This window comes from Leopardus geoffroyi, chromosome A1 (genome assembly GCF_018350155.1).
Source record: "Leopardus geoffroyi isolate Oge1 chromosome A1, O.geoffroyi_Oge1_pat1.0, whole genome shotgun sequence".
Classification (NCBI taxonomy): domain Eukaryota; kingdom Metazoa; phylum Chordata; class Mammalia; order Carnivora; family Felidae; genus Leopardus; species Leopardus geoffroyi.
The window spans coordinates 224,768,146-224,840,234 of record NC_059326.1 but is presented as its reverse complement, the minus strand read 5'-3'; the positions used below and the strand labels follow the sequence as shown (position 1 = coordinate 224,840,234).

The window sequence follows — 72,089 nt, the reverse complement described above, 5'->3', positions numbered from 1 at the left end:
TGTGTTGCACGTTAATTTCAAATTTAGAAGTCTGTATGTTTTGAGCCATTTCATCCCAATTTTCATACTTCTATATTGGCATACTTAGAGTTTCTCCTTAATTTTTTAATTTGTCATATTTTCTTTTTCATTTAAGATGTTAATTTTTAACTTCTCTTGATTTTTCTTGACTTTTTGAAATGTCAATTTGATATATTAACTCTCTGGAACCAACTTTTCATTTTATTGATGAATTGGTTTTGTTTTCCATATCCTTAACATATTTTTACATACGAATTGGCTGCACTATATACCACTCCTTTTTGGTTTTCCTTTTTATTTTCTTAAATCCATCAACCTAAATCAAGAGGTAAACCAAGGCAAGTCCAAACTACCAGAAATTGAGGGCTTTTATTTTTTTTGGGGGGGGGATAGTAGAAGAATACAATTTGGGGAATGCATGCTGTAGCAAGCTACAGGCTGTCCATCGAGGTCTGGGGATGGCCTGTATTTATGGGCAAGGAAGGCAAAGAGGGGGAATGTCCCTCCATAGTTCAAGCAGGAAGTTCATAGGCTTGAGGATGAGGAGAGATTCTTGGTGGATGTTCATCGGTCAGAAGACAAGGATCTGTCTTCTCTAAATGAGGCATTTATCCGGCTCTCAGCTCTTAAGTTCAGTTCTCTTGAGGACACCTGTGTGAGATTCATTTCACATCCTCTGGTTCCATTTTATTATTTATTTATTTATTTTAAAATTTTTTAACATTTATTTACTATTGAGAGACAGAGCATGAGCATGGGAGGGGCAGAGAGAGGGGGAGACACAGAATCTGAAGCACGTTCTGGGCTCCGAGCTGTCAGCACAGAGCCCGTAGCGGGGCTCGAACCCACAAACTGTTGAGATCATGACCTGAGCCGAAGTCCGACGCCCAACGGACTGAGCCACCCAGGCGCCCTTCCTCTGGTTCCATTATAAATTGAAATCTTTTCGAAAGTTAAAACTATAAATATTCCTGAAAATCATTTTTTTTTCTAGTCCAGAATTTTTGATGAATGTAGCGTTATCATATTGTTGATCTCTTGTCATTTCTTTTTAATTTTCGAGTCAGGCAGAATTTGGGGGTATGTTGTTGAAATTTCCAAGCATCTGACCTTTTTGATTATTTTCTAAGTTTCACATTTGATTTCTAATTAATGGCACTGTGATTAGTAAACATGGCTTACACGTATTATTTTGAGGAATACCTTAAGATTTTCTTTTTTCATCAATTACGTGAACATTTTTGCAAATATTTTCTTTGTGTCTGCTAACACACATATAATGCTTTTCAACTGTGTCAGTTCAATTGTCTATAGTTTTGTACTTGACTTTTCTTTTCCTAGAGTTGCACTTAAAGATATTTACAATGATTATGAATTTCTCAGGTTCTAAATCTAGTGTGGTTAGTTTCTGCATTTTGTAGTTGGAGATTATGTTATGCGTTAGAAGTACAGTTTCATGATTCTTCCAGTTTCCTGGATGCTTTTTTTTCTAGACTGGAGTTGGTAAAAACTGGCCAGGTATAGGATTGTGGATAATACTTTAAAAATATATTTTGTCTTCAAGTCTTTGAATATATTATGTTGTAGTCTTCTTTAAACAGTGTTACAGTCAAAAGTTGGATGTCAGTTTGGTTCTTGTTTCTCTCTGGGGATTTTTTTTTCACCCTAGGACCTCTTAGATTTTTTTTCCTTCCCTTATCCTTTATCCTTGAGGATCTGATATCTGCCAACATGCTGGTTGTTTTTAATCTTTATATTTTGCTTGCCTCTTGATGGACTCTTGTGATCCGAATACTCAGGTATTCATTCTTTGGAATTCTCTCCTATGATTATTATTTTTTTTTTTACTTTTTAATATCTACCACTTTCCATTTCTCTTCTTTAATTCTGTAAGGAGGCAGATGCCGGGACTTGTGAGCTTTATCTGACCCTTACTCTTTCCTTTTTACCCTTCCTTCTCTATCATATTTGTATTGCATTCTGGGAAAATTATGGTTTGATCTTCCAGATGATAATTCTTTTTATTCGTATCCACTTAGACCATCTATTAATCTTTAAAAAGATATCAGCAACACATTTGTATACGTAAATATTGATACACAATACTTACATTATATTTAGTCGGCAGCCTTATCTTGTTTCTTGAACAAGAAGATACCTGAAATACCTCAGTAGCCATTCTTCTGCATGTGAATGCTTTTGTTATTTTCAGGGTTCACCACACATTGGGAGTAATGTCCTATCCTTTTAACTGCTGCTTCTTCCTGGATCGAATGCGGAAGCCACCAATCACCTTGTTGCATGACCGTGGAGCTTCTCTGGTTTCCGTATCTATCTCTTCTGTGCATTGAGTAGAGGAGATGCTTTCTAGGCTCGCCCTTAGTGACTGGACTCAGCTGTCAATTCTAATCTGTTATTTCCCTTTCCTGCCAAATTCCACTTCTTGTTTGTTACTTTGGCTCTCCATGAACATACGCACGAGGGGGTACATATAAGTGTTTTATAAGTGCTTACTGTCATAGGTTTTCCAGGAATGGAGAGCTTACAGAATGTGTTTAGCTTATCATCTTGAAGTAAATATTGTTTTTCTAGAGATGAATCATAAGAAATTGCCATTTTTTATGGCTCAAAAGCAACTGAGTATTAGTAATTTCATATGGTTCTAAGGGATAATTTATTAATCGTTCCCTTCCTTGTAGCATAAATTTTCTGTATGGTTTGCATTTCTATCTCAGTTATCAGGTGGTAAAAAATGCATGCTGCCAATACATACCTGCCACTGTTTTATTTTCCGAAATGCTTATTTGATTCTTTAGCAGAGCAAGTTCTTGAAAAAGCACAGCAATAAACACAAGACCAATTTTTTTCCACGTATCTGTGTGGATATGGCCCAGTTAGATTTCCACATTTGGGAGATGGTGTCTCCAAAATGAAAACAAGCCTAATAAATGTGGGCAAGGTAGCTAGTCTGTGCTATGGTATATGGGGTTCAACTCATGCTATCTTCAGCAGTGCATCTGCCTCAATTTACCAAATGTCTCAGGGCTATAAATATTTGGGGATCCTATATTTCATGGGCTGTTCTATGACTGCACTGATTATGCAGTAAGTCAGGAAAGTCGCCATTCTCTCAACCTGCAGACATTCTAGAGTGTCCCAGCCAAAGAGAATTCCTCTGTTACTTCCTTCAAGTTTTGTAACGTGGTGTGTATAAGGATCTTATAAGCTCTTGGTCTCTTTCTCTTACAGCCTGGAGCCCATCTGGCCCATCTCGCTTCTTATCTGAGGAACTGAGTTTTGGGGAAATTTTCCCAGCTAATGTTGCCCATTTTCACCCTGGAGAAGTCCTGTTTCCCCCAACACTCCCTTCCCACATATGGGGAACTTAAGTCAACTGTGTACGTATTTTTCACCGGGGCTCGGCTCACTCTCTTCTCCTTTCTGATAACGTCTTTCAGTCTCTCTGGGTCTAACTACAGATGCAGAACACTGGAGCCTGGAGAGGTCACACTTAGTAGTACTTATTTGTCCCTCAGCTCAGAGGTGCAGAGGTCTTGGTTGCAAGACTAGACTTGAAAGTAACCGAAAATCACCGAATTACAGGATCTTCTACAACTTACAGCCCTGCAAAACAAACTTCGGGTAACATTTGCTTGGGGTTTTTGCCACCTTCCCCTTTTATCTCCCTTGGCACCAGCCGAGAAGTCTAAATGAACTCATTCCAGAAACAGAGAAATTATTTCACTTCGCATTTTCACTTGGAATTTTTCATTTCCTCCTAAAATTCACCTACTGTTTAAGTAGAAAATGGCCTCAAGGGCCAGAGTCCCACATGTACAGTTCTCCTTGTCAAAAGTGGATTTTCTGATTCTAAAATGACAATAAGACTACTGCTTCTCATACAACCGGGTAGATTCAGGGTTTGGGGAAGCCGGAAGCATAGGCAATATTACGTGTTCTTCTCAAGGAAAATAATGCAAAAGGACAATCACGAAGTTAGATTAAAAAGGAGAACCTTTACAATCCGAAAAGGAAGAAGAATTACGATTTTTAAAAAGCTGACAGATTAAAAACATCACTAAGTCACAAAAATATTTTCATTTTTCACTGCCTGACCTCTCCAGTCTCTTCTCCCCTAATTCTGGGGCTCGATGCTTTCATCACTGTTCCATATGATAATTCGCATGTATTTATCATACCTGATCACAATTTAATTTTTATTATTGCTAGCTCAGAAAATTTTCAGTCGTATCTTTTCTTTTCTTTTTTTTTTCTTTTGTTTTTTGGCTTTGCTTTTTTGAAAACACCGCGTACACTTTTAGGATGGCTATTTGAGAGGCCCTCGGTCAGGGTTTTTCCACCTGTGAGCGATTTTCTTGTGTGCTGGACGTTTTGCAATTCCTGACAGGAATTCCAATTAATTCTGTTTTGCAACATTCCCGTCCAAAAGGATTTTTTTTTTTTTTAAGATGTCCAGCACATTCTTGCAGGCACCTTGTTTTAAGATGCCTTTCTCCGAGGCGAGAACTTCCATGTTGACTCGGTGTTGAAAGCCGAATCCACCACGACCTGTTTACACTGCTGATGATGGAGGATTTTTTACCAGCTGCCTCCCGACTTCACCCATTCCAAGTCTGGTTGCTCCCTCACCGCCCTCGTACGTCTGGTGCCAGGGGCTGGAGGGCGTGTTCATTTCACGGTGCATCCTCTGGGCCAGAGCCAGCCTGCCCCCCTGCAAAGTGAACTGGCAGGGACTCTAGACATGTTCACGGAAGCCCTTACACCCTGGGAAGGCAAGCGATAAATTATGTCTGCTGAAAGTAACTATGAACTATGCACAGGGAATCCACTAAACCCTAGCTCAGGGTAACCTCACATCAGCCTCTGTTTGTTCGTTTCAGTCGTGCTTATTTCAGTCATTCCAAAAGCATTGGGCAATGGGTACGTATGAGAGCAAGGGGGGTTAATCAAACGGAGGAAGAGGACAGACTTAGTCAAGTGTGGCTAAAATACCATACCCTTCCACATTTCACATGCTCCCGGGGTATCTCCCTGGGTACCTTCGTGACGATGCACTTGAGTTACAGCAGCGTTACCTAGATTTAAAAGCAAGAGCAAAACTTTTTAGTGTTTTCTCGCTCCTGTCTGTTGCACCTCCCCGTTCTCTAGAAAGAGCTGTTCCAGTAAGAGTGGATCACATGGGCTATAAAAATTCAGCCAAAGGGAATGTAATGTGAGTTGTTTTTGTAGGCAGCAATTTACACACTTCAAACAACTCTCTTCATTTTCTGGAATTCTTATGTTAATGCTGGCAGCCCTTAACACGGTATGCAGGCATTTGTTACTATTGGCTAGAGCTCTGGTAGGTTTGGAAAACTCCACTTTAAGGTCCTGTCATCAATAGATTACAGGAGGCTTCAGAGAATACCTGAAGAAGTTGGGAAAATGCACAAACACCATTGCACTGTCTCTTTGAACTAATTCTCTCGTGCGGCATTTGTGATTATTATTGTGAATGTAAGCAAAGGATATTCACTCTAATGCTAACTATGTTGCTATTATTAATGGCCAGTATTATTCCAACTATGGGCCAATTTTCAGCTTGTGTAATTACACTCTATCTGATTATAATTATCATACAGATGTAATTTAACAATGCATAGTTTCAGTGCCCTTCTCTAATCTTTTGAATAGCATTGTGGTTTATGAAGCATTGGTGTGAGGTGATTCCTGATAGCCTGTGGCAACTTGAAATGCTTGAAAAGAATGTGAAAAACATATATATCTAATTTCAAAACTCAAGTTTAAGATCTTGCTGGCATTATAATAGTGTTTTATTCTTCCGGATTGCATAGTGATCCCCGCGGATCCCTTAAGCCTCTGGAATCTGCAAATCTCTTCTAACAGGATCTTCATTTTTTACAAAAGCTGCTTATTCAAGTCTACTTCCAAAGGAGAATTTTTCTATGACATAATAAGAATTAAGTAATACCCTCAAATAATGAATATCTATTTTGCTCAAGGCTCTTTTCTGTTCTGTAGACAATTAGATTATCATTCTTGATCCCTAGGATCTTCTAACCAACGGAAGAAGATAATGACACAAAGGAAGATACAGATGTGCTTCCTTAACATGTGTTTATGTTGTTAAAAGACCAATAAAGAAAAGGAAAACATAAACTGTATTTGATAACATTCAACATAGGTGTTCTTTCTCACTTTTGCTTCTCTCCCTCTACCTTTCCCTCTCCCTCTCTCACTCTCTCTTTCACACTCACACACACACACACACACACAATTACATATAAAATCAGGATCAATAAAAAGGTGTTCACTAGCACCACTCTTATTTAATATTTACTGGACTTTAAAGTCAATGCAAGGTGGCAAAATTAACAGCAGAAGTTAATATTAGAAAAAAAGCCACAATGGGGCGCCTGGGTGGCGCAGTCGGTTAAGCATCCGACTTCAGCCAGGTCACGATCTCGCGGTCCGTGAGTTCGAGCCCCGCGTCGGGCTCTGGGCTGATGGCTCAGAGCCTGGAGCCTGTTTCCAATTCTGTGTCTCCCTCTCTCTCTGCCCCTCCCCCGTTCATGCTCTGTCTCTCTCTGTCCCAAAAATAAATAAACGTTGAAAAAAAATTAAAAAAAAAAAAAAAGAAAAAAAGCCACATTATTGACTGCATATGATTTTACTGTTTACCTCTAAACTCCTTAAACAGCACTGCAGAGGAACAGGAAACTATCAGAACAATAAAATATAATTAGAACCAAGAAGAAAAGCCAACAACTTAAATGGATGCAAATCAATATAAATATCAAGTTCACTACTATTTCTAGAAATAACAAACTAAAAATATGATGGAGGCAATATTACTATATCTAATAAGGACAGAAATATAACAAATTAAAAAGCCTAACAAGATATGGACAAAACTTACATTAAATCTTGTATACATTTGAATAGTTAAGGAAATAAATACAAAATAGCTTGCGTTTAGATAAGGAAATTAATAATTGTGTTGTCAATTTTCCTCAACAAATCATTCTTTCATGTGAATCTAAATTTAGTTCTAAAATTTGAGGACTGAAATAATCACACAATCATGAAAAAGAGTTGTAAAATGTGAGATTCATGGAAAATATGAAATGTAAAATCCTCATGATTAAAACTCTTTGCTACTGAAAAAGAAATCAGCCTTCTCTCAATGGGTTACACGGAAGCTAGCAATAAATTGACAGATTTATTCTGTGAAATATTGTCATCTCGCATCAGTGGGAAAGTATGGGTTACATTTTTACTTGCTTCTTAATTCAAAATAAGTATTTAAAAATGAATGCATAAAGATAGTTGGAGAATAAAAGGGATAACAAGGAGTGTGGAAAGCTTCTTTAGCAGAACCATGAATCTAGAAACAACACACACACACACACACACACACATCTTTGATTTTGACTACCTAAGTCCTGTGTATAACAAAAAATACTTAGGCCAACTTCAAGTTTATTGGAGCAAAGGTGTTACCTCAATAGTTTGTCAATAAATTAGAGCAATTATTCTCATCCTGTGTGCACTTCACAAACAGAACAACTTCAAACTAAAAGGTTGGTGTAAAAATTGTTTGCTAAGCGTCTGATAAACACATACCAAAAACTCTTATTTCTGAGATTTAGGTTGACTAGATCTAGATCTAGATTCTCATCAGGGAAAATAGAAATCTGATGTTCAATTCAAATCCTATTCACTGCACCTTGGGAAATTCCCTCCATCAGTGGTGAAAAGAATTATTTTCTTAAAAAAAAAAAAAAAGCCACACACATTACAACTACTTGTACAATTCTCCCTTTGCACCCACGACAGCTTCATTAAAGTTCTACATTTCCAATATTCCTTTTATGTGTCCTCTTCAGGTGTTTCAAACATTGCAAAAAAAGAACAAAAAAAATGGTAGCTGTGAATTCTTGGAGAATGAAAGATGCTATCTATCCCCATACAAGGTATATGGACAAGGTTAAATGCTATTAGGGAGTATAGATTCCTGTAATCTCTTAATAGTCACCAAAACAATATGGGTATGTTGTCAAGGTTGGTTTTTTTGTTTGTTTGTTTTTTCTGTTTGTTTGTTCTTTTTACCACCAAACCCTTAGTATCATAACAACGACTTCATGTTCATCAGCATACTCTCTTATCATTTCAAAACATGTTCATAGGAGTTGAGGACATCTGACGTTTTTCCAAAGAACTTTTCAATTTTCCTGAATTCTTTGGCCCGGTTTGCTCACAGTTAGCACTTAACTGAGTTTCAGTGTTGGCAAAAACTCTTTGACCTTCCAGTTAAAAGTCCATTGACTCCCTCCAGAAGACCCTTAATTCATAAGTAGGCACAATGTGCTCTATGAAGTTGAAATGATGTTTCCATCCCCTCAACACTCAAAAGCAAATGAGACAATCACCTGTAACTACCCCATCTGCAAGCCATTATTTACATTCCTAATCCTTCCTTCCTTTTGGGCCTGATAACAGTTTCAACAATTTAGGAACAGCCATATATGGCTGATATATCCTTGATCTAGGAACTTGCTTCCTTGATATATCCTTGGAAGATATATCCTTGATATATATCCTTGATATATATATATATATCAAGTGATATATCCTTGATCTAGGAAAGGGGGAAATCTATTAAAACAATCAGGGAGATTAAAAACAAAACACCTGTAGGTTTTCCTTGAAAATTGTAGTCATATCATGGTTTCAGCAATTTACCAAGAAGATAGAGCAATAATTGTCATTTCTGGCAGCACATTAGAAACACCTGTTCAGAGAGTTTACCTATTGAATCCCAGGCTCCACCCAGACCAAATGAATCAGAATTTCCAGCATGAGGGCTCATATATATATATATATATATATATATATATATATATACATATATATATATATATATATTTCCAGCATGAGGGCTCATACATATATATATATATATATATATATATATATATATATATACAACAAATCATTCCTGGTGATTTTACTGTGCACTCATGGCTGAGAATCAGGAAATTAGATGTATTACAGAGTTCATCATTCAATTAAGATAGTTATCCCTGTAGAATATAACCTATATCTGCTCCATACTTTCTATATCCAAGTTAAACGTCATCATTTTCTCCCTCTTGACAAACACATTGCCATTAGCAGTCACCACACCCATGTCTGTATCCCCAGCAGATGAGAAGGGCATGATGAAATTGAAGGATGACGATTTTCTTTGAGGCAGCTCTGAGGGTAAGGAATGTGTAGGCATATTATTCTTAAGCCCCCATTTCACATACCTTACCTTCAACTTATGAGAAAGTTGTATCTCTTAATATCACCTATGTAGGTGGCATTGGGTTCTTAAATGATCCCCCCACCCCCCCACCCATGCCTCAGAAAGGCTCTTGTAAGACTATGTGTGGCTGGCAAAGAAGCTGACATTACCTCCATGAAGGAACACCCTAGCCTTTTGGGTCTTTGTTCTTTATTTAGCTTCACTTTCAAAGAATTTACATCTGAGAACCATTTACTAATTTTAATGTGGATTATTTAACTCTGGATTCTCTTGTAAAAATCCCTGTGCCCCCATGAAAATACATTCCTAAATCTGTATTGTAAGAACCAGCTGCAAACTCTCCTGTTTGCCCTGGTATAGACTGGTTAAATCCAGTCTTTTTTTTATTTTTTTATTTTTTTATTTTTATTTTTTAAGGTTTATTCCGTTTTGAGAGACAGAGACAGAGCATGGGATGCGGAGGGGCAGAGAGAGAGGGACACAGAATCTGAAGCAGGCTCCAGGCTCTGAGCCATCAGCACAGAGCCCAATGCGGGGCTCGCACTCACCTTGTGAGATCATGACCGCAGCCTAAGTCAGACGCTTAACTGACTGAGCCACCAAGATGCCCCGAATCCGGTCTTATTTGATTAGGTTCGTTGGTTTATTTATTAGAAAGTGTGTTTATTTTTCTAGCTCATAAAAGTCTCTTATTGCTTGTATGGAAGGAAAGGAAGATGATTTGTTAACCTCAGGTGCTGTCTAGGGTGAAACTTTAATCTTGACACTCAGAGATACCAATTCCTTTTTTTTCCATCTGCTGCAAATTTTAAATTACTGCTCTGCAGCTAGAAGTTATTGCTATATATTACTTCTCAACAAGGATGGCACATTGCATAGAAGGTTGACCCAAAAGAAGGTAAACCAATATTTTCTTATCAAAATGTAAATGGAGGGCAGTTTCTTAATGGTTTAAAATACTTAGGGTTTCACAAACGGGGAATTTACAGGATACAATAAAATTTTTCCTAAAAGAAGTTCTGTTGCAATTAAGATAGACATCACTGGAATGAGTATATTTTTTTAATGTCACCCTTTCTTCCTTTCAGTGGTCATAGTAAAGTTCATTTTTCTTTTTATCACAGCTTTAGAACTCTGACATAACAGAAACAAATACAGCTTCATGTCCCCACATTGCGATTTCTAAAACACGGACATCCAAATAAGTGAAAGGAAATTGTAAAGATGAAACATTTTACCGACTTTTTGGATTACACTTATCCATATTTTCTCTCATTTTCTGATATCTTATAAGTTGGACATTTGGGCAAGGTTTTTCTTTTTGTGCTTTGTTATGAGCATATGACAAAGTTTAGTGTAGAGGCACAGACTACTTTATGTTCATAGTAAACATTCATACATAATAAATACATAGTAAAGTATTCCAAGGCAAAATGGTAAGCTAACTACCACGATGAAGAATATTATTGGTGAACTGAATTAAAACTGATCTCTACTGGGGCGCCTGGGTGGAACAGTCGGTTAAGCGTCCGACTTCAGCCAGGTCACGATCTCGCGGTCCGTGAGTTCGAGCCCCGCGTCAGGCTCTGGGCTGATGGCTCAGAGCCTGGAGCCTGTTTCCGATTCTGTGTCTCCCTCTCTCTCTGCCCCTCCCCCATTCATGCTCTGTCTCTCTCTGTCCCAAAAATAAATAAACGTTGAAAAAAAAATTAAAAAAAAAAAAAAACTGATCTCTACTGCCTAGGAAAAATCAGAAGCATTTTAAAACCAAAAAATTTAAAACCAAAAAAAAAAAAAAAAAAAAAAAAAAAAAAGTGGGCCTGGAGTGAAACAGGGAATTATTTGAATAAACATCTTGATTCAAATGGTAATGTCACTAAGAAACTTTTATTTGAAAATCACAAGTGGTATTACCATTTGAATAAAATGATAATTTTATTTTATTGGTAAAATGGTTTGTGTATATTATTTGTAATGGCTTTGTTATTAAATTATAAAGCTATTTTAATTTTCTGGACTCTTCTGGAAGCATTGCAGATTAATATGTAAAATTTCAAGAGGAAGTATTTGATCCTATGATTAAAAAATTGTTATCACTTAGCATAAGGGATTCTAACGCCTTTGTCACCAGTATTTTTAAGAGAGATCATGTTTGACAGCCAGTGCTGTAAATAACACATCTTCATATAAATTTAAAGTCTTGCTATAGTTGCAGTAATATAAATTTATAATACCGGATACTGGCATACTATTTGAAACAGTAGTTAGACACAGTAATCTGTGGGACAAAATGCTACATTTGGTTTGCAAACATTGTCTAGAGCCTTGAAAAGACACTTGGTTTAACCAGAGAAAGAGCATGGGTTTATTGAATCCAGGCTCTGTAACTATCTAATCCCATAACCTTGGATTTATTTAGCCTTTCACCTTATTTATAAAACAAGAATGACAATACCTACCTCATAAGCCTGTGGTAAGGGATTTGATAATGTCTAAAAATTCTCAAGGAACCATGAATATCAAAGTAGTTTCTTACCTAGTATTATAATCTCAGTTCTGTTGTCTAATAAAACATTCCAGTGTGGGATAATTCTGGATGCTAGTGATTTTTTTTCCACTTTGTTTGTCAGCGGCCTTTCTTATTGAAAACATGACATTGTATTCTCTTGGCCTCAGAGGTAGAGAAGGAAATATCTGAAGAGATACAGCATGTATGCTCTTATCTTCTAAACAGTTCATTTACAGTGTATCCGTAATTTTCCCCTTCATGATGACAATTCCAATGAACAAAACAAGAAAACATTAAAGAAACAAATAGCCCAGCAAACAACTAAAAGAGGGAGTAGGAGGGAGGTGAGAGAGAGAGAAAGACAGAGAGAGAGAGAGAGAGTAGAAACCCAGTAATTTAGGGGGAACATATTAGCTGAGTCCTTTGCACTCAACCGTCATCACTGGACATCAAGTAAATAAAAGAGTGGAGGTTGCCATTTTCATTTTTTCTTACTGAGTCTAAATGATTAGCAAGATTGACACAAAGCTCTCGGTTTAATGTAGTTCCACGACAAAAGAATGATTCACATACATCTGAGGCTTAATTATAATGAGTTTCTGTGAAGCATTATATATTATTTAACTGGAGTATTAGCCATTGCTCATCTGAATTATAGAAATAGTCCAAGAATCAACCAGAGAATGATTGTCCTCCTGAGTCAGCTTCCAGCCTTTGGTGCTGGAGGGGCCACTGTTCCTGACGCCATTGTGTGTCTGTGCTCAGCCTTCCTTCCCTGGGTATGGATGACTCAGTAACTCCTGATAAACAGGTGATTTGTGGTCTTGGAGCTTGTACTCAGAGACGGCAAAAACTCTCAGCCTTCCTCAGCATCTGATCATTTCTCCTCTAAGCCCATGAATAGAGCTGATCTTCTCTCTTGGCAAATGGATCTCCAGTCTGGTATCCACTCATAAGCAAGGCTACCTTAAACTTACATACCCTGCCCCCTTCAGTAAGTGACCGTAACAAATCCTAAGAAGCCATCCCTTCTAAGGATGTTGTCTTTAGTGTCTTAAAGGTGAATAAGGAATGAACTAATAATTTCTAACTGTAGCTGGACTTTCTGGACTCCTGTAATGACCCTAATATGCTTTCTTTCTTTATTAGTAGAGGCTAATAGTTGTTAGTGTATTGTTTAGCTTTATCTTCTAATATTTTCTTTTTTATTAAAAAGTTTTACAATTTGTTTATTTATTTTGAGAGAGAGAGACAGAGAGGACAGGGGTGGGACAGAGAGAGAGGGAGACAGAGACTCCCAAGCAAGCTATGTGCTGTCAGTGCAGAATCTGACATGGGACTGGATGCCACGGGCTGTGAGGTCCTGACCTGAGCCAAAATCAAGAGTCGGACACTTAACCGACTGAGCCACCCAGGCGCCCCTCTAATATTCTCTATTATTTTCACAAATACCTCATAGCTCAACCGCCAACCAACATGCCTAAGCCTATATGTACATAAACACATACACACATCCACACCCACACCCACAGGATGACTCTCCAGAACAGCTTGGTGCTCATTTGTATAAATCTCTGAGAATCTGTACCTTGGAAAATCATGCACAAAATCTTGAAACCTGGGCCAACAGACTTGTTTCTAAAGATACAGTTTCTGTTGAAGACTTGATAATGAACCATGCTGATTTTGTAGATGTCAGTACATTTCATTTTGTTGATAAAGGAAGAGTAGAAAACAGAGTCAATACATGTCCTTTATAACGCTGGTTGCGTGAATGTTATAATTTGGGAATTTTTAAAAATATATCCTGGAATATGGGTCACAAGCAAGACAAAGTGGGAGCTTTTTGCTATTGTGCTGACATCTCTAATGACGACCACCAAAAAAACACCCTTGGAACATTAACTGAGTATTATATTAATGAATATGATACATTTTTATTTAAATGTACACAAACACATTATTTTCAATGGTTAAGTGTTTAAATATCAAGATTCAAGAATACCGGATGGTATTGTGGCCACAAAATCATTTTTAAAGACTGACTTAAGATTGCATCGAGTAAATGGGCCCTTTAAAGAACAAAGAGAACAACGAGGCCGGTATGTCTGACAGAAGATTCATTTGAGAGACCATTTCATTCTTGTTGGACACGTCCAGATTATTGTCCCAGCAATCTAAGCCTCTGCCTACTTTTGTTTGATAGAATATACAAACGTAAGCACATTATGGTCATTTGGTTTTAGAAGAGTCCATCCGTTACAAATGAGCGCTGGAGACACAGAACATGTTTGCCCCCTGGTGTGCATGCAGCTGAATTACAACTATATTCGAAGACGGAGACTGAATATATGAAGTGATACAAGTAAAGAATTAAGAAAATGAATAGTCAGACCACATCTTTTAAAATAGTTGGCAATAACCTAAAGTATATAAAGTATTTTATAAAATGACTATCCCCTAAGGTATTCATATCAGTCTGGTAGAGTTGATATAACAAAATATCACAGACTGCGGGGGGTGGGGGGGCAAGATCTATTTTCTTACAGTTCTGGAGGCTGAAAGTCCAAGACCAAGGTATCAGCAAACTTGGCTTCTCCTGAGTCCTCTCCTTAGCTTGTGAACCGCTGCCTGCTCGCTGTGACCTCACATGCCTTTTCTCTGTGTTTGCACATCCCTGGTATCTCTTCCTATTCTTATGAGGACACTCGCCATATTGGATCAGAGCCCATTTTAACTTACTCACCTCTTTTCAGGCCTTGTGTCCAACTATGGTAACATTCTGAGGTACCGAGGGCTGGTATTTCAAGATATGAATTTTAGGGGGACACGATTCAGCCCATGATAGTATTCAATTCTAAATTTAGGGTGAATACATAAAAATCAATATAAATCACCTTGTAAGACAAGACAGCTTCTCCACCATCTATCTCTTTTCAGGGAACGTAGAAGCATTGCTCTGTGTGTTGTAAGTCTCCACCAATGCACAGAGCTACAGGCATATAATTTTTTTAAATAAAAGAATGAATGCCATGAGATTATTTAAAGTTGCCTAGCTGATTCCCTACTCCCTTTGATATCTTCCTTCACTGCTACGTGCTTCAGAAGCAAATTTCATTCCATTTTCTGAATCTGATAGAGAATCTTTGAAAAGAGTTGGGGCTGAAGGAGCTAACAACAACACCAACAGAATTGAAAAGTAGATACAAACATACTTCTGCTTTTTTGAATTAACATAAGCACCATGGAAAGTGGAATCAGCGACCTGAAATTTGAAATGAAATTTCACTTTTAGAATTTTGAAGGCATAGGAGTACACGATGTAGTGGGAAAGAATGCGTTCTTTTATGGATGGGAGATACTCTCTCTTTTTCTCCCTTTGACCTGGATTTCTGTGAAGATTTTTTTTTTTTTTTTGGGTGGGGGGGATTCCAATTGACATGTGACAAAAATAGAGAAAAATGTAAAATAAATTTTTTTTGTTATGATTACTGATGTCTAAAGTGAAGGATAGAGGATTTATGTATTCTTCCTAAGTCGGAGATGATTTGAGAGGTAAAGAGACAACCGAACGTTATATCCCTTGGGAGGAAGAGAACAGGTTCACTCAGGATAGGACCACAAGATACTTGAAAGTGTGTGGAGATATTCCTTCCCTAGACTGAATGATAGTTATATGGGTGTCCTCTTGTTATCACTTTTTTCAAGTCACACGTGTGTCTTTGATATTCACTTAAAGGTGTAAAATGCTTTTTCATGTGCTACTTTTTTTTTTCTGTAATTATTGACTGAACTAAAAGACCTTAGTACTAACTCCAGAAAAATCATAAAGGAGATATGAAGACGTTGGCGGGTTTTTAAATCTCTTTTGAATGTTTTAAAACGTATTTTTTTAATGTTTATTTATTTTTGAGACAGAGAGAGAGAGAGACAGAGTGTAAGCAGGGGAGGGGCAGAGAGAGAGGGAGACACAGAATCCGAAGCAGGCTCCAGGCTCTGAGCTGTCAGCACAGCGCGGAAGCTGGGGGGTGGGGGGCTTGAACTCATGAACTATGACATCATGACCTGAGCTGAAGTCAGATGCTTACCTGACTGAGCCATCCAAGTGCCCCAAATCTCTCAGGAATTTTGAGTCAAATCATGGTGCTGCGGAGCTCTGCCAGCCCCTGTCTCTGGAGTATCCTTGATGGTTTTTTTTTTTTTTTTCCCCATCTCCCCTCGTGGGGATGGGATCACAGATATGTCCGGAGGTGAAAGTGGCACTCTCACTTGAGCCTGAGGTAGAAACAACCCTTCTATCCCTCCTCCTCTTCCCTACAGACGGAAATCAGCTATATTGTTTACAGCACTTGGTCCATGGTTTAGAATAAGAAGTATAACATACAGAAACTCAGGTCTGCCTTTCGTTCACATCTGCTTTGCAGGGCCCTCAGCTATGCCCTGGCTTCTCACGTCGCCTTACCCACTTATAAGGCCACAGCTTGTGACAGAAGACCCTTTCAATCTGCCCACGGGCAGGATCTCACAGTCCCGGAGTCCTGAGTCCAGGTACAAGAAAGAAAGGCCTAAGGAGAAAGCACAAAATCTCTCCCTCCCTCCCTCCCGCCTCGGCTTAGGATGCTTCTATCCGAGCATTCGCTCTCCACTTCCATTTCCGAGATTTGCCTCTTGGCAAAAGGTTTGAGAGCCCTTCTTCTGGGAGGACCCCTGTCCCTTCGGCAGGTCGGAATGCACCCCCTCCTTACAGAGCAGTGCTCCTACCCTTTGGCCAAAAACGGGCAATCTCTTCAGAGCTCAAACACTTAACATGATCATGAAAGATCATCTTCCGCTGCTTGGCAAGGCCCCGTTTTAATTTTTTCTCAAATCTCTGCCAGTCTGAATGGTTCCGAATTAAGCACCACCGTGCGGAGTAAATCACTGGTCCGGTTTGAGCTGCACCCTGCACGTTTCTGACCTCCTTGTCATTCTTCCTTCAGGGTATGTCCCTGCTGGCCTGCGCGTCATCCCTGTGATCTCTGTGCTCCCAGCTCTGGGCCTCGGAGCGACTGTTCCCGATAGCAGATACTTCTCCCCACAAAAAGCAATGTGCCTGTACAGCACACTGTATGTCATAACAAGGAAGGAGAAAGAGGAGAGGGGAAGGGAGGGGAGGGGAGGGGAGGGGAGAGGGAGGGGAGGGGAAGAGGAAGAAAAGTGAAAAGAAAGAAAAGGAAAGAAAAAAAAGAAAAGAAAAGAAAAGAAGGGAAAAAAGAAAAGAAAAGAAAAGAAAAAGAAAAGAAGGAAAAAAAGAAAAGGAAAGGAAAGAAAAGGAAAGAAAAGAAAAGAAAAGAAGGGAAAAAAGAAAAGAAAAGGAAAAGAAAAGAAAAGAAAAGAAGGAAAAAAAAAGCAAAGAAAAGAAATGCATTTCTCGGGGCGCCTGGGTGGCGCAGTCAGTTAAGCGTCCGACTTCAGCCAGGTCACGATCTCGCGGTCCGTGAGTTCGAGCCCCGCGTCGGGCTCTGGGCTGATGGCTCAGAGCCTGGAGCCTGTTTCCGATTCTGTGTCTCCCTCTCTCTCTGCCCCTCCCCCGTTCATGCTCCGTCTCTCTCTGTCCCAAAAGTAAATAAACGTTGAAAAAAAAAAAAAAAAAAAAGAAATGCATTTCTCCAAAGTCCGCATAGGCGGGAGATGCCACTTTGTCAGCCTAGAGCCCTTTTCACATCATCGCATCATGGTCTGGACACAGGTTTCCAAGCGTCTCTTTCACGGTCTCTTCCATTGTTTGACTTTGGTAAATCTCAGTGACATTTCATGTGGCTTTCTTCAACGTGGGCTGTTGGCACTAAACAGCCCAGATTTAAGTTGTTGCACAAATCCCTTTCAGGTCGGAAATTTGGTAGATGTGCCCTGCTTCATTCATGCAGGTAAAAGTTTGAAAAATTAAGGGCTTATGCGAAAGTTGCCCTGCACCCCATCTTCCCAGCCGGCGCGAAACAGATGAACACTGCACGGTAACAAGGCTTGGAAGGAAAAACACAGCCTTGAGATGTTACCAGAAAGTTTTGTTTTGCCTCGATCAGCACTTTGCACAGATCGCTTTCTTTTCCTTGTGTTATTGGTGACTGAGCTTTCTGTCGTGTCCATAGGCAATTGGACTGCAGGCATATCTGAGACACCCGATTGCAAAGAAAAGCATAAATTAGCTACATACATACTATCTTGTCTCCTTTTCCCTTTTATATTTTCCTGAAATATAAACAACCAGACACAACAAAATGGTTCGATAATTACAGAAATGCGCATGTACCCCCAAAGTGCCTAGATGAAACTCTGGGCTGGCAGACAGAAGATGTTAACGTCCCACTCGATGCCCCTCATGAGGGTTAACACAGCCCACGTGGCAAGCGACCGAGGCCACTGGTGCCTCTGTGTAGGGCTTCTGTCATCCAATCCTTTCATCAGTCCCCCTTGCTAAAGACGTTTACTAAATACCAAACACACCCATCTCCTCTACGAGTACAGAGTTGTTCTGAGGGTGACAGCAGATAAGAGGAGAAATGATTACCATGCTGGTCAGCCTGAAGCTGGGTTTTTGCAAAGTAGGAAGGCAGGAACTGTCAGGAGTGATTAGTGTTCAGCAGAGGGAATCGTCCTAGGGTCAGAAAGCCGAAGAAGTGGAGGGGAAGAATTTCAGGCTGAGTGAGCCGGTCTACACCCAAAGGCAGGGGCGGCCGAAGGGGTGAGGGGGCATGCGGGCAACCACTGATGAAGCAGCTGGAAGACAGGACTGGTCCGAGGGGGAAGGAGGGGAAGGAGAGCCGACAGATGATATGTCTGAAAAAGTAAGCCACGGCAGGATGACGGGGTTGTGCCAATTTTCTGGAAGACAGTGAGGCATCTTCGAAGCTAGGAATTAACTTGCCGGGCTGTGCACTAGAAACATTCTTCTGGGGGAAGAATGGAGGGGTGCTGGGAAGAGACAGGGGAGATATTTAGAAGGAGGAACCTTCTGCTTTGGCAGATACCCACCTCCCTGCTCAGCCGGAACGTTTCACTGATGGTGGCTGGCACCCTTAGAAGCAAACAAATCATTCCTAACATGGCTTTTGAGGCCTTTCACGGCACCGCCCTCATTAGGCCCATTTCTTACCCTTCCTAGTTCCCCTCTCTGCTTTCCTCCTACTGCAATGGGCCCCAAGTACTACAAACTCACTCAGCCGGACAGCTGTTTACACTGCTCCCTATTGCTGGGGTTTTCACAGAATATTCTCCCTTTCTTCTCTTTCCTCCTTCCTCCCTACTTCACCTAGCTAACGTCCACTATTCTTTTGAGGTTTTAGATTGCATACAATTTCCTGCATAAATCAGAGCATTTCCCAACCCCCAGCCTTATTATTATTATTATTATTGTTAGTTTGGTGGGGTGGGCCCAGGTGACCCCAGAGTCCCCTGTCCTATCACAAAAGGTATTCAGTAATGTATGCATCTGGATCTCAATTCCTGCTAATCAAAAGTTAGGAAGAGGCCTGTCTTGCTTGCCGCTTTCTATCGGCACTAACATGGAAACATGGAGCATAAATCCTAGTGGAACATTTGCCTAATGAACAAGTTATAGTGTTCACACTTTATTAGAAAGATCCCTGTCCCCACTGATTATTATAATTTAAAAAATGACACCCTTGGCGTTAAAGTCTTCCGAGTGGTCAATGAAAGAGTGAAAAAACCAACAAAGTGGGAGGGAGATAAAGGGCAGAAAGATACGTTATGCTATGACAATATGATAATGAAGATATATACTAGATATATAATAAGACACATTAGAATATGGAAACATAACAGAACACAAAATCAATTAGCTTGACCATCCTAAAAGTTCTTCTTGTATATAAAACATTGGACAAAGAGATACCAAGTTGGATATTTATTATAAGACCACATTGTGAACTCATTATAAGACAGTATTCGGCACATTTTAAAGTGTTTCTTAAAAAGGAAAATAGAAATCAATGACTTATTATAATGCAATATTATACATGTTTTATTTAAAGTTTTAAATTTGCAGTCTAGGGTCAATGCATATTAAAATCAAATTCAGGCATTGCGGATAGTTCTATCTAGTAACCATTGACTAATTTCAACGCACACAAAATATTAATCATATAGCCCAAATTATTTTTTTTTCTTTTCTATTCAAGAGCCTAATTACAAAATTAGGAAAATAGACTTGGGGGTTTAAGGAGACTCTGAACCATAAGGATTGAAGTCAAAGCGTCTCAGATAAATCCTCAGCTATAAGAATACATGAGCTCTAGTGCTCAAACGGGCTGATGTTTGGACTTGTACTGCTGAACTATCAAGAGGAAGAACCATGCACAATTTCACACTTAATCAAATTAGAATCAGTGACATTTAAAAATGTTCAAGTATTTCTTTGCATAGTAAATTGTTTCTATCTTCATAGATAAACTACATTAGGATATTTTCATAATAAAAATTATTTTTCTTCTAAAATTTGGGATGAAAATATTTAATGCAATATATTTTATATTTATAAAGCTATTCAGAACTCATGTAGCACTGATATTATTCTAACATTTTGTCATATAATATTTTATAATTATATAAATTATATATATAATATTATGTCATATAATATTTTACAATTATATAAATTATATAAATTATATAAATTATTTACTGGATTCCTGTAAATACGTGTGTAAATCTCAAAGTAGCTGAGTGCTTCAATAAATAGTGCTATCCTTTGAGTGTGGCAATGCAGAAATGCTCAGATTTCATGTATATTTCCTTTTCTGTTATGTTTGTCTGTGTGGGTGCATGTGCATACTGTCAGTACGTGTAATCTACTATACTTTCATTTTGACAGGTCTCATTTATTTAAGGAAGGGAAACTCAGCCTCTTTGCAAAAGTTCCTTTGTCTGGGGCTATGTTCCTGAATTTGCAGTTAAAAAATACTGCATTTTTACTTCAAAATGTGCCATGTGCAATGGTCTAGGCCCTCCTGATCTGTTCCCATCAAGTATGTACTGGAGAATTGATCTCTTTTGCTCTTTTTTTTCTTTTGGTCACATAAAATGAAGGCATGTGATACATTAGCATTACTGACACAACAAAGTTTGTGTTATTTTTTCAAGTTGTAGTTTTTTATGTAATGCTGCCATCTTGTGGCCACTCGATCAATTTAAAAAAATTCTGTTCCTGGACAGTGTTTTCAGAATGACTCCCAAAACATTGCATATTATATCTTCCAGCATCATGGAAGATATTTACTCTTATAAACAATATCCTCTTAGCTATCTCTCAATAACTAAGTCATGCTAGCTATTTTTTGGCATTTGAACGTTTTATATTATTTACCTGAAGATTCCTTTCCTTCATTTGATATTAAATTCTATGCAAATCGATATTAACATCTGCTTAGAAAAAGAAGAAAACACTTTTAAATGCTGTCTTTATACTTTTAAGTACTGTCTTCACACAAATATATTTTATGATGTATGTTTTATCGTGTGCCTGTATAAAATAAAATCAAGTATATTAATAAGTTAAACAATTTCACGTTCTTAGAATGGACGTATAAGGTAAAGAGAAATGATGTCTGGATGTAGAGATATGTGGTGCCTGTCGTTATTACATGCTCTAGGTTATAAAGTAATTAAAATATTTGGCTAAATGTCATAATTGACTATAGAGCCTACAATTAAGAAAGAGTTTAATCCTATTTTTCCCTAGATTAGGTTTTGCATAGGCCGGCCCGACCCCACCATGAACACCCTCCCCAATGTCCATGTCCTCTGGAAGAGTGGGACATTTGTGATAACGGATGGATCTACATTAACACATCATTGTCACCCAAAGTCCGTAATTTACATCAGGTTCACTCCTGGTGCTGTACATTCTATGGGTTTGGACAGATGTATAATAACACGTATCCACCATTATGAGATCATACAGAATATTCCCTGGCCCCAAATCTCTGTGCTCTACCGATTCATCCATTTCTTCATCCTCACTCCTAGTGACTGATGATCTTTTTGCTGTCTCCGTAGTTTCGCCGTTTTCATTTTTCTTTCATATTACAAGCCAGATATTACACACCGTAGTTAGCAGAGCGCCTCTTCGTCACTTCATCCCTGAGACGGCAGATGGAGCAGACGGCAACTTTGAGCCCAGACTCGGCTCTTCCGAAACGCCCGACGCCGCTACAGATCGTGGCTGTGTTCACCTAGATTCTGGCTGCCCACGGCCCGCTCTCCATCAAGATGGCTGTTCAGTCACACCCCGGTTCAGTCCCTGGTTGGGGTTTCGCATCTTTCTCCTACAATGAAGGGGCACCTCGTGGGAGATTCAGCTTCAACGTTAGCTGCGTCTTTATTGCCTCCCAGTTCTTCAAAGAGGAAGCATAAGAATCATGGGCTAGTTTTGTCACATTGCTCAAAACGTTTCTAGAAGCTTCTGCTTTTAATTCCGTCAAATATGCATCTAAACCCAACAATATATACATTTTAAAAACACAGCGTAACAGTTCATTGCAGTCAACAGGATCACAGATGATTATGCTTTATTTGGTAAGCATTGGCACAGTTGGTGGACAGCCAATAAAACAGAGGAGAAAGAAATCGCTAAATAGAGATCTGGTTACAGATATGCATATATATATATATATATATATACACACACACACACACACACACACATATATATATATATATATATATATATACACATATATATATATTTGGGCTCATGAGGCAAATATTAATACTGAAAAATAGATAACAGCATACTTAAAATTAGGAACATATTAAGCATTAGGAACATATTAAAAAGTGTTCCAGTGTAACTTACCAATAGGTAAAAAATACAATGTACTTGAATTAAAACAAACAAAAAGGGGTTCTGGGGCAGCTCGGTCAAAGCCTCGAACTCTTGATTTCGGCTGAAGTCATAATCTCACGGTTGGTGAGATCAAGACCCACACTGGGCTCTGTGTTGATAGAACCTGCATGGGATTCTCTCTCTCCCTGTCTCTCTGCCCCTCCCCTACTCACACACATGCTCTCTCTCAAAAATAAATAAATAAATATTAACAAACAAACAAAACACAGATGAGTTTACCGAACTATGTTCAGGCTTTTGTCCTTCCCTAGTAGAAGTACAATAGTTTTTCATTATAGGATGAAATTGTTCTGAAAGCAGGCTTTTTCTAATTTGTGCTCTTCAAGTTCAACTTCAGGGATGCCTGGGTGACTCAGCTGGTTGGGCGTTCGACTCTTGATTTCGGTTCAGGTTATGATCTCTCAGTTTGTGGGTTCGAGCCCCAGGTCGGGCTCTGCACTGACAGTGTGGATCCTGCTTGGGATTCTCTCTCTCCCTCTCCCTCTCTGCTCCCCCCTCCCACTCATGTGTGTGCGTGCTTTCCCTCCCTCTCTCTGTTAAGATTAACAAACATTAAAAAACATGTTTGATCAGTCCCTGATCATGACAAGGTGTGGCTAGTTACCACCGGTGCTCACTTGTATCTTGCTGTTTCTTGCTGTGAGAACGCAGCAAGTGAGGTTACTGTCCCCAGTACCTTAGGATTAGGCAAGACATGACCAATGGGTTCTAGACAGGCGGCTTGTCACATTTCAGGTCTGAAACACTGAAGCTCAACATGAGGTCTATGCTGCTACTGTTTCCTCTGCTGTATCGACCGAGGGTGTCACATCTTCCACCCGCTACAGTTTCAATGTGTTTGCTTGGATCCTTGCGTGGAGGCAGGGAAATCCAAGGCCATGGGGGTATCGCCTGAACGAAAGAGAACTTTGAGTCAGCCCAAAACAAAACTCTGTGACGTAAAGCCACTAAGACGTGGGGGAGTATTCTCTTCTTAGAATGTAGCCTGCCGTGACTTACACAAAAGACTGAAAATTCATACATTTGTACCTATTTCCTTAACCATTCTTTACACAGTTTGACACAAACCGACATTAAGATAAAATGATTCTGTTCTCCTCTCTCCACCGAGAATTTAGCACAAAGTATGATTTATTAGGGCCTTCCTACTCAGTAGCCATGTGATTTGCTCATTAAACACAGTGGCAATCGGGGGCATCAGAAAAGAAAGGATTCAGACTTTGAGAGAATAAAGGGACACTCACAAAGGGTATAGACATAAGAATGACAGTAGGAGGAAAGGACCCAGAGTCTTAGGCTGCCTCTCCATTTCCTCACCTCATTCAGACGTAAGGAATCATCCTTCCCCTGAGATCCTGCAGTGTTTCTGATGCCCAGGACCTGAGATAAGTAGCTTTGGTTCTGGGATTACTCACAATTAATTTCTTTTTTCCTCTTCCAGTAGGTCTCCCTTGCTCCTGAATGAACTTTTCCTTATCAACAAGGATAGTTGACCTATTTTCCTCTCTTGGACACTCCCGGAAGTTCATGAGACCTAATCTGGCCTAGCCATGAACTTTGAATATAAAAACAGCAATTATAAGTGCTGGTATTTAATATGCTATTAAATTCTGGCACATCATTAGGGCACCATCGGTTGAGCAGAGACTTATTAAGGCCGATGTTGAAGAGACGGTCCTTCTCAGTAACGATAGCAAATTGAACAATTTCACTTAGCCTCAGTGAGAATGTTTTCTCACTAGTAAACTTGTAATATAATATATGTTGGTGGCATAATACCCATAATTCCTGTGTTGCACAGCTCCAAGGGATACCCGTTACCCTGCAGTCTATATTAATGGCACGCCCTGGCACTCAATTCATGTAAGAATACATTTTGTGACTCGTATAGTTATGCCATATGGTGGTCCTAATTACTAGGCACAGAGAAAACACTTGATATGGATGCTTGTTAGTTTCTTCATGTTTTCATAGGCTTTTATTTGATGGCGGAGGGGCTTATTAATATTTTATCTTTTGGGGAAAGCAGATACAAACTGGGAGATATTTGATACATTCTATGCAATCAAAAAGTTGGCTTGGGGCGCCTAGGTGGTTGAGTCCATTAAGCATTCCACTCTTGGTTTTGGTTCAGGTCATGATCAAGTGGTTCGTGAAATCGAGCCCACACCTAGGGCTCCACGATGACAACGTGGAGCATGCTTGGGATTCTTTCTCACCCTCTCTTTCTCTGACCCACCCCTGCTTACACTCACGCTATCGCTCTCAATAAATAAATACATAAATAAGCTTTAAAAATTTGCCTCAGTTGTTCTGCTAAGTGCTAATTTGCAATAATTTTTATTGTGTTCTGAAATCTTTTCCAAGTTCATAATATTAGCTCACACTTACGTAACAAAATATATACCAGATGCTGTTTTAAGGTATTTATGTATAATAATTTAAAAAGTTATATATTATTAGTGTTGCTGCTTCCTAGATTCCAGAAGTGAGGCACAGAGAAATTAATTGCCCTTTTCAGAATCACAGAGCACATGAGTATTTGAGTTACCATTTGAACTCAGCAGTCTGGCTTCAGAGAGCCTTCCCCTCAGTATAAATGCAATCTTGCTTCTGATATATTTGTCTTGCCAAGTGTATTCCTCTTCAAAATTATTTTGCTGTTAGAAGTTTAGTGTTGGAAATGTGGCTATAAGGAAGCAAGTCATTTGGTTTATTTCTCCAAAATAATTAATAAACAGGTTATTCTACCCTTGTTATCATGCATACATGACCCATTAATAGGTCTAAGAAATGCCTTATGAGATTAAATTTGATAAATACATTCAAACATATAAAAACGAACATATTTTCAAATTCTTTTATTTTCAAATTCTTTTCAAATTCGTTCAAATTCGTTCTATTCTTTTCAAATTCGTTTATTTTCACTTCTCTAATCGCCTGTGTTTATAAACAGAATGCATTCACTCTCTTTGTTTCTATATGCCTCTAAAATCAAATCCAATCATATGACAATTTCCTCAAAATGTGATGTTTGTACTTTTAATAATAGTAGAATATATTTACTTATAGAGTTTCCTTTTATGACCTGAAGAGATATTTTGTAAAACATTGCCGACAACAAAAACAGACTCAGCTTGGAAGGAATCACCTGCTCGTTTATACTCCAGAGTAAATAACCAGGAAAAGTTCACAGTAGGATATCCCACCAGATATCCTGGTGGGGTCAGACCCACGGCCGTCTCCCAGATTTGACACGCTTGAGATGTGCTCTGTTTTGGTCAAAGGAGGCCTGAAGAGGAGGGTAGAAAAGGGGCCTGAACTCAGTACAGCAGGCAGTTCTTGAGCTCTTGTGAAGTCTTTGCAGAGACAAAAGGAGTCATGCTCCGAGAGTTTCACAAGAAATTTCCAAGACGTTGGGCGTAGAAAGTGTGGCTTTATGTTAAGATTACAAACAGCTGCATTAAGTTAGGGCAGAGATTACTTGTGCCAATACAATTTAGAGTTAAGAGTTGTTGTGGAAACTCGAGATTGAGTGGCTTTGAGAAATATCCAGAGAGAGCACCTTTGGTGGTTGGCATTGAGGTCCATACTCTGAAGGCACATGTGCGGGGCGTCATGATGCCAGAGATGGGCTTCCGGAACATCCAGACTTCAAGGAGGAATCCAGAAGAGGGGAAGCAAGTGTGGATGTTGGTGGAGTGGCTTGTTGAGGCAGGGGAGGCAGGCGTGGGACTTTCTCAGACATGTTTGGTGAGGTACAGTCTACTGTGGTTAACCCAACATGAAGTCTCATTTTCTTCCCTAGTAGCACAACTCTGATTTTTGGAGTCATATTGCCATTCGCAATAAAAGATTACATTTTTCCTCTTCCTTGCCACTCAATGTGGCCATGTCACCAAATCCTCGTCAATGAAATCTAAGCAGATGATTTTTATGAGTCTTCTGGAAATGCAATTAAATGAACTCATTTCTTTAGGAAGAGGTTTCTGAAATTTCTTTTCTTGGCCTGAAAAATGAATGTCACGGCAGGAATCACACCATTTTGAAATATGAGTTGACCTTGAGAATAAAGGTCAAATACCGACTGTGAACAGAAACTCAGGTTCCAGAGTCTCTGATGAATACAATGTATTTAATCTATCTTTCTTGAGTTGCCTATCTCTGGACTGCTTTTATGGGAGTATATAGACATAATGTCTCCTGATAAATTAGTGTAAAAAGGATCTTGGAATTCCTAATGAAACAATTGGAGGACCAAGAATCAATCAGATTAATACAATATCTTGTGTAGCCACAGCCTGACTAAGCATAATAGTGTTTTGACTATGAGTATTATAAACAATAATTAGATTATAAGTCACAAAACTGGCCTGGAGGGGTTATCATTCAAACAACAATTACTAAGAACCTAAGTGATGCCCGATGCAGACATGATAGGTGTGGTCAAAGAAATGAATAAAACATTGTGCCTGTTCCTAGGGTCACACTATGCACAAGAAAGACATGCATTTTATAAATGACAGAATTTTTTTTTTAAACTAAACTTTATTTTTTTAGAGCAGTTTTTGGTTCACAGCAAAATTGAACAGAAAGTATAGGGATTTCCCATACACCCCCTGTCCCGACACATGAGTATCAACATTCCCATTATCAACATACCCCCCCAGAGTGGTACATTTGTAACAATCCATGAACCTACACCGACATGTCATTATCACCCAAAGTCTATGGTGTATATTAGGGTTCACTCCTGGTGTTGTATATTCTAAGGGTTTTGACAAATATATAATAGCATGAGTCTACCTTTATGATATCAGACAGAGTAGTTGCACTGCCATAAAAATCCTCTGTGTTCCAGCTTTCAAAAATTTTAGAAGGGCTCTCGGTGCACAAAGAAGTTATATAATGGTTGGAGATCTCAAGTGTTGAGATATGCCGGTGATCTCATTTATATAAATGTAGAGTCCGTGACGTGTCCTTGGCCTGTCTTCCTGACAATGTCAAGATAATAGAGTGTCTGCAAGTCTCTAGTTGCACACAAGCCAGGTGCCTTCAAGAATTCACGAAACAGGGGCGCCTGGGTGGCGCAGTCGGTTAAGCGTCCGACTTCAGCCAGGTCACGATCTCGCGGTCCGTGAGTTCGAGCCCCGCGTCAGGCTCTGGGCTGATGGCTCGGAGCCTGGAGCCTGTTTCCGATTCTGTGTCTCCCTCTCTCTCTGCTCCTCCCCCGTTCATGCTCTGTCTCTCTCTGTCCCAAAAATAAAATAAACGTTGAAAAAAAAAAAAAAAAAAAAAAAAAAAAAAAAAAAAAGAATTCACGAAACAGTCTGTAATGCATTCCTTGGGCTAACTCCAGGATACTGTTGGTAATTAGGTAGTCAGTTGATTGACATAACATCTTTGCATTTACTTTCCGGATTTGGATTCCAGACTTGCCCCTTAGAGCCCCTCGTCCCCTCCAGTGCTCTTTCCTACAGTATGGCGCTGTGATTACTTAAACAGTATCGGTCATATTTGATCTGTGCAGTTCGAAAGAGATGTTAGCAAGCTGCAAAAATGACAGTCATTCTCAGGCACAATTTCTAAACAGATTAATCAACAAATTTTTTTTGTGGTATCGGAACACACAAAGAGAGGGAATGATCACTAGAAAGCAACACAAGTTCACTGAGGATAAGACCAAAGTGCGTTAATATCCTGTGAGATAAGATGAATGTTGAAGATGTGCCAGAATGCCATTGGCGGCAGCATATTTTCAGCTTCTCTCTTTTTTTTTTATTGTTATTGTTTTTAAGTTTATTTATTTTGAGAGACAGAGAACGAAAGCACAAGCAGGGGAGGGGCAGAGAGAGAGGGGAGAGCAAGAATCCCAAGCAGGCTCCTTGCTGCCAGCGCCGATGGAACTGACTGTGAGATCATGACCTCAGCTGGAGTGGGACCCTCGACTCACTGAGCCACCCAGGTGCCCCAGGGTCTTTCTATTCAGTAGCCCACACTGGAAAATCTTAAACTGGTTAATGGTGCCAACCAGAAAGATTTACATCTAAAGGAATGATTTGCGATTTCTAAGAGACTCATTTCTTTCTGTCTTAGTTGGAAGTTGTCATTTATAGCGATGCATGGACAAGGGATACATTGTGACTAGTGAAGTAGGGGAAAGTATAATGGGAATACAGATAAACATTTTTCACAAGGAAGGGATGGAAATAGGTAACCACTCACAGGAGTGGTGGACTTGGTTACCTGAGGGTTGAATACAGCAATACTTTTTCAGTGCAATGGTTTCCTATTATTTGCATATGACTAAATCCGACCAGAGGACTCAAAAGATAGATATCGAGACATCAAAATCATCTAAAATTATGGTTGTATAATTTTGACACATCTATGTTTCTGTGTTTCTGGAATGGAATTTGAATCACCAGTGGAATTTAGAATGCGTTACTTGTCCTCAGTCTCATATAATCTCTGTAATGCAGAATTGCGATAGCCATGATTAATGAATGGGCAATAACAATTGTTTCTAGGTCTCGATACTTGAGATGAAACTTTACATTTTAAAGAAACAAGCATACTCTTTGACTGATGTATGGGGTCAAAAGCATGCACTTTTCTTGTTAAGGTTAAAGTATTTGAAACTAATCTAAAAAAGCTATTCTCAGTTGAAATTCATTACTGTCTATCTATACCTTTCATTAAAGTATGCTTATTGGAACTTATATAATGTCATATGTCAGTGATATCTCAATAAAGTTGGGGGAAGAAAAAAAGATGTTCACTGAAGCTTTCAACTTGTCAAACTCAATGTATATGATTCTAATTGTGGTTTACCTTTTGTTCTCCAGCAACATATTCCCTTCATCCCCTTATTAAAACAACAAAGTATTAAAATTGGTTTGTTGTCTCGATTTTATTTTCTCATTTTGCCATTATGGGTAAACTTAACGTTGACCTCTACTTCATAATAAAAGTTTTCTTTTTTGCTTTCTCATGAGACCTAAGCTATTTTGTTTCTTCCCTATTTCATTTGCTATTTTTGCCTTCTCTTCCCCTCAAAATACAAAAGTAAGTTTTTAAAGTAATCACATGCATATACATTTTTGTCGTGTGCGTTTGGGCCAAATTAGGTGTTTTTCTCTTCTTCACCTTTTTGCTTTCCACTCTCCTTCATGGACATAACCTCTTACAGGGCATGGCTTTAGTAGAGTAAAAAATTTCTCCAATATACACTATTTATTTATCCCACAGCACTTTGTATGCTATTTATTGTTTCTTAAGTTTATGTTACATAAGTTTGATAACGAGCAAATTGAAAGGAGCAAAAACTTAAAAAAAATTGCACAACTATTTGAATCTGGAGTTGCATAAAGAGGGGATGAATGTAACTGCAATTAGAACTCATTTTATGATTAACATTTTATATCCAAATGTCTCTTAAAGCCCATGACTTTACATGATGTGTAATAAATTCTGTTAGTGTTAGGACTAAAATCGGTTATACCATAAACTGTAACATCAAGAATGAGAGCTTGGGGTGCCTAGGTGGCTCAGTAGGTTGAGTGTCTGACTCTTGATTTAGGCTCAGGCCTTGATCTCCCCTTTCATAAGTTTGAGCCCCATGTAGGGCTCTGCACTGACATTGCAGAGCTTGCTTGGGAATCTCTCTCTCTTTCTCTCTCTGCCCTCCCCTCTCTCAAAAATAAATAAACCTTAAAATAATAATGAGTAAATAAATAGCTTAAGAAAAGAATGAAAACTGAGAAATAGGCAGTAAAGTAAGTTCATCGAGAATCAGCATATAATGCAAAGAAATGAAAAATTATTTTCTCACAATCAATACTTTTTTCCAAGTATCTTTTTTCTCTCTTTTTTTTTTCTTCAATTGTTATCAGGTTTTATTTTATTTTGAAAGTAGTTGTGTGTGTGAGAGGAGAAATAGGTCTTAACTTCATTAGGAAAAAATTCTTTGTGAAGTTATATATTCTGGTGGAAAAGCTGATAGATCTAACATTTATAATAATTTCACTTACACTCTGACTTGAGTAAAAGGTACGTCTCTATAGTTCCTGAGCGCACACTAAATAAACATGTAGGAAAGCTACCAAAATCTGTGTGAATTTTTTCTCCACCTTGTGTCCTCCCTCCATTTAGATTAATGTTTGCAAAGATCAATTTTGCATTTCTTGTAGCATAAAAGATAACGTGTAACCCCTCTGGATGTGACGTTCCTTCTATAATAAGACAATCGGTTATTGTCCCTTCACTCCACATTTCTGCCTGCCCTTGCTAGGACCTGCTCACACTGACATTTTGGGATGCGTTCACTGCTCAGTTGACTCCAAAAATAACACACACTGCCTGTGCATGAGGTGCGAGGCTTGGCTTTTTCCAGAGGCCTGCATTTCCATGGAAACCAGACAGGCAGAAAAGAAAGGATAAGCACATGAAATCACTCAGTGCTTAGAAACAAAGCTCAAGGCAGACCAACTGCCTCATCTGAATTCAGCCGGTGAAAACGGGAGCCACCTGACCCTGGACTACTAAAGGAAATCATGCCCCGTGCTGGCTCCAGTCCATGAGAAACACAGCTCTTCCTTACGCTGGATATTTTCAAGGCTAGAAAGGCAGGATTTGAAATCCAAAAGCCTGGCTTGTTCCTCCTTTCTGCCATGCTTTGGTTATTTGAAGCTCACACATCCATTCTGTAAAATGCAAAACCATAAAAAAAAATTCTGAATTGCTTATCATTTCAAAAGAATGTTCAAGATTATTTACATCTTAACCTTGATGAACAATGCTGTGAAATCCTCACAAAACCCTGTTTAAAAAAGAAAAAAAAAAAAGATCCTTGCCCTTGGTGGCTTCCTCCAGCCCTGGGTATTTGTCAAATGTCTACGTAGGCCTTACTAACAGTGAGGGAGAATGTCTTCTATTCAGAAACAAACAGCTATAGATCCAGGAGAAGAAAATTGTGCCTGTCTCTCGTGTCAGCACTTCCTAGAGGAGTCTGCAATTTTGATCTCGTTGGTATGAAGAATACTACTAAAATGGCATGTATGTCGGGAGATGTAAGTTGGTTCTGTCTGTTTGTCAAAAACACCCAACCGTTTCTCTTCATGGGAGAAAAAAATGTGCGATGATGCTGCTGAGTAACTTTTGCCCCTCTTCCCACTTCCACTTGACCCCCACGCCATAGCATTTTGGTCATATCCCTCCAAGGTTAAGAGGAATATTGCTTGCCTGGTCTGTGTACTCAGGGCTCCGGAAGAGAAAACACAGATGTGGGTTGGGGTCATTCAGTTTGGGTTTATCTCCGTAGCCATATCTGATTTTGTAGTCCAAAGATTAGTCGAGAGCCTATTAAATGTATTAATCTGTGTTGTACAAGTATAAACTATTCTTCTTTGGTGGGGGATAGAAGTATGGGTGTATCGAGGCTATTTCGCCACCACAGAATTTAAATGTCACATCCATGAGTGACAAGGAGGCCACTAGCCTCAGGTGGCTCTAATGCCATGGCTCCCTACATAAGCTAACTGTAATCTAAGTCTGTAAAAACATCAGGGTTATGAAATCAAAATGGTTGGGGCAACCAATCACAAACGGCCAACTGGGCTTTAAGCTGAACCCAAGCAAATAATTTCCTTTTTTTTTTTGCTTCCATACCTTCTCTATGTATCTTTTCCCTGGCTTACCTCAGTGGAGCTCTCCTAACCACGTCAGGCTCGGCATTGCCTGGTTGGAATAACTTTTTGCTCAAATAAACACTTAGAAGTTTTAATATGCCTTAGTTTATCTTTCTAACAGCCAGCAAGTAAATAGGTCTAGTATCTGACATGATGAAATTCACCTCTAAAAGGAAAAAGTCAACGGAGACAAATGTGGCCCAAGAACAATGGATAATTTGAGTAGAGCTTGGTATGTGCCACTCACACACATCCTCCAAATTGGAGTCCAGTTTTCCTAGACTCATGGAAGGTTCTTACATTTTGGAGGTTATAGTAAAGAATAAGACATATAAAAAAACAACTTAAAACAAAACTTTAAATATAGAGCAGGGACGCCTGGGTGGCTCAATCAGTTAAGTGGCCCACTCAGCTCAGTCATGATCTCAGGGATCATGAGTTCCAGCCCTGTGTCGGGCTCTGTGCTGACAGCTCAGAGCTTGGAGCCTGCTTTGGATTCTGTGTCTCCATCACCGCCCCTCCCCTGCTCTGTCTCTCTCTCTCTCTCTCTCTCTCTTTCAAAGGTAAATAAACATTTAAAAAAATTAAAAAATAGAGCACAAGGCATGCCTGGGTGGCTCAGTCAGTTAAGTATTTGACTATTGATCTCAGCTCAGGTCTTTTTTCTTTTAATATATGAAATTTATTGTCAAATTGGTTTCCATACAACACCCAGTGCTCATCCCAAAAGATGCCCTCTTCAATGCCCATCACCTACCCTTCCCTCCCTCCCACCCCGCCATCAACCCTCAGTTTGTTCTCAGTTTTTAAGAGTCTCTTATGCTTTGGCTCTCTCCCACTCTAACCTCTTTTTTTTTTTTTTTTCCTTCCCCTCCCCCATGGGTTTCTGTTAAGTTTCTCAGGATCCACATAAGAGTGAAAACATATGGTATCTGTCTTTCTCTGTATGGCTTATTTCACTTAGCGTAACACTCTCCAGTTCCATCCACGTTGCTACAAAAGGCCATATCTCATTCTTTCTCACTGCCACGTAGTACTCCATTGTGTATATAAACCACAATTTCTTTATCCATTCATCAGTTGACGGACATGTAGGCTCTTTCCATAATTTGGCTATTGTTGAGAGTGCTGCTTTAAACATTGGGGTACAAGTGCCCCTATGCATCAGCACTCCTGTATCCTTTGGGTAAATTCCTAGCAGTGCTATTGCTGGGTCATAGGGTAGGTCTATTTTTAATTTTCTGAGGGAACCTCCACACTGCTTTCCAGAGCGGCTGCACCAATTTGCATTCCCACCAACAGTGCAAGAGGGTTCCAGTTTCTCCACATCCTCTCCAGCATCTATAGTCTCCTGATTTGTTCATTTTGGCCACTCTGACTGGCGTGAGGTGATATCTGAGTGTGGTTTTGATTTGTATTTCCCTGATAAGGAGCGATGTTGTCAGCTCAGGTCTTGATCTCAGAGTTGTGATCTCAAGCCCTGCATTGGCCTCCAGGCTGGGCATGAAGCCTACTTAAAACAAACAAACGAACAAACAAACAATAAATAAATAATAAGAGGGAGCACAAGTTTTGAGGAGAGAAGGTAACATAAGTTGGAGTAGAAAGCATTTTTCCAATTAATCATGTGATTCTGTAATATATTAGAGAATAATAGCTCCAGAGAGAAACCTCATATGTGATATTTCAGAGACAACCACTGCAGTGAAAACAAAATGCATGTCAATATCAGATGGGGAGGGCAGTATATGAGTACTTTTAGAAAACACCTACAAGATATTCTAGAAATCACAACTAATTAGAAGGGAAGGATTTGGACCCGAGGTCCCTGAATTCTCTGGGTACAGGAGATAATCTTTTGTTATTTTTACCCTTGCTACAGTGATAGGATATTATGAATTATTTGTTGTTGTTCTCTCAACCCCTGTGAATCTTTAACTCTCTTACAACCCACCTCTCCATGGGAAACTGTCAAGTCGACTAGAGAGCAAAAACATAAAACCATTGGATTTTAAACTTTAATAAAATTTAGCTCACTTGTAAAACAGATCTAGAAGGAATACATGTTAAGGCATAGCCATCATCCCTCTCTTCTATGCCCCACCTTCAACATAGCTGGGAAGGAAATCCACAGAAAAGTGGGGAGATCAGTTGTTCTTTGAAAAGGGTCTTTGTACCTGTGTTTACACCTGATGCTAGATCCAACAGGTAGGGAAAATGGAAGATTCACATAGTTTGGAGACGTGAAATGATAGGAGGTCTGTGTTCTACTTCCTGTCTTGCCCTAGGAGGCAATTCCCATGGAATGCTTCTTGTTTTACCATGGCATGGAAATGGAGCATAGACAGAGGCATATGGATACCTGGTTTGGGGGGGCTACATTCCATACAAATGACATTTGACATTTGACAGAATGCACACACACACACACACACACACACACACACAAATGACATTGAGAGACTGATGACCTAAAGGACTCTTGTGATCTTCCCAATAGACAGCAGCAGTTACAAGATAATGGAACTAGAGACAGGTAGGGGTGGATGGGCAGAGTGGCTTCTGTGATGACAGCATGAATAAATATACGTCGACCTCCAAGGACTGATGGGGCTGTTTACCTTGGGAAACTATAGAGGCAGTATATTGTAGTGACTGAGTTCAGTATTGGGAGCCCATTCTAGCTGTAGCATGTTAGGCAAGTAACTTAATCTTTTGTACCTCAGATTCCTTTGGTCTAAAATCTAAGGAAAATTAGACAAATTGATACATAATAAAATGTGCAGAACGGTATCTGGCATAGAGACTTTAGATATAGAAACAAATATTACTGATGACCCAAAATGACATGGCCACTTAGGATAGAGGATCACTGCTACCTCCAGAAGCCTTGTTACAACCTCAGTTTCTCAACTCATGCTATGACATTGTATAGACTCTCAGAAATGGACTCTGACTGGGGCGCCTGGGTGGCTTGGTTGGTTGGGTGGCCGACTTCAGCTCAGGTCATGATCTCGCGGTTTGTGAGTTTGAGCCCCGTATCGGGCTCTGTGCTAACAGCTCAGAGCCTGGAGCACGCTTCAGATTCTGCGTCTCCCTCTCTCTCTCTTTGCTTCTCCCTTGTTCATGCTCTGTCTCTCTCTCTTAAAGATGAATAAACATTAAAAAAATTAAAAAAAAATTAAAAAAAAACAAAGAAAAGACATTGACTCTGATCTCTGAGGGAAAGGAAGAAGCAAGGGGATGGGAAAATCCAAACATACTGTGTTCATCCAGAGTTGATTCGGATTAATACAGTCTCTCTTTTAGAGAGATTAAGATGATTTATAGAAAGGTAGTCATATTATTTAATAAGTTTGGGTTAATAAAATGTGCAATGGTAGAAGATTTGATCTTCTAGGTAGTGACAAAACTCAAAAGCAATACAAAATGGTTCCAAATGTGGTCTACAGGCTTAGAGAAGATTGGTCAATACACGGTGAAAATCATGATCTATGCATTGCTGCTGGGGCCTCGGCCCGTGTGACTGACCTCAGTCACTCAGATTCCGGCCTCGTTTCCTCTCTCCCAGGATCCCAAAACTTGAACAGAATAGCACTTTTATCAGAAATTACATCAACAGGATAAACTTGTTTGGTCAGACAGATACAGCTTATCTCAAACCCTCAAGCATATAGAAATATTCTTATTAAACAGAAAAATCCAAGGGCTCATAGGTTACCTCTTAGGAGCTGGTCAAAGTCTAGTTCTGCTTTGAATATTCAAAAGTTTGAGCAACTGAGATCTGTTGAGTCAACAATTTCCTGTCCACTTCTGAATCTACAAATATATTTATATCTACATCATTGGTTCTTTCTTCCTTATACTGCAGTGGAAGCTATGCCTCTTGAGTTAATTTTCCACTTAATTATTTTGCTTTTACTTTGTCACAGAATATACTAGCATGTTCAAATGTTATCAATACATGTGCAACTGTAACAGCGTCCCTGAGCATCAGAGCCAGAAACTGCATTGATGTTTATATATTGGTTAAGAACAAGATGTAAAGGTCAATGACTTTTCTATTTACCTTCAAACAAATTAAAAGAAAATTTCCGTGTTACTAAGATCATGATATTATTGATACACAGCTTTTCATAAAATCATCTATTCTTTATTGATAAGAGCAATAAAATATTAGATACATAATTTGGCTGGACTTTTATATAATTGCTTCCATAGTTTAAAATCACAAACATGCGCCAAAACCTAATATCAAACCCATACTAATGGAATGTTCTAGAATAGCTTTAAATATTTAAGATAATATTATAAAAAGAAAACGGTGAGTTAAGCATTAAAAAGATTTTTAAAAATACTTGACAACTTTATTTTCCAGTTAAACAATATAAATGATGGTCCCAAGGTCATGACACACTATTTTACATGATGAATTATAACAGCTCTATTTTTGACACATGCCAAATATTACAAGTGTCTTCCTTCCTCCCTTTCTTTCTTTCTTTCTTTCTTTCTTTCTCTCTTTTTCTTTCTTTCTTTTCATTTCTGAGAAAGAGAGAGAGCAGGGAAGAAAGGCAGAGAGGGAGTTTCCCAAGCAGGCTCCAGGATCAGTGCAGAGCCCGATGCAGGGCTTGATCCTATGATCCTGGGATCATGACCTGAGCCAAAATCAAGAGTCATCAAGAGTCAGACACTCAATCGAGTGAGCCACCCAGGAGACCCAAATACAATATTTAAAAGTTTTTATTAATCTGGGGGACCTGGGTGGCTCAGTTGGGGTTAAGCATCTGACTCTTGATTTTGGCTTAGGTCAAGACCCCACAGTTTTGTGAGTTCAAACCCTGCCTTGGGCTTTGTGCTGACAGTGCAAAGCCTTCTTGGAATTCTCTCTCTCTCTCTCTCTGCCCTTCCCTCACTTATGCTGTCTCTGTCTCTCTCAAAATAAATAAATAAACAAAAAAAGTTTGTATTAATCTGTACATTTTGCTAGCATTAAAAACATTTTGTACTTTTCGACTTAACATTCACCCATGCCATATATTTATTATGTGTTCATTTAGCTAATATATATATTTTATGAATAGCTTGTAGTTTTTAGAATTTTTTTCAAATGTTTTTTTGTAATTTCTTTCTAAACTTGTTTTCACTGCTACCGTTTTTCATTTTTCCCCATCAGAATTCTTCTAATCTTGCTTGCTCTCATAAATATGACTTTTAGGTCTCATTTTTTCTCCAACTTTCTTGAGTCTATTATGTACTCAGTCTCACTGTCAGCACCTCCTTTCATAAGAAAAACACTTTTTTTTTTAATTCTTAAAGCTATATTCCCTTAAGTTAAAGTTTTGTAAAAGTGGAGACTAAGAGATAGTAACATTGACAGCCCGCGTTGACAATAATTAATATTTTGTGATGTGTCGACACAATAAGTTGTCTTGTTCAGCCAGTTATTCTGCCACGTTTAATTCTTCTTATTCTGCCACATTTAATTAAGTAATACCTAATTTTCTGATTTTAAATCTCAAATTTAATTCTGTACGGAGACTCGGGAAATTTTTTTTTTCTTTCTGTTTTTCAGATACTTTCTCCTTTTATATTTATTGCTGAAAGAAGACTTTGGTTGTTCAGTAGATGTCACTAGAAGGCTGCTGTACTGTCATTTTGTGCTCTTATCATAACAAAGCCGATCAACAGATAGATATTTCCAATTGCTTTAATATTAAGAATATTTGGATGTCGCAACTTTCACTGAACATAGAAGAATAGACTTTAAATAAAAATAATTATTTAAGATAATGAGATACGTATTATTTGTCCATTTTCATATGGTATATTTTTAGATGGCACTGAATATGTATTAACATATGGCAAGTTCCTGTTAAACTATCGTACAGACTCAGGTTGATGAATCAAACTTAAATGGTGAGAGGAGATCTGATGGCTTGTTCTCTGTTGTTATATATGTAAAGGTTTGGTATGAAAGAAAGCCGTGTGGCTATATTCACTATTTCTCTGCTCTTGTCATAAGAAAGGAACATGTCTTTATATTGTAAATTCTGTTTAAGAACAAGAAGCTTATGCAAAGAGCAAGTTGACGCCATGGCCCTTTTCCTTCAGAAAATTCCTTTCAGACTTTAATTTTTACACTGTGACCTCCATTCTTTAATCACCATTGTCTAAGGTTTCCATAAATCTCTCAGTCAATGAGTATCTTCCGTGTGATCCCAGTCCTTCTACTTTTAGCAACATTGAAACACACGTTCACTTTTGGGAACGTTCCTTCCCATGCTTCTTGAAATGGCTCCCCAGTCAAGACATTCTCAATACCTGATTTCTTCCTTTATTATTATTAGCTTTAGTCTCTCTCTCCCTTTTTTTTTAAATATGAAATTTATTGTCAAATTGGTTTCCATACAACACCCAGTGCTCATCCCACAGGTGCCCTCCTCCGTGCCCATCACCCACTCTCCCTCCCTCCCACCCACCATCAACCCTCAGTTTGTTCTCAGTTTTTAAGAGTCTCTTATGTTTTGGTTCCTTCCTTTTTTTTTTTTTTTTTTTAATCTAGTTCCTACAGGGTGAGTTTAAATTGAAATGATTTACTGCCCAATGCAAATATTCTTTGTCTGATATCTCTTCTGGGCAACTTTACCCCATGATTCAAGGCTCCTTCCATCCTGACACAATCGCTCTCCACAACTGGCCCCAAACTCGCCAGTGTCGGGAAGGGAAAAGAGGGAAGGTGGGTCAGATAGTGAACCCTCTTGACCATCTCCCTTGTGACATCCTTTCACATTTGATTGGTCAGAAAATATCAAACACCTCCAAGTGAAGTAAGAGAGCCAAGAAATGCAATAAGACTTACGGTTTTCCTCTTCATGACTTCTATACCGCCATGTTATAAAATATGCATTCAAAAAGCAATGCTCAGCTTTCCTCACCGCACTTTAAAAGCTATCCACTGTGCTATCGAAATTTTGTACAAAAATCATAGATTTTATACTACCATTTGTAAGATGTTAAGATTTAAACATTAGCTTCAGAATGTTAAAAAATAATGGTAATTATCAAAATGCAATATTCCAGAGATATAATGTTAAAATATATTAATGTAAATGATTCTTATGTATTGATATCTTTTATAAAATACAGAGTGAACTTACACTGAAGTCAATTTCTCTGGTAGGCTGAGAAGTAGTTTTTGGTTAGAAATGGGATAATATGGTGGCAATTTATGTCTATTATGATAATCATGCCGATTTTGCCGGGGCACAATTTTGTCAGCAATTACTTCTTAAGCAATATTTTTCCAAGTCATTCAGCTTCCCCTTGGCCACACCGAGACCAATTTTACTTCATGTTTACTTCTAAAATTTTATATACTTTTGTCTCCTTTGTAGATTATTAGTACATGTACTGGAATTTGACTGTAATGTTTACTTCATTAAAAAGTAGGTTAAATTTGTTATATTAGAAGCCAAAATATATAAAGTAATGCTTAGTATCATTTAAAATAAATTAATTTGATAGTTATATCAATTGTGTAATTTTGAAATTCTATGTTATCTTGATAGAACAAGAATAGAATGCTGGAAGTAAAATATAAATTCATGGAAATTATTTAACTCCAAATATATTTTAATTTTTTTATGTTTATTTACTTAAAAAATTAATATGAAATTTATTGTCAAACAAGGTGCCCTCCTCAATGCCCATCACCCACTTATTTACTTTTGAGAGAGAGAGAGAGAGAGAGAGAGAGAGAACATGAGCAGGGCAGGGGCAGAGAGGGAGACAGAATCTGAAGCAGGCTCTAGGCTCTAGCTGTCAGCACAGAGCCCGATACGGGGCTCAAAGTCACAAACCGTGAGATCATGACCCGAGCTGAAGTTGGATGCTTGACTCACTGAGGCATCCAGGTGCCCCCCAAATATATTTTAAAATATGCAGTCCTATGCATCTATTTAAGATGCTTGACTATGCATGTATATGTGCATAACTAAAAAACAGCAACTAACTAACTAACCTAAGGTAGTCGGTTTCCCAGATAATTAAGTAGCAGAAGCCATTCTTATTGTTTTATCTTTGTGTGTGTGTGTGTGTGTGTGTGTGTGTGTGTGTCTTTGTCAGCAATAGTGTCAAGACATTGCTTAGCGCACTCTATGTGCCATAAAAGAAACTGGCAAAAATTTCTCAAGTTTCTTACCCCTAGTTCAGGAACACAAAACAATTTATAAACTATTATCTCTATGATGAGAAATGAAATGAAGTGTTTGTTCTGTCTGGCTTTTAGCTGATTGTAGCTTAAGTGTATATTATATTGCTGATGTTGAACAGAAGACACTTTCTGTAACTGCTCTCACTTGGATAGTCTCCAAAAAAGGATGCAAATATTTCCCAAGAGTATTCCAGGAGGCAGAAGAAAAATGTACAGGAAAACAAGGAAAACACAATATTTAAGGCATGTGATTTTCTCTCTTGTCCACGACTCCTCTGTCCCCAGGATACTGCACTGATCTGGTCCTGGCAATGGAGTAGCGATTGCCAGGCTCTCCTGACCTCTTGTTGCCATGCAGCTGGTAAGACGGTGCTGAGCTGTGTTGTCTCTTTGAGGCAGTGAGACCTTCCTTTGGTTCATGGTACAGATATGTGTTCTTTTGAAATGGATGTAGCCAGAGTACAGAAAATGAGCTCTTTTGACCACAGTCACAAACTCTAAGTTTATGTATAAAGAGTACTTTTGAAGTTTCTCTCTCCATAATATTTGCACAGATATAGACATAAGAGATATGCGGTGAAGATATGTATTTGATAGTAAAGGAATTGTTTAAAAACTGGTGTGATCCTTACACATTTTCATATTTGCTTTTCATACAAACTTGCTGAGTTGGGCAACTTAGTTATGCCTATTCGATTGACGAAAAGAACGAAGATCAGATCCCCAAGACCACAGAATTTATAAGTGAGAGAAATGGTCAGTTACTTCTGTGCCATATACTTTTGGACTGAAGGGGATTCGGTGGTGTTACTTTCTATTCTGTGAACACACTGGGAAACCCCAGGGTTTCCTGTGCACTTAGGAAAAGCATTGTATCTCTGGGGTATGTCCATTCATGACTAATCACTCACGGGGTGGGGGGGGGTGGGCAAATTTGAAACCTGATGGATAGCACTGAGTTTTATATCCTTTTCTCTAAAGCAAAACACAAGGAGAAACTTGAAAAGTTATAACACTCCAGTGTCACTTCTGAGATTACCTCTTCCAGAGGCAAACATATCTGTAATGTACAAAAAACACAGTAGTGTCATCCAGAGGGAGTTGTTTTAGATCACTGAAGCTAGTAAAAACATTTGACTTTGTACATCTACATACTTTTTTATATTTGGGATGACCACATTCAAACTTTGGGTTTAATTAAAAATAAATGGTTGTAATAAATGTAATCTAAAAATTCATCTATTATATTGCCTATTCAACCTGTGTTTAAAATATACATATACAGTATATATTATGTTTATTAAATGAACTAATAAATATTTTTCAGCCATTTTATTGAATTTTAGAGATCAGAAGACAGCATTAGACATATAATCAGTGATCTTTTATCTTCTAAGGTGTTTTTTTACTTAATATTACTTTACATATCTTATGTTTCTAGTTGCATTTCAGTAAAGAAGGAATTAATATTATGTGTACTCTTCAACAGAGATTAATAATAATAGATGATTGTGGGCAGTGTCTGTTGGTTTTGAGTTATCAGATCCTTAGAAAATGCTAGAGACTCAGGAGACGAATTTGTGGTCGTTGTGTGTCCATATCCTTGAAGTGTTCATCCACTTTGAACCGGAGGGCAGAGAGAGAAAAAGAAAGTTTATGGAGCATTTTCTTGCCTCTTGGTCTCATGGGATGTGAATTTATCTACCATGTATTTATTTGCTTGTCCAGATAAATTGTAGTTCCAAGAAATTTGTTATGTTTGTATTTTTAAAAGCATACAAGGTCAGGTTATCTGATTTTGGTATATATCTTTAGAAGTGCATCCAGGCCACCAAATATGCCAGAAATCCAGTCATCAACATTAGTCATAGTATCTAATGAAGTGAAAGAAACTTCTGCAGGGGGTCAGGAACTCAAGCAGGAGAAATGCTCCTGTTAACAGAGACTTGTTAGCAAAGTGACTCAGTTGTCTGTAGGTGTATCCAATTGAACCAACTCCCACCCCCCAAAAGATAGAATACATAATCCTTTATTTCTGTTTTCATAATATTCAGACATTAACTACTGATGTGATATCCTGGCTCTATTATAAATTATTATAAAACATATATACTCTTTAAGCATCGGAACTTATATAATTACTGTCCTCTCTAAGAAGAATCCATGAATTTAGTCATTGAAATTAAAAAAAAAAAATGCTTATATAGTCCACTTTGACAAAATACTGAAAGAACAGTTCTATGTATGGGTGATATAAATGCCTAAGGTCTTTTTTAGCAGAAAGATACAGGTTTCATTCATTAGGGGAAACTTGATTGAGCACGACGAAATCAAAATAATGACACAAAGGGGGTCCTGGTTGGCTCAATAAGCTGAGCATCTGATTCTTGATTTCAGTTCAGGTCATGATCTCAGGGTCGTGGGATCGAGCCCTGAATTGGGCTCCCCACTGAGCATGGAGGCTGCTTAAGATTCTCTCCCTCTCTCTTTCTCTGTCTCTCCCACCACCCCTCGCCTCTCCTCTCTGTCTCTTTCTAAGATAATAATAAAAAAAGAATAATGACATCTAACTCAATGCTTCTTAAGTGATGTTAACTTGAGTTATTCATGAAAACTACATGGAATATTGGTCAAAAGGCAAATTCCTAGTTCTGAGACAATCTTATTGAATCGAATACTTTAGAATGGATGGAGATTTGAAATCTGAATATAAAAGAATGTGTCCCATATAATTCTTATTTATTTATTTATTTATTTATTTATTTATTTATTTATCTTAAGGTTATTTATATATTTTGAGAGAGAGAATGAGAGCACAACTGTGAGCAGAGGAGAGGCACAGAGAGAGGGAGAGAGAGAATTCCAAGCAGGCTCCCCCTGGCAGCTCAAAGCCCAACAGGGGGCTCAATCTCATGAACCCTGAAATCATGACCTGAGCTGAAACCAAGAGTCATATGCTTAACTGACTGAGCCACACAGGTGCCCAATCCCATATCTATATCTATATCTATATCTATATCTATATCTATATCTATATCTGTATCTGTATCTGTATCTGTATCTGTATCTGTATCTATATCTATATATCTATATATCTATATATCTATATATCTATATATCTATATATATCTCCCTCTCTTTCTTCCTCTTCCCCACTGTGCTCATTCTCCCTCTCAAAATAAATAAATGAACTTAAAATATGTATATTGGGGAAGGATCCACCCTGTCAGCACAGAGCCTAATGTGGAGCTTGAACTTATGAACCCAAGATCATGACCTGAGCAGAAATCAAGAGTCCAGCGTTTAGCCAACTGAGCCACCCAGGCGATCCCCATATAATTCTTATTAATATTAAAGCTTAAGAACCTTTAACTCCTAGTGTCTAATATGGCTATAAAATATTAAATGAGATATTGGGAAAATGTTTTGTCTGTATTATAGCATACATGTGAGATATATGTATATGTAGGTTTTAAATCAAGTCAAAATAAATATAATTGAACTAAAATATAAAAATTAATCATTTTAGATCTGATATAATAATATATATAAAATTATGCTTGCTATGAAATTAGTTAAGGTAAGGCTAAATTATAATTTTAGAGACGGCTATTTCAAATTTGAATTATTTGGCAAATTATCTCAGAGTCTATATCAAAGACTGATTTAATCCTTATGAGCTAGGTTTTAATAAATATTTGTTGAATAAATGGATAGGACAGAACTGGGCATACTTTGTACTATACCATGTTAAGCCTAAAATACTTTCACGTATTTCTATAAAATTTAATTACACGTGCTGTAGCCTATTCTATAGCAAATTTTGTCGCTGTTGGTAGTGTCTATCATTCGAGTTTGTATTAGGAGGACTATTGTTTAACATCTCCTAGTGAATTAGTATAGGGTGCGCAGTGAATCTGTGATAGAGAATATTACATTTCCTCTATTGAATTTTTGGGTTTAAAGGGCTTCATTTTTACCTGGGCAAGTGTCTCTAACTTCCAAATGAAGTGCTTTGGGGGGACTGCTAGGGTTTGTCAGAAGGCTGAGATAGCCGCTGGTGTGGTAAGGCTTTGATGACTGAAGTAATGCTCATAAGCCTCAAAGACGGGTGAGTACGCTGACTGTGAATTGCGTTCATGTGCCTGCCCACAGGGGAAAATACAGAAATACCATCAGATTCGAGAAGGGTCAGATCCGAATGGTTATAGTTGATTTTGGGAGCAGGAGCCAGCACTCTGAGACTTTTCTAGAAGAGTGTGTGTTAAGCCCTGGGCCGATTGTTTTCACAGACCAGTGTTCTTATCTGTGGTGCAATTTAAAGAGGAATGAGTATACTTGTCTGCACAGATCCTCCAAAAATTTTTCAAAGTCAGTAACCTGTGGCTCCAAGAGCTGACATTGAAAGACAAAGCATTTAAGAAATTATGTTACAGTGCTGAGTTCAAAAAGAAAAACATACTTTGAGTTCCTTCTGTACTAGCATCATTATTTTCAAACTATTTTGCAGGCCATTTATCTACCTGGGCACCAGATTGCTCAAATAATTATAATTCATAATGTGGCCACAGGGTCTTTTAATCTTTTAATTGACTACCCTAGGAATTACACGTACATCAAAGGGTAACATTACAGGGAATAATAATGCATCTTAACATAGAGATTGCATTTTAAAAGATTGTGTTTTCCCCCCCTTGGTGCTTTCTCATTCTGACATCTGAAATTGCTTTTCTCAAATCCGTCGAAGAGTTCACATACAACATAGTTAAATGAGTTTCCCAGCATTTGAGGAAATGATGAAGTTCCGTCTGCAATAAGTTATATAACTTTAAAGAAAAAAAAAATACAGCCAAGAGTCCCATGTTTCATAGTTTTGCTTGAGAATTTTTTAAAGTTTAATCTCAAAAGGTTCCATTTAAATGAAAATAGAGTTAAAAAAAGATTTTTCTCTTGGCTTTTATTCTGTGAACATGTGAAATCATAAAGAAAATTGGAAGCTTCGAGAATTACTACCTGGATATAGTGCTTTACACTACCTTCTTTAGCTTCCATTTTTTTTTTTTTTCGCCCCAGAAAAACCACTTGGTGCAGCTAAATAATCAAGCTGTTCCTGCTTTTCATGACCTTTCTAAAGAGTAAAAAAAAATAATGCAACTCTTCTACAAATTCGGGTTCTCTAAAATAGTTAATCCGGAGATGAATTTTGTTAACTAAATCCCAAGATTTTAAATCTTAACCTGTCGGAAACAATTTTCATAGAACTAACGAAGGAAAATCTAGGTGTCTGTATTTGGTTCAACAACCGTAAGAAGATACAATATGATTGTCAGTCTACTTTTCAGCTTTACACAAGATAGCTACACAGTCCTTACACAAGATAGCTATAGACTTCTGAACTCCAAGGGGTTGATATTTTTGTTGCATTTTGTTGCCTTCTTCTTCAGCAGGTGGTCCTTGAATTTCACCAAGGAATCCTGACCCCTTGTCATGGTATTAACTTCAATAGAAAAGTAATCGTTTCTTCAAATATTTATGTAAGATTTAAGATTATAGACAGGAACATGTTATATGTAACTGCTTTTGTATTTACCTTGATGAGAATAGCATTTATTTTACAGACTAAAACCTATGATTTATGACAGAAACTTCCTCGCCAAAAACACATACCCATCTATCTGAATTCATTCAACACAGTATCCATGGTTATGCAAATTTCACTGCAGACCTAATCAAAGCTTGTGATCAACACTGGCAAAGAAGACGAAATATTTTACAATCTGGATGCAGCCATTGTTGTCGAGTGAAAGTTTTAATTTGTCTTTTGATTAGAATTTTACAATTAGAATAGCAATATCAGAAACAAACATCTACATGTTTGCCTGAAGTGAAGAATAAAATTTGGTTTATTTATTTTGCCCCTTAGCTTGTTGTTACATAAAATTTCAAAAATTATTGATATAAAAATGTTAGGAGATTAGAGAGAAAACATAACAACTCCATTTCCAAGTCACTGACTCTTCAGTTCAAAGCATCAGCTTTGAGGTTTATCCAAGGATTATAGCCTTTGACTTGTCTTTGAAGAAACTGTAGTGAAGTACAGTGTAGAAAACTTCATCAGTATCAGTAGTGAAGCTTGACGGGTGAGAATCTAGAATGTGTAATACTTAACGACCTAACGTAAAATGATTAATTATTCTGTAACACTTATATGTGGTAGATTCACGATGCCATGCTTTTGTTGAACCTCCAAACTTCCTAACACAAAAGGTGAAACTTAACCTATGCAAATTAAAAAAAAAAAAAATCAACTAGGAGGTCTGGGGAATCCGGGCGTGAAATACAACCTGTGACAAAGTCCTCACCTGGGTTACAAATGTGACATGACCCTATGGAAGGAGCTAAAGGGAAAAAAAAAAAAGTGCTGACAAAAATAACTACTGGTTATAGGCTACTGAACAAATATTACCTGTTCTCATTCTTCTCTTTCCCATGCTTATTTTAATCTCTGTTATTTAGTGGATACGTATCAAGTGTCTCTTGAATGAATGTTGAATACGACCAATCAGGTATTTGTTAAAAAGTCCTCATCAAGTGAACCTTTAAATGGTACTCTACTGGCATGGCATAAAGAATCCGGCCAATTTGCCCCCAGGCATGACATTCTCAGTGAGTGATTTTCAGCATTTTGGTGAGTAGGAGTAGAGGGGCAAAGGAGATATCTGTCTTGGTTCTCATGTTGAGAGTAAAGAACTCAATGTCTCACGACTAAATATAAGGTAAACTGCAGGGTTTTGGGGACACATCTTTTCTTGTGTTAAGAAGGTTAGGTTCTATTGCCAGATTTTTAGTGGTTTTATCACGGATGGAAGTTGAATTTTACCAAATGTTCTTCTGACATGCCTTGTAATTTTGGTTGCTGTTGTTGAGAGCCAGACATGTTCTATGGGGTACTAGATACTAAGGGAATAGTGCTTTCATAATAGAATTGACGTTAATCTCTGCATGGGTTGCCCTGATTATTTGCTGTGCCCATGGTCTCCACAGGCATCAAATGTCTATAGGGACTTTGTTTCCTTGTCTTTTTGACATTAGGGATCCCCTTTGTGCTTCTCCGCCAAGACAGTCTGTCACTGCTCTTCTGGCTGTAATTCGCTGTTGTTCTGAAGCCTTATTGGCATGGTCATAAGACGTGGGGAAGGGAAATTAATCTCTAATCTTTTGATTGGTTCTCAGTTTTTGGCGTGCATGGTAGCCTTGTGTCTTGGAGTTGTGACCTTCACAAATGTGTCTGTCCCTCCTTCAGTAGTAGAACTTTTCTGCCACACCACCTGATTCCTTCCCTGGCTGTGGCACATGTATTTCGATTCTTTCCATCTGGGTCCTTGGAGCCTTTTCCTCTGTGGTTACGTTCTTTCTTCTTCTTTTAATTGAGACGAGAAGGCTGAACAGGGCTGGAGTGTGGCTGGAAACGTAGTATTTCTTGTGTGCCAGCCAGAATGGGACATTCCTGGTGGCCTCTGATGATGACCTTCCTGAGATTAAATTAAACCCTAGGTCCATGGAAGAAAGGTCTCGGTGAACTTCACAATGGCTGCTCTTTCTATCCCTCTGTTGGAGTCATAGCAGTTAACCTTTCTCTTCACATTGAGAAGCTGAGAATACCTGGTGTTAAAGCCTGTGAAAGCCTCTGGAGAAGGAAGAGTACGACTGTTGCCCTAGAAGACTGTCCTGGTTGTGAACACTTGGTTTCCAGAAGTTCATGAACATCTCTATGCTAATGTTCCGACTGGCTCCCAGCATCCTGTCACTTCTGCATTAGGTAAGCCAAGCTTAGGTCCTTGTGTCTACCTGGAGATAACTTCTCTCTAGATTTCAGGGAGATGACTTTCTCTGCAACTTCTGTTCTTGGGTGGGTCTAAGAAAATAATGGCTTTTCTGTTTGTCCGGCTGTTGTTGTCATTGCTGTGGTAAGGCAGGAATGCTGCATTCAGAGTTCTGTGTGTTGGAAGGGAAACCAGAAATCGTACCAATCCTCATGGCTGTTCTTACATGTTCTTTTATGAATTTCATTTACTTAATATGACAAAGTATTTAATGCCCCTCTGCAAAATATTGACTACTACTTACACCTTACATTCTGGACAGCTTACTTCGTTAATAAAATTCTTATTTAACATTGATTTTTTTTTTTTTTTACAATTTGTGCCATATTAGTATAGTTAGCATATTCTGTGTAATTGGCAAAATAGAAAATGGAGCAGTTAGTCTAAGACACTTTGGATGCCTCCCTTGGGAATTGTTACCTCCTGTTATTCAGATAACTGAAAATTGAATCATGAGAGGAGGTCTTGTGAACCTCTAAAACTTGATTTTACTTTATCCACACGAAGACAGAGGTTATGTTATGGCTTATAACAATGACGACAAAAATAATACAACAGGACAGTACACATACCTTAGAATTATTTTAAAATTTCAAAAGATAGAGAAATTATGGTTGCAAAGGTTACAGGGAAGCCAGAAGTAAATTATTGGTGACAGAAGTATAGATCAGCAAGTTTGCAAAAGCATAAATCTGTAAGGTGAGACAAATGCCTACTAGTAATTATAAAATGAAATTTTACGTAAAATAAAACTATTTCCATGACTCAGGCTTTAGGAACACAAAGGTATGATTTATTGTCCCGGTGTGGCAGAAAGCTGGAGTGAAAAAATGTTCTCCATGGGCTGACGGCTGGTTGAGATGGGCTTCCAAAGGCAGGAAAGCGAGGGTATTGTCCCAAGTTATTCACATTTAAGATGTTCACGATTTGACAACTGGGACTTTTTTGTTATGTGTCCGGTTTGAGAATCATGAGTGAATGCAGGCGCTGTGAGAGGACTCGTAGTTTTAAAATGACATCCTTGTGTGAACCACCATATGAGCCTTTAAAATAAGTCTTGGGCGCCTGGGTGGCTCAGTCGGTTAAGCATCCGACTTCAGCTCAGGTCACGATCTCGCGGTCCGTGAGTTCGAGCCCCGCGTCGGGCTCTGGGCTGATGGCTCAGAGCCTGGAGCCTGCTTCCGATTCTGTGTCTCCCTCTCTCTCTGCCCCTCCCCCGTTCATGCTCTGTCTTTCTCTGTCTCAAAAATAAATAAAACATTAAAAAAAATTAAAAAAAATAAAAAATAAAAAAATAAAATAAGTCTGAAGCTGCCTTGAGTGGCAGTTGCTATAGGCAACAACATTCTCAGTCTCTGCTCTGGGTTTTATATACTTCATAAAAAAGGGCTAATGTGTATTGGCCACAGGATGACCAAGCGTCCCAGTTTCCCTGTGACCGAGAAGTTTCCTCCTCAGGAGTCTTCCAGTGATGAAAACAGTAATATCACAAGCAACGGGCACAGTTGGTCACCTTACCTGTCACTTACCGCACCCTGGGTATCATTACGTCTCCTCCCACATCAAACCCCCGTAAGGCCCATGTGCAGGTTCCAGGAGATTGTAATCCACAAAATTTGCATCTCTGGGCCTGCATTCTTTCTCACACCTGCACGTGACTCTGCAGTCCTTGCAATTTGGGTTCTGAATTAGGGGGAAGAACATGACGCTTGTTTGTGTCAGCGGCCAGGGCTCTCCCCATTCCATTTGTCTTGTAGATACAAAACCCAGGAAGCAAACTAAGTGGTGAGGGCAAAACAGACACGGGAGAAAGTCTAGGGGAACATCTACTGATACAGATAAACAGTGTTTCTCACGAGTAGGGGTCCCTGGGAAACAGCGGCTGAGGTGGTCAGGGAATTGCCTGGGAACGAATACCTGTGTATGGGAAAGTAAGGGGACAGGTGAGGGGTCTGGGAGAGGGTGGGCTACCCTGTGGTGACAGCCAAAAGAGCCCAGCTGACCTCACAGGTACTTTGAGGCCGACATAGCCTTCACTATTGGTCTACGATAGAGCGAGTCAGGACACTGGTCGTCGGTGAAACCAGATTCATGCTTGTATGGGACCTGTACATGCAGCATATGACTACTCAGTCACTGGACACAGACTGCCCAGGAGGTAGCTACAAGAGGGGAAATAAATTAGGGCTATTTGATGAAGAGAACTGAGCCTCCTCACTAGGGAGACCAACTTCCCTTAAACCGGTGAAGTTGCAAAGATTTCAATTATCAAAGATGATACCGGGTCGGTAGAGTGCTTTTGGTATCCCTATGTCCAAGGAAGATGCTTGATTCTTTAAACAGGTCAGTGAATGATGGATTAACACATTACTGGGCTTTTGCATCTCTGAAATTTTCGCTTCTGCACAAAACTCACGTCTCTAGTAAGGTGTGTTCTCAAGCCAGAAATTCCACTGAAAGCCTGAATCAATTTGCCGTGTGCGGGGCCCATGCTCTGCAGTGACGCTTCCTGGATCCTCGGGTTTGAAGCTGACTTCATGATCAAAGTGTTCAAATTCCAAACATCTTCAAAGGAGCCGGCAGGACTCTGGCTTTGAGTGGCTTGGTCATCCACATCCAGTCACACTCTGCGGGCTCTGTCCCCGAGTCCTGAGCTTTCGGAGCGGTGGCTGTGTTAAAGTTGTTAAATGTGAGAGCAATTTCTAACCTAACACACACACACACAAAGTGAAAATGTATACTACAGATTTTGGTCACATTCACCTACCAGTCTAGGTTCGTGAAAACAAAGGTTATCACTGGTGGGCAAAATATATAACGTTGCTAAACGCCAGGACGTGTGGCCCCTCCCAGCATACTTTACTATGTATATTCACTCTTTGAAACATTCATGTCGTTTTTAACCAAGGGCTTTATAATTACCTAGTGGTACCCTGTGGAATGGAATAATGGTCTTGTATTAATTGTGGTCAAAATTCACTGCTTCATGAGACAGAATGATAGACATGTCATTGCATACACACGCCAATGCGATGACTTATTTCAGAATAATTTCTGGCCTTTAAACAGAGTTGATATGTATTGCAGTATAGGATAGAGTTTATGAACTATTCCATCTCTAAATCAAGGTACAGCCAAGAGCAGGTTTGTTTGTCTGTTTTGGTATGGAACAATTGAACAATTTAGCCTTCATCAAAGTCAATATAAGAAATGCATTATGTATTTTTAAGGCTCATTTTGGTTTGTTTTGTTCAACTTTATAAAAAAGCAACTTCCTAGCTTATCAACGATTACTTTCTTTGTGCTTTATACTTATATCCTCTGGAAATACAGCTCTCCTTTACTTTTTTTTTTTTTTTTTTTAATATTCAGCATTTAACAAGTGGCAAAATGTGACTAAGTACTACACATTTGTTAATGAAAATTGTGACTTTTATTTTTCTACCTGTCTAGTTTCCTTGTTTCAAGCAAATTTTATAAATTTGGATTTATAAGCGGATAAAAGAATTTCGGAGCCCTTAGAGAAACCCTTTAACTGCCATTGAAATCATTGAATAAACACTGGCATATAGAGTTGAAAGCAAGCTTGATAGGGCAATTTATCAGAGGCATTTATAGAGAACCCTATTTATTTCCTAAACATTTCCACGGTAAATTTGTAAAGCAATCTGGCAGGTTTTTACTCTTAACTTTCCTCTTGATTCAAATAGTCCATTGATTTGCATAAATTGTAATGCAATAAATGTATTAAATCAATGGCATTTGTAGCCAAAACATTATTTCTGTAATGGTCTTTCATTCAGTTTTAATTGACCTTTTATGATTTTTTAAAACAAATTTTTAATTATTTTTGACAGAGAGACAGAGTGCAAGCAGGGGAGGGGCAGAGAGAGAGGGAGACACAGAATCCAAAGCAGGCTTCAGGCTCTGAGCTGTCAGCACAGAGCACGACGCGGGGCTCAAACCTATGGACCCCGAGATCATGAGCTGAGCCAAAGTCAGACGCTTAACAGATTGAGCCACCCAGGCGTGCTCTGACCTTGTATGATTTTGAAAACTTTATGCTTTTTCATAAAATGTGTTTCATTTTTGATGGATAAGGAGTAAGTACTTAACAAAATTTTCTTCATTCTTTATGAAAATAAGGACAACTTTGACACGAGCTATGTGTTATTCTCTCTCTCTCTCTCTCTCTCTTGTTATCTATCTTTCTATATCTATCTATCTAAAACCTATTTATATGTCAAGAGTATTTCATTTGGTCAGAGTGGTAGTAGAGGTATTTTTATGTTAAATTTTCACATTATTATAATAGTTTTTGTGCTTCATTCCATGTTGTTTTAGGATGGACAGAGAAGCAGCTTATACTGTGTTTTAAAAATATAGAGCATGTTCAATTCTGAACCTGAATGACTTTGACTAATCGCCATATTCTTATTTAGTTTGCCTAATTACTACTTGGCAAGAAATCTAAGGTTTGTATCTCCACGCTGGGAAATATGTTGAAATATTTTGTTTGCTGCAGAAGGTTTAGGGACTTTGGGTTAAATGTATATTTTAGTCGTACAAGTATCATTTGAAAGAACAAGTATCATTACGTTACTCCAAATCCCTACTTTGGGTATACATTGTATTTTCTTCTTAAAACCACAAATCACTTTCACATGTATCATTTCATTTGCTGTCGGATTGTCTTGAATTGAATCCTTTTGTATAATATTCCCTCTGGACCTGCATAAAAGCTTTCTCTATGTTCTTGTTTTATTGAGCAGAAACATGCATATTCTTCTTTTACTGTAGAAATTACAATTGAAAAGTCTACTTCCTCATATCAATTCTCACCTTTTGCGGGTTTTGTGATATATTCCTCATTATAGTAATACTCACTAAAAACAACTTAGAAAAGACTAATTTCTCTTTGATCTTTAAAAAATAACATTTAGTGGCTATTTACATTCTGAAATATCTTTATCGACTCTTCATCATCGCAGGGCTGATTTTTTTTTTCAGAATAAAAATGCAACACTTGTTTATAGATTTTCCCCGATAAAACTCTTTTCCTAATGGATTAGCTATTTCTATTTTAAAAATATTGTAGCCTCCTTTTATGAACCTTTTATTTTTTTTTAAGAAAAATGTGGATTATAGTGACTTTTGAGAGTGGGTACAGATGGTAATAGGTACACATGATTGAGACTTAGGCCACTGTTCTTGTCTAATGCACACCTGAGAGCTTTAGTGCATTAATCAGATTGGAAACATCTTTCCTTCCCCCCCCCCCCCCACCTGGATTAAGGTTATTTAGCCCAGATTCTCCCTAGGGTCTTTTAGAGAGCAAATAGCTTCATATAAACTACACATAAATTAATATGATTACACTTGAAATTAATGTGGTCTGTGTCAATTATGCTTAAGAAAAAAGAATTTAAATATACAAAGCAGAATAATGGAAATTAGACATCAGAATTCTAATCTTTGTAACCTTGTCTGATAGTCTGTGTTTATATTTAGTAAAACAACTTCTACGCAGTGTAAAAAGAATGAAGGCCATGTAGCTTGTAATATGCAACGTTACTTCTAGAGTGGCTCTCAGGACATTGAAATGCTGAAAATTGTAACTCCCGATGATGCTATAATGACATGTTCTGAGTATTTTACAGATGCATAGCCTGGAGTAAAACCTTTTTATTTTGCTAGAATCTTATAGCTGGGAGACACAGTGAATGATGCAGATATAAAATTAAAATAATCTTAATCTACAAAAAATCAGATATTGTGTACTTGGAACTAGGTTAAAAGTGTAGCACCAACTTTATAGGAAAAATATATATATATATATACATTACAAAGTTTTCTACCAAATGAACTCCTAAGAATATTCTCTTTACACAGATGTGAAAGGAGGGTTTCATGGTATCTGTAATACATTTACTCATTCCTCTTCTGCATTTGCAGACAACTTGAAACAATTCATTACCAACCTGGTTATCTTTTGATCATAAGAGACTGATTTTGTGGTCTAGATGCCCAATGTTATCCCCCCCCCACCTTTTTTTAAGGTTAGTCATTTTACTTATCTAGGTTTTTACTGTCACGGAATGATTTTCCTAAATATATAGTGTTCATTCCGAATATGGGAGATCAACTATATTTTTTAAGAAAGTTATTTTCACTGTCGACATCACCATTTGATATTTCCCCTTGCGCCAGTTTTCTTCTGTGGTGGTTGATTTTCTGTGCCCTTCTCTTATATCCTTTCTTTCCTCTTAAATCTGTTTAATCTCAGCTCCGTCGTGTTGTATTCGTTTAGTATTTTTTTCACAATCGGTTTTTTTTCTTCTCTTTCTAAATCTTTTCTACTGAATCCTAGTTCTTTCCCTTTGTCAGTTTCCCTTTTGTGTTCTCATTTGCATGTAATTATTCATAATTACGTTTCTCTCATTGTGATTATACTGTTCTTCACAGCTTCTGTTGTGCTCTCGATTACTTTTAGTTTGTTTTGAAATACTGTATTTTTGGTTTTCATGTTTTTTGAACATATCTTTCTATTCTCTTCATATTCATTAGGCTGTTGTTCACCTAATTATTATTATTATTATTATTATTTTTAATCTTTGGGTCAGCTTGAGTCGCACCTTACTGGTATCTCTTCTTTGAACACAATGACTTTTCTACGCATTTACAAGGAGGTTTCTGTGTAGGTGACTGAAGGGGGTGGGCCACATTAAACTTTCTAGCTTCATGATTCTAAGGTTCTTTACTTTGCTGTCACCAAAAAGTTTTTTTTTTTTTTTTCTAAGAATCTTCCCAGAGAAGATGGGTGGCTCAGTCAGTTAAGTGTCTGACTTTGGCTCAGGTCATGAGTTCGAGCCCTGTGTGGGGCTCTGTACTGACAGCTGAGAGGGTGGAGCCTACTTCAGATTCTATATTTCCCTCTCTCCCCTACTTGTGTCCTGTCCTTCTCTCTCTCTCTCAAATATAAATCAACATTAAAAAAAAAATAAAAGTAAAAAAAAATCTTCTCTTACCTTTGCTGTTGGTCTTCCTGTCCATAATTCTGGTTCTCCTTGTAGAAGCTTCTCCTCCTTGTTGATCTATGGTTTGGAACAGCACATGAGCTGTTTGCTTTCCTGAGCTCTTTCCTCCTAAGCTAGGCCAGCACCAGTGGCCCTTCTTTACCCGACTCTTCCCAGTTTTAGCTCTTGACCTCAACCCATCCACTAAGATGAAAACTTCTCCCTTTGTTAGGGACTTTAGGGTCCCCTGGGTCTCAGGATGATCTGTGATTTCATCCCACAGAGTTGTTTATATCATGTCTTCATGGTTTCCAAGAGTGGCCTGGCTTCCTAGATTTTGAGGTTTACGAGATTTTGTCACTTTCTTTTTTTGTGGATATTATTTTGAGGTTTTCTTTTTTTCTTTTTTTCCCCTAGTCTTTATAGTTGCTTAGTTGTTTTGTTGTCTTCTGAGGGATTTGCCGAGATTGAAAAACTATGTTGACATTGCAAACTTGTCCTCACTCACCTATCCACCCATTCTATGACTTCGTCCCTAACAGGGATTTTAGCCAATATCCAGCAATGTAAAGAATTTTTTAGAGGGAGGAAATGTCTTATGGCTTACATACAGATACATATAGAGATGTCAAAGACCTAGTCATGTATGTCTTTATTTCCAGTGTCCTGTCCAAAAGTTCTTTACATGAGCTAACTCTGAACACTATTTTTTTTCTCACTTTCATGTCTCTTTACCTCAATCTGATGGAAGCCACCTTGAAGAGATTGAAAAACAATAGATGAGAAGTTTCCCCCTAAATCTGGACTTTATCCTAAGACACATTATTTACCCAAAAATTTTTTCTAGTTTTTGCTGTCACAGTGTTCTGAAATCCAATCCCTCACTGTTTAGGATCTAAAAGCATCCAGTTTTTCCAGTCCTAAAAATGCCCACATTTCTGGATAATTTATTTCCTTTTATTTACACCAAACAAACAGCAAATTATTTCTGGAATCACCTACTCTTGCAATTATTGTCGTCTAGGCCACTGCGGGAAAGAGTTGCTATGACAAAATATTGGCTACTCTACAGAAGAATCATCGCAAGTTTTAAACCTGGGAAATAAGTTACCTTATTAGTCCTCACTGTTTAAGATTTTTTATTTTTATTTAAAAAAATTTGATAGCAGCAGGGGCGCCTGGGTGGCTCAATCAGTTTAGCATCTGACCTCGGCTCAGGTCATGATTTCTATGGTGTGTGAGTGCATGCCCCGCGTCAGGTTGTGTGCTGACGACAGCTCAGAGCCTGGAGCCTGCTTCGGATTCTGTGTCTCCCTCTCTCTCTGCCCCTCCCTGCTCATGCTCTGTCTCTCTCAAATAAATAAATGTTAAAAAATTTTTTTAAAAAATTGATAGCTGCATCTCTGCTCAAGATACCTCTTTCTGTCCTGGACAGAAGTAAGTAGGAAGAAACAAGTCTCACCAGAAATATCAATGGCTTAATAAAATAAAGGTGTATGTCTCACTTGGCTTGCTGTGTGATGCGGGACAGTCAGTTCTTTCCACACTTCTCCTCTAAGCACTGGCTCTGAGATCTGAATTCCTTCCGTTGTGTATACACCTGTGCCCACTATAACAAGTAGGTTTTTGGTTACATGGCAGGGGAACAGAGGAGTGCATCTTTTTTAGAAGGACGAGGTTTAGAAGTGACATATCACATCTGACTATATTCCATTGACCAGATCTCAAACATTTGGCTTCAAACTATATTGGAAAGGAACCTTGGCAATGTAATTTTCCTTTATGTTCAGGAAGGTACTAGAGCATGGTGAATATATATATGTAATAATATATAAATATTATATATTTATATATATAATATAATATAAATTATATTTATAATTTTAATATAAATAAATTATATAAATTATAATATATATAAATTATATATAATATAATATAAATAATATATATAAATATATATAGGTAATAAATATATAAAACATATATATAGGCATATATATATAGGTCATAAGTACCTTTAGTTATAATGTAATGAACTCATATGTTTAGGTCATTGCAAATTCATAAAATACTCTCTTATTCATTCTCTGTAATTTTAATAAAACATTTTTCCTAAGTCAGCTCAAAAGTTACTTCAATATCAATTTTTAAAAAAGATTAGATGCTATAAAAGAATACAGTATATGCAGAAAACCCTAACTTGAGGCCTGAGAAAGTGGAAGAAGGAAGGAAATTAAATGTGTGCAGTACAAAATGATATTTCCAGATAACTTGAAAGCGAAGGCAATAACTAATGCTCAGAATAAGATCTCAAAGTTCTCAATGTGGTAAGAACCAGAGGTAAACTAAATATTTAGCATCAAGCCAGGAATAGAATTTAAATCTTAAGAAATATGTGCCATATATATGTATACTTAAATAGGGCTGAAAGAACAGAAAATGTGACACTTGAGACAAGGCAAAAATACATCCATAGACCAAGTTTGTTTTAGAGCTTTGTCAACCTTTAATAATTATATACAAAGTGAAACTTATCTTAAAGGATAAAATCTAATGAGATTTCAATGATAGAAATTTTATCTCTTATGGTACAGATGAAGAATTTGTCATAAATTAACTTAAAAAAATAACATCAAGAAGAATGCCACTACTAACATTTGGAGAACAGAGAATTTAGTCAGGAATAGACTCCGTTTTAAAATAGCACACAGATAATGCAGGTGAAATATATTATCCTGCTTTATAAAAGTTTACGTTTGGTGAAATCTTATTTTGTGCCACATATCATATGTATGTAGAAGGAAGTATTAAAATGTATTTATGTTTTTAAGAATAACTGTAAAATGAGGGCTGTATAATTAGCATTCAGGTTCAGCAGCAGAAACTTCAGAATCTTTGAAAGTACTTAGGCTTATGTATACACTTTCAACCACATCTTCTTTCTCTTTCTTATCTCAGAAAGTATTCTGAATTTTCTGATAATAATTACTTTTGCTTTTAGATACAGGGGCACCTGGGTGCTTCCATTGGTTGAGTCTGACTCTTGATTTTGGCTCAAGTCTTGATCTCAGGTTTGAGCCCTGCATTGGGCTCTGTGCTGAGTGTAGAGCCTGCTTGGGATTTTTCTCTCTCCCTCTCTCTCTGCTCCTCTCCTGCTCATGTTCTCTCACTCTCTCCCTCCCCCGCTCTCAAAATAAATAAATAAACTTAAAAAAAAAAGAAAAGAAAAAGCAATACCTGTATTAGATATATGTAAAGGTGAATATCTCTTGACTTTATTATAAGACTCCCAGCCCATCATCCCACAGACAATCACTGTATTTTCTTTTGTAAACTTGCGACACACTACATTTTGGTTCAGGAACTAAAGAGGATATAGATGTATTTTTTAGTTTTGCAAAAATGATAATATCATATACAGGGCTCCGTACTTTTCCATCTAATATATTTTGTAATGCTTTATAGGTCACAGCAAATGGATCCACTTCATTCCATCTAAAAGTGAAGTGTTTCATTATAGAACCAAATGACAATTTATCCGACCCCTGTTTTCAACAACCTCATTGCTTTCAGGATCTGTGTTTGATTGTTAAGGATGCTGCAATGCACATCCCCCTACTTACCTCCCTGGCATGCTGATTTTAGAGTACAGTATTCAAATCATTTCCAGCAGTGGACTTTCATAAGCACACGTTTTAAAAGATTGTTGGATGGAGCATATCAGAATCTCCAGGGAGTTATTTTTAACTGGAAATGGAGCACATTTTTAAGTAAGCACTATCCTCCTGAGCATACACATTTTTAGTAATTGGAGAATTTCCAATGGAAATGGTACCATGTATCTTGTTGGAGATGTAATGTAATATAAAACCTAACAGAATTATATTTTCGTAAATTGGCATGTAAACTAGGGTCATGCTGTCATGGAGAAATAAATAAATTATTATTAGCCCCAATTTAATCTAAAATACTGCATAACTAAAAATACAACTATAAAACTTCCTTAAGTTCTCACAAATAATATACTTTTCTGAAACTTGACGGTTTCCTTACAATCCACTTTACTATTATGTAATGAAGGCCCAATTAATAGATAACTAAATAAAGTTAATTTTGCATATAAATTCTGATTTCAATGCATGCACCCTTTTCATACAGAGTAATTAGAATAAATTACTTTCATGGATATCTGCGGAGAAGCCAAGATTTACTCAATATGATTGCGTTGTTTTTAATGATGAGGTAACAAACACCAAACGTAATCCCCACTGATTTGTTGTTTTTCAGCAATATCATGTTTTTCCAAGGAGTGATACCATCAATAGGAAGAGCGAACCAAATGATTCAGCGTGTATAATGACCCTTTCAGTTTTCTCTGCTACACTGAGAGTTTAATATGAAACAAGGTCCTTTACAGATACTAGGCAAATATTCAACACAGGCTAGTCCAAGTAGTTCTAAATCAATTTTGTCTTGTTGGTATTCATCATATTCTAAATCAATGCCCTTCTTCCTCAAGGAGAGAAATGGGAGATTTGTAGATACGGGAGAAATGGAGATAGTTGTGAGAAATGTTCCCCACCAATTAGTGTAGGACAAGAAATATGGCCTGTACATTTCGGGCAATAAATTTTATACTTTCCCTTTCAACAAAAATATAGTTATTTATCTAATGGTGTAGTAAAGAATCATAATAAATAAAGACTTTGAACACACCGAACCTCAATGATGTTGCTGCTAGACTATGGCCCTAAACAATGTTAATCTTTCGGCTGTGGGGTGATTGCAATAAGAAAGTAATGGACATCACTATCCCCTCTTTCAGGGTGCCAAATAACACCTGATATCCCTCTGGTCCTGTTCTGTTCTAAGCAGCATGTTTCCTTCCTTCCTTTCTTCCTTCCTCTCCCTTCGGCCAATTTGAGGGTTTGGCCTGTTGATGAACATGAACCACATATAAGACTATGACTGTGAAAACCTTAGTATATGCTACCAGTCATAACTTTATTTATTTCCAATTTTGATCTTTAAAGGATAGCATACATTTAATCAAATCTCTGTGCTTAATGGATTCTCATCCTGAATAATGATGTCTGATAATGACTTTTTAACGTACTTATGTTGTAGAGCCAGAGTGGAGAGTTTAGCACAGGGTGGCAATGGAGAGAAATTTAGAATTCTTTTTCCTTCACGTTTTGTCTCTTTTGGTTGTTCGGGGATAAAGCTTAGGTGGATATTTCTCCTGAAGTGTTGTTAATTAATGTTAGCAAACTTGATTCAAGCCAGCTAAAATTTTCTTGATTGTCTTGATGTAAAGGGATGAATCTGAGATTATGCTCAGACACGAGGATAGTTGACTTGTGTTACAATGCTTTTTCAAAAGGTTTATGGAAGCTGTTTTGCCCTCGTTTGGAAAATGAATTCTATAAAAATGAAAAATACATGAAAACAACTCTAAATCTTCATTACCTAAAATCTCAGTGAACATGCTACTTTTTCCAACCTTCCTGCTTCATTTTCTTTTCCCCTTACTATGACCAGTCAGGATCACTTGTATAGATCGCCCATTGTCAAAGGAAGGCTGGATTAGATTTTGTTTTGTTTTGTTTTGTTTTGCTTTTTTTTTATTTTTTATTTTTTTAAAATTTTTAATGTTTATTTATTTCTTTTGAGAGAGAAATTGAGAGAGAGAGAGAGAGCATGAACACATGAATCGGGGGTGGGCAGAGACAGAGGGAGAGAGAATCAATCACAAGCAGGCTCCACATTATCAGCCCAGAGCCGAGATCAAGTCAGATGCTTAACCAACTGAGTGACCCAGGTGACCTGCCTTTATTTTAGATTCTTATTTTCCTACAAAGAATACGAGATTTTTAACCATATCCTATGTAAGGGCGGTAATGGGAGCCTCTGTGCTATAACCTGAAATTGAAAGGATTTAACTGATCTAGTGCACTTATTAAAAGTGTTAACTTCATTACAACTAACAATATTGCTATGTTTCTTGAGGCTTATTGTTTTCTGGTTTGCTTTTTTCAGCTCTTGAATTTTTTTTAAATTTGTAGGGTGAAACAATCAAAGAACAAAATAATAGATTGCTGCAGCTTAAGAAATATGTTTGTGTATTTATTTTACACGGAATGTGGTATAAGCTGTGTGTTTTATAAGCATGATGCAGGTTGTGAGCATGATGGTACTTTTTGTTCTGTTTTTAAGCAGAATCAAATTTCACAAGGATGGGATAGCTGGCCACAGACACAGCAATGGCTCAGAGTGGTGTTATCAGCAGAGCCATAGAAATATTAGACGAGGACACTCTGAGGTCATAAGTGAATGGTGGTCGGCATCTTGTAGATAGTGGATGACAACCTCTTTCCCTTCCAATTGATGAAGCTTCCGATTGAAAAGCCCAACATTTAAAAACTTAAATTGCAAATTTCTAATATTTCTATTTGTCAGAATGTAGAGCCTTAGGGGAGCTAAGCGACCATCACTGTAAAAAATGAGATGATGCAAAGGAGCATGGAGATCATAGAAGATCATCACTGGGGGGTGAGAGAGGCAGAAAAGTATGGAACCAAACAACAAACAGAATTTATTCTAATTGCTATGGGACCACTGTCTTACACTAACACAGAAGTAAATTCAAAATGGATTAAAGATCCAAATGTGACAGAGGAAACTCTAAAAATCCTAGAGAAGAATATAAGCAGTAATGTCTTTGACATCTGCCATAGCAACTTCTGTTTTTTATTGTTTACTTATTTATTTTGACAGTGACAGTGACAGCGGGGAGGAACAGAGAGAGAGGAAGGCAGAGAATTCCAGGTGGGCTCCTCACTGCCAGCTCAGAGCCTGATGTGGGACTTGATTTCAAGAATGCTGAGATCATGACCTGAGCCGAAATTGAGAGTCAGACGCTTAACTGACTGAGCCATCCAGATGCTCCCACAGTAGCAGCTTCTTACCAGATACGTTTCCCGAGGCAAGGTAAACAAAAGCAGAAATAAACTATTGGGACTTCATCAAAATAAAAAAAAAAAAAACTTCTTCACAGTAAAGGAAGCAACCAACAAAACTAAAAGACAAACGATAGAATGGGAGAAGATATTTGCAAATGACATAATGCAAATGATAAAAGGTTAGTATCCAAAATATAAAAAGAACTTATACAATTCAACACCCCAAAAATGAATAAACCAGTTAAAAATGGGCAGGAGACATGAATAGATATTTTCCCAAAGAAAACATACAGATGGCCAACAGACACATGAAGAGATACCCATCATCACTGATCATCAGGAAATACAAATCAAAACTACAATGAGATATCAATCACCTCACACCCATCAGAATGACTAAAATCAACAACAGAAGAAACAACAGATGTTGGTGAGGATATGAAGACAGGGGAACCCACTTGTATAGTTGGTGGGAATGTAAACTTGTGTAGCCACTGTGGAAAACAGTACAGAGATTCCTCAAAAAGTTAAAAATAGAATTACCCTATAATCCCCTAATCACACTATTATATATTTACCCAAAGAATACAAAACTAACTAATTCAAAGGGGTATATGCACTCTGATGTTTATAGCAGCATTATCTACAATAGCCAAATAATGGTAAAAGCTCAAGTGTCCATCTACTGACGAAAGGATAAAGACACAGTTGTGTATACACACACACACACACACACACACACACACAATAGAATATTACTCAGACATAAAAAATAATAAATCTTGCCATTTGCAATGACATGGGTGGAGTTAGTAGGTATTATGCAAGCGAGATGCCAGTCAGAGAAAGACAAACACCATATGATTCCATTCATATATGGATTTTAAGAAATGAAACATATGAGAAAAGGGAGGGAAGAAAGAGAGAGGCAAACCAAGAAACAGACTCTTAACTGTAGAAAGCCAATGATGGTTATCAGAGGGGAGGTGGGTGGGGAGATGGGTGAAATAAATGATGGGGGTTGAGTGCACTTCTTGTGATGAGCATTGGGCGTTGTATGTAAGTGTTGAATCACTGTGTTGTGCACCTGAAACTAATATTACAACGTATGTTAACTAACTGGAATTTACATAAAAGCTTTAAAAATAATCAATATGTTTAGAAAAAAAATTTTAAAAGAATATAATTTTCTTTTTTTAATGTTTTATTTATTTTTGAGAGAGAGAGAGACACAGAGCACAAGTGGGGGAGGGGCAGAGAGAGAGGGAGACACAGAGTCCAAAGCAGGCTCCAGGCTCTGAGCTGTCTGTCAGCACCGTTCCTGATGCAGGGCTCGAACTCACGAATCGTGAGATCCTGGCCTGAGCCGAAGTCAGATGCTTAGCTCATGAAGCCACCCAGGCACCGCCCAAAAATATAATTTCCATAGTTAGTTGCTTATAATGGCAGTTGGTATGTGAGAAAGGATATTTTATCAATGTGAACCCTGTCAGGGCTATCAGTAAGGACTGTATGGAACGGCTCTGACAGCCATTAAAACTAGATGATTCCAAAGGTCCCCTTGGAACTTCCTGAAGAAAACGTCAGAGTTACAGAGCAGAATCCATTCCAGAAAATCCCCATTCTAAACAACAACGACTATCAGAATTCTATGGATGATGGTATACCTTTATTTTTAAGCAAACATTTCAAAATAACTATATATTAGTTTTAAAAGACCATGTGATAATATTATATATCATTTGAAATCACTGGAAATAAGGGGATGATAACAATATGACACAGGGTCTGCTGCACGGATCTGGGGCCCAAACCAGGCCATTAGGTTTGAATATTTCCATTTCTTCCATCTGCTCTTTTTCATGTTGGCTTCCTTCCCAGGCGATCCTTCTGTCTCATGACCCCCTGGCAGCTCAAGTGTAATTATCATAGTTCTGAGTCCTAGGCAGTTATAACATTTCTGGAAATCATTCTAATTGGACCAACTTGGGTCATGCTTCCATTCCCACCACAATCTTTGCAGAGACTAGAGGGATGCAGTGGTGAGGACTCGTCACTTCGGGGACAAGTACTTCTCAGCGGAGTGGGGCGCACGCCTCCTCAAACCACACTGACTGAGGATGAAGTCGACAGGTGATTCCTTGTGGATTTGCAGGAACATGTCACTCAGAGAAGTGGAAGTGAATAAATGCAAAAACAGCAAATTGCCTACTAAAATTTAACTAGGCAAACAGGGTGGGGGAAGTTTCACGCAGAGGAAACAGCATATGCTGATGCTCTTGAACATGGAAAATACCGAAGAATGAATGAAGGCTAGTAATATTGTCCTTGAGAGACAGCACATAACAGGTACAAGGTAGCCTGCATAATCAAGCAGGTCTCAAATTGTGTAAAGATTTGTCTGGCTCGTGCGAAGGAGACTTGAAAAGCGATGGAAGGATTTTTTGGAAGGTTGCTTAGCATATTAATTTTAGTATTTTGTTAATGGCATTTTTCATCAATCACATTATGTGATTATATTTAGAAAATACTTTTGGAAATAGATCGGTTTTGTCTTTAGAAAACAATGGACAGAAAAGTAGTATTCTTATTAATAGTAGTTCTAAATTAGTATGTAATTTTAAATGTAAAACTCGATGTTCCTGTCATATCATTGGAGATAATGGAATGTGATTATATGTTTATAATGTTGATTGTATTCATTTTCTCCCAGAATTCTAAGAGAAGTACCTTATAAATGCACCCTTAGATGAAGGAAAATAATATACGTTCTGCCAAATTATTGATTCTGTAGATGGACTTCGTATTCATATATAGTGGCATTTATAGAAACTGGTTTAGATATTATTGGATTGTATTATCAATAAACCATTTGGGAGGAAGAGCTGGGAAAAATGTTAAGAACCCTCAAAATAAAACTCTTCATAAAATTATGAGGATGCTTGATTTTTCTTTTCCAAAGGAAATTCACAACATAAAAATAATAAAAGTGCTTTCATTGATTTATTTAATATGCTGCAAGTTGAAGCTCGGGACTTTGTTTAATTATGCGACTTGAGATCCAATGTGGTGGCTGCAATGTTTGCTTTAATGCAAGCTTTCTTGAGAAGGCTAATTATTTAAGCTTTACTATAGATAAAGAATAATATCATTTTTTAATTAAAATAATATTGGCTTATTCAGTTAAATCGTTTATTCTCTTAAATCTTAATAGCATAGCTTAGAATCTGTGTGAGAATTTACAAGTGACCCAATAGGTAGTTGGAACTTGTAAACAACAGATGTTGCACAGCATCTAGCCATATCATTAGCAGAAATTGCATGAATTTGAAAAAAAAATCCCACCTTAGTGCTGGAACAGGTTTTGTTGTGAATAAAGACTTTTACCTAACAATTCAAAATGAAGATGGTGATTTATCATATTATCTTTGTCATCATATTTTACATAAATTATCTAGTAAATATCTATTATGCGGTATGACTTTTAGATGGTGCATAATCAAATAATTATGCTGATTGTGTGTGTCTACAAATTCACAAATGCTTGTGTGAGCTCAATAGGTAAAAGTTCTTCCTCATCAATTCTCAGACTTCCAGAATCTGTAGGATTTCTTTGGCTTATACTCTGGGTGGTCATTAACACTTTCCATCTAATATTTCTGGTTGCCTCCATTCTGGGCAAATGTTGCATTGAGCTTCTCTGCCTCCTTGGGCTTTGGTGGAGCCGTGTGACTAATTCAGGCCACTGCATTGTGAACTGACCAGAGTATTTAATCACTCAGCTGGTGGGAGCCCTTTCGGCATCCCCTCCTTTTCCTGGCTTGGCAATCAGTGATATTCAAGATGATGGCGGCCGCTTCAGCCTGACTGCTTGAATAACAACAATGAGTACAGACTTCCTCCTGTCAGCTTGTGACAGCTACATTGTGTGGATAGAAATGAAAAATAGCCAAGCCTCTCTGTACTTTTGCAAAAATTAGTACAGAAAGAAGAGCCTTGCCATGAATAAAAACCTCAAACCCATGCCATTGGCTTAGAGGTGAGATTGAAGGTGGTGAGAGCAATGTTATCACTGGCTGAGGGAGAAGGCAATGCGTGCTAGTTTGTAGACGGAAATACAACATAATAGAGAAGTCCACGTGCTGAGGGATGTTGTGGCTTGATGCACAAATGTGGCTTGATGATACAAATGGATGCTTTAAGTAGCAAAGGATATTGAACGTTCAGACTTGCAAGAAAGCATATACTTTCCAATCAAGTGTGGGTGAAGAGGGTGATGACAAAGCAAAAGCCCTAGCGTGGAGCCAAACTTCACAAAGAACAGAATATGGAGAAATTCAAGGACAGAAGCACAGGATCAGATGGGATCAGGTATGTTTAAAAATTTTGAAATTTTCAAATTTTACAAACGCAATGCGGTGCATATCATTTTCATTGCATCAGACCATGGAGAGGCGATTGGAACATTACCCTGTCTTCAAACACACACACGCATGCGCGCACACACACACACACACACAGTTCTACACTTAGACCCATCCATGGTTTCACTAGGTCAGGTTTTGTGGTTAAAGACTTCTGGTTTTTGAGACTTCTGGGAGTTTCGGTATTATGGAAAGAGCTGTGGACATAGAATTCTCCCAAGCAAAGCAGTGGCTAAGACTTGGACAGAGGAAGAGCCAGTAGTGAAAGTGTAAAGCCCCAGATTTTTCACACATGCCAGACAGGTGCGACGATAAACCAAGAACTTGATCTCTTCCAATGCTGTATTTGCCTGAGCTTAGGACCATCGAGGCAGAGAGGCCTGAGGCAAAGATCATAATTCAATGGCACCTGGGTGAGAAAAAGTACAGCATCTTCCCTCAACATAACTTAGAGTCTTAGGAAATTCTGTTGCATCTCTTAATGTTTCTTAAAACTAAAAAAAAAAAAAAAAAAAAACACGTAAGGACTTCCCTTTGGAATATAAATATACAACTTCAACCCAAATCATTTTCTTTTTTGAATTCTGTCATTCATTTTTTAATGTTTATTTTTGCGATAGAGAGATAGAGAGAAAGAGAGACAGAGAGCATGAGTGGGGGAGGGGCAGAGAGAGAGGGAGACACAGAATCCGAAGCGGACTCCGTGCTGAGCAAGGAGCTTGACGCTGGGCTCAATCTCACGACTGTGAGACCGTGACCTGAGCTGAAATCAAGAGTCAGCCGCTTCACCGAGCAAGCCACCCAGGCACCTCTCGAATTTTAAAATACATCAGGCAACATACAGCCAGCAAGGTAACTAGACAAAAAAAAAAAAAAAAAAAAAATTGAAATGAAGTGGAGTTCAAACAAGTGTAAAATCATCAGAAGTAAAACACCAAAAAAAAAAAAAAAGTGTGAAATTAATGAGGGATAAGAGGATTTGTGCAAGGAGAACAGGGGACAGATGATAGAGTGGCAATAGTCGAATGGGGAGAAGAAAACAATCCCGGACAGGTGTAAGTCTCCATTTTGGATAGGTAAACTAACTTCTCTGATTAATAAATGGAAAATGGAACACATTTAGACATACTCTGGAAACTTTCTGTGTTATTTTTGGTAAAGTTTAGGAGGTTAGGTCAGCAATTCTCATACTACTGATCTCAGCAAATTAATGGTTAAGGGTTCAGGAAACCTTTACATTCTTAAATGCTGTTAATGATCTGAAAGAATATTTATTTATATGCTTTATGTCTATGGATATTTCCTCTATTAGGAAATAAAATGGAGGTTTGAAATAACAGATTCATTAATTTATTTAAAAATAAAATAATAGATTAGGTACATGTCATAAAAACATACTTTAATAAAAAAACCTATATTTTTCTAAAATACAAGTTAGTGAGAAGAGTAATGTAATGTCACATTTTTGCAAATCTCTTTAATGTCTGGCTTATCAGAAGACAGCTGATTTCATGTCTGCTTCTACATTTGATCTGTTATCATACATTATTTTGGTTGAAGTACACGAATAAAAATCTGAGTTCACATAGATTGAATTCAGAAAGGTGAGAGTATTTTCAACCTTTTCAAACAATTGTTGATAGCCTTTATTTGTCACTGTACCACAATTTGACGAGTGATAATTTCTTAAAGGTTAGTTTCTATGTAGAATCTGAATCTGTATCAACGAACATTTTCTTTTTCTCTTCTTTTCTTTTCTTTTCCGTTCTCCTTTTCTTTTCTTTTTGGGAGGGGAAGAGAGAGAGAGAAGGAGAGAGAGAGAGGGAAAGAGAGAAAATTTTAAACAGGTTCCATGCCCAGTGTGGAGCCGGATATGGGGCTTGAACTCATGACCTGGAGATCATGACCTGAGCTGAAATCATGAGTGGGATGCTTAACCAAATGAGCCGCCCAGGTACCCCTCGATGAGCTTTTTGTACTCTTTTACATTGCACAATCATGTACTTTGAATAGATCTTTTATCCAGGCACAGATTTATAACATCACACATTGATCATTTGGAAAATACTTCTTAACTGCAGATTTTCTAAATAGTGACACCATTCATCATACTCTATCAAAACAAGCACACACTCACACACACACACACACACACGCACACACACACACACATCCATTTATGTTTGAAATATCTCTGCCCGTTCTCACCGGGGTCACCTGTTTTCCAAAATTATAATTTTCCCCGAAAACTGAAATTTTATTATCATCAGTAAATACAGTCCCTTGTTTCTTTGGCCAAAGGTTCAGGTTTCATAACCAGAGTTTGTCTTTTAGGCGTTGTCTCAGGTGAACACAGTGTTCCATGGGAAGAGCATCTCGTTCATCTGCCAGTTCACACAGTTGTGTGAGTGGTTTTGCTGGAGGTCACGATTATATTAGTATGAAGTAGAAATGCTTCATGCACATTTCCTGTATTCACACAGAAGAAGACTTTCTGTGTCATTAAGTCATAAGTCATTAAGAAGACTTATACACAAGGGTCAGAGTTTGAGAGCATTAGTAATTAGTACTGTTTCCTCAAGGATATTCTTAACTGAACTTGGCCTTTTTTTGTCTCCTTGTGAGTGCTTAGCAGTGACCAGTTCAATGCCAATCCGTTCAGTTTGGTGCTCACGTTCTTAAACGCCACTGTTTAATACGAGTGGCATCTTAGTAGTGTTCGGAAAAATGGTTTGGCCTCACAAACACTCTGAATGTATCTTTGGGACCCTCAGTGTTCCATAGACCCCACTCAGAACCATCAGGAGGAAGACATCTTCCCCACTCTAGAGCAAAGCGAAGTTAAATGACACAGTAGTTTATTCATCAACTTATCGCTGACACCACTGTAATCTGTAAGGGGAATTCTGCTTCCTGAGATAAATCAGGAAGCTGGTTTTTGCCGTATGGTGGTTAACAACATCCTCAAAGAAGTTGTCTTCATGAGCGTGACTGCCACGCTCTCCCTGTTCCAGCTCGTGTGGAGGAAAGAAGGAATCAAGGGAAACCGTTTTCTTTGTAAGCATATAAAATGGAGATTGAACACAACTTGCCAACCGTGTTCCGTTGTAAGAAACTTGGCTCAGTCTAGTCACTAGTAGAGCTCGAAAACTAGACGCTAGTTAAACAAGCATATGCCCAAGGAAAAGGAAAGGATGGATATTGAGTGTGTGCCTGTGTGTGCGTGCACTGGTGTCTTGGTGGAGGAAAGGAATACCATGACAATCTCTCATGATTTTTTTTAAGTATTTTTTTATTTGAAGCTTCCAAATAGCTGGAATGATTTATTTATATTTCAAGGAAGTATACTAAAATTGATAGTTCAATAATATGGGTAAGTTACTAGGGAAAAAGGATCATAGAATTTTATAGGCAGATAAATATCATTCACTTGTTGAGTTGGAAGAAAAACTAGAGACTCTAAGTTTTAGTTATCTTGTGTAAGGAAAATGCTTCAGAAAATTCTCTAGACAAGTAAAAGGGACTCAAAATAAATACTTTAAGAGGACAGAAAATTAAAGGAGAAGAAAAAGTAGTGACGGATGACATTTTATTATGTAATTAATGCAGGGATGGTGTGCTTGGAATTTTGTACTATCAAAGATATGCAAAATTTGTTGATGTAAGTATTCATATAGAAAAGGAATAAAACAAAAATAACCTATAACCTATAAATAGTACAACATCATTTAGGAAAACTAGATGTGATAGGTGAGCTGAGGCAAGGGGAAATGAAATGTTCTTTTAAGGTTAAAAGCTCTTAAATAAGGTAAAAGATCATTTTGTATAATGATAAAAGACAATTCATTTGAAGGACACATTCCTCATAAAACTGTAAGCACCAAACCCACTTAGCATTCCAAACATAAAGCCCAATCTATTAGAAATGCAGGGATAACTTAATAAAAATGGAATTATACTTAAGGCATGTAATATATCTTTTTCAGAATTAGAAAGGTCTAACAGAAATAAATAAATGAGAACATATAGGAACTGAATACTGTAATAAACTCCACTCAAACATAAATATCTTATTTTGCATTCTATGAATATTGAATATGTATATATTTTATTGGTGTCTGAGGAACATTTACAAAATCGATCATGTACTTGGCTCTAAGGGAAGTCTTAAACTTTCTTTTTAAGTACATATTTCAAAGGCTATAACCATTGCCATAAGTTCAATAACCTTAGAAATAAATTATAAAGATATAAGGATTTGAACTACTTGAAATGAGAAACATGTCATTAGTAATGTTTAACTCCTGAGGAAATACTCCTGAAATTACAATCTTTAGGAAAGTCGATGAAGGGGAGTATACTTCATAACAACACCGACGGAACACTCACTTGAAAATGTTTTAAATGCCTTCATATTCAAATTGACCAAAAATAATTGGCATAAACCCTCATCCTGTGTTAGCCAGCTTTGCTGCATAACAAATAAACCTAAAATCTTAGTGACTTACAACATCACAGATTTCTTTCTTGCTTGTGTTGCACGAGAGCTGCGTTGATCGTGGCTCTTCTCCAGGCTATTGGACTGAGGTCAGGGACTCAGACTGAGATATCAGTAACTACATGAAGAGTGCTATTTTCATGGCCCAGGAAGCAGCGAGCACCACACAACTGCATTTAAAGAATTTGCTTGCACTTTTCCACTCAGATGTTATGGGCCAAACAAATCACATGGCCAAGCCTGATGACATGGTCAATGAAATACACATTACTTATCCAAAGGCACTGAAATTCACAGGACAAGGGCAGGGACACATCATCCATTTGTACAGATAGGAAGGGGGAAGATAATTCTAAAAAAAAAATAAAATAATTTTCATATATCTTACATACAAATTTTAAGTAAGCTATTACCAAATGTCAGGTTGAGTCAGAATAATTACAATCTATTTTTTTAATGGAAGGATAGAGTCAATGTTAGAAAAATCATCAAAATAAATTATTATGTCATCAAATCGTATCATTGCATTGGTTTAAAAAGTCATGATCCATTAACAGATGCTTAAAGGGGGCTTGGCAAAATCCAGATATCATTCTTAGAAACAGTGTTAAGTAGCATAGAGATAGAAGAAA

The 72,089-nt window shown here is 37.9% G+C and overlaps 1 long non-coding RNA gene across 1 annotated transcript; it reads left to right on the top strand.

Annotated features, from left to right (window-relative positions):
• The first annotated feature begins 35,455 nt into the window (after positions 1-35,455).
• LOC123606189 lies at positions 35,456-56,922 on the top strand. Its single transcript, XR_006716165.1, has 3 exons — positions 35,456-35,479; positions 49,012-49,016; positions 56,813-56,922. It is a non-coding gene; the product is annotated as an uncharacterized LOC123606189 (long non-coding RNA).
• The last annotated feature ends 15,167 nt before the right edge of the window (positions 56,923-72,089 follow it).